Source organism: Arachis hypogaea, chromosome 2 (genome assembly GCF_003086295.3).
Source record: "Arachis hypogaea cultivar Tifrunner chromosome 2, arahy.Tifrunner.gnm2.J5K5, whole genome shotgun sequence".
Classification (NCBI taxonomy): domain Eukaryota; kingdom Viridiplantae; phylum Streptophyta; class Magnoliopsida; order Fabales; family Fabaceae; genus Arachis; species Arachis hypogaea.
Window position 1 is genome coordinate 16,085,707 of NC_092037.1, and position 67,593 is coordinate 16,153,299.

The following is a 67,593-nucleotide window of genomic DNA, read 5'->3' on the forward strand; positions in this document are numbered from 1 at the left end:
CAGATTATGAGTTTCAAAGTTCTTCATTTAATGAATATAATACTGAACGAACAAAACAAAAATAGATGAGTGACAATATTACTGCTATGCTTAAAGCTGGTAACAACATAACATGAGACTAAACTTTCACTCACTTGTGTTGAAGGACCAAATGGCTACTGGTTTTTCTATATGACCACAGAGGAATGCTAATTTTGGAAGCCAACCATTGATGAGCAATCCTTCAAGAAAGTTATCACCTGAAACAACGCAGCATCCTGACTTAAATCAGGCACTACTTGGTATTTTGCAATTCTAAAAGGAAATGGCCTATGAGTTGACAAAAAGTGCCAAAAACACTGACTGAACAAACAAAATGGCATGGCAACCTTTTTCGGCTGCCAATTCCACCACAGAAGTCAGCTCACTGTTCAAAAATGACTATAGAAGGTTGCAGCTTCCAAGCTCAGGAAATTCCAGCAGTGGAAAGGCTTTCTGCATCTCATGAAAAGAAACATCCCTATTCTCATACATCCAAGCTTAAAACCAACAACAAGCCATACATAGATGATAGATGATATCAGAGAATTGAGTTAGTATAATAACCTTATCTGCAAACACTTTCACTCCTCAGAGAGGAATATCTTCTTCTTCACCAAAATCTTTTAACTGCACAGAACAATCCAAGTGATTGCTAATGAATGACAAATAATGAAGATAACAAGACTTTTCCCACCAAGTGGAATAAAATCATTAAAATCTAAATAGTAATCGACAATGAAGAAATAAAGGCAAAATAATAACATTACAAAAATAAGAACAATGGGAATAAACTATTTTGCCTGATTTTCACACTTCTCAAAAAGTTCTGTCAAGTAAGCTTCCCTGGGATCTTCATCATCATCATAGGAACTTGCATCCTTCTTAGCCTTTTTTGTCTTTGGCTTTTTCTGCTAATTTTATTCTTCTTTCAGCTTTTTCTGTTCTCTTAAAAGATCAGTAAGAATATCATCCAACCCAATAACCTTCTTCCTCCTAATCCAGACTCAAAATTTTCCATAAGTTAGTAGTAAGCAACATTTACCAACCCAACCCTAAGTAATCCAAATCAAATCATGTACTTGGTTTTTGAAGTTAGATAATAGAAACTATTAAACCCTAAAATCTCCCGTAACCACAAAAATAAAAAGTTAAAAATAAACACTTTGAAGAGGGAAAAAGGGTACCTTTTATTGCTAACTATGGGCGGGGGTTTGAGAAATTCATCCTCTAACTCGAAATCCAAACGATCGTTGACGTCCATCGTTGGTCTTTGTTAACTGCAGGTTAAGGTGGATAGGGTTTGTGCTTAGCAGAGAGGAGAATTTGAATGAAATAAGTGGCAAAGTGAAGAAGCATGCTCTTTCCAATTTCAATCTTTGATGGCCTTTTTAATATTATGCTTGCAAAATGGGTCCAAACGATTTTTTGGAGGGAAAATATGTTTATCTTTGTTGCCAACTCAAAGACAAAGAAATGCAACGTGAGATGTAGCTTTGGTTAAAAGAGTTTGATTGATATACAATGGATTTTACAAATGCATGGCATTTAACAAAAGCTAATTGGATAAAAGGTAGATAATTCATAATTGTCAGCTACTTATATCTTAGATATTGATTCATGCCACCCAACAAGAAGAAAAAATATCCGGGACTTTGAAGAATCTCGATCAAAATAATGTTGCAGAAGCCATGCTACTTTAATCTTGCAAACTCTCACCCTTCAAAATATGGTCCTTTAAGGCTACACAAGAAGAAAGAATGTTATAAGAAACAATGACACCAAAAAAGTCATGTCTTTATCTCTTAACATGAACAACTCTGTTTATACCTTATAGTGTTCAGGTTTATCCATGAAGTGAATAGTATACTGTACATAACATACCAGAAACCAATTATTTGTAGATGGAAAAGTGCATAAGATATGACGAACCTGTATAACAAAATAATTTCTTTGAATTTGATCACACTGCAATCAAACCACAAGTTGATAATAAGAAAAACATTTCGTTCACCTTTGACGCATATGATCGTAGGTCCAATGCTGAAATCAAGCTAGAGCATTGCCTTAGAAAAAGACAGAACATTTCATAGATTACTGGATTGTCTTCGATTAATGAGTTGGACAAAACTCAGTTCTCTGTCAAAACTAGGTGAATGTACATCTTGAAGAAATCGCAACTTTTGTCTTTGAAGTTAATTGCCCTAAGCAATCTCAAGATATCTTCTCCATTGTGGGCCTGACACAAAAACTAAATCAAGCTAACTTTCAAAAAGCTAAGATGCAAACCCGTACCCAGATTTTGGAGATATGAATGCAATTAATTTTGTAGTGATAATTGTTGAGTTATGAGAGTGCATTTTGATTTTTCAACGATATTGACCAATGATCCAAGAATGCATTAAAAAAAATTGCATATATATGATAATTTGGAAATTAAACTGGTGAAAAATATTGAAACATGTAATAGTCCATCGAAACATTCATAAGTAGAACACAACTGAGTGGTAAAAGGGGAAGCAACATACTCCATTAAAACAGGAAAGTAGGTTCTGATACGCCATGGCACTCATAAGTTGCTTACAACGGGAGCTAGCTACCGGTATGCACTCAAGGGATTGGATGCAATTCAAATACTTTGAGACTCTGCATGTCCAAGTGGTGCACGAAATTGTGATCAATACTTTTCACAACTCTCATAATCCCCGGTCATGAACCCCAAAAACTTGGTGTTCAATACCATGGCATTACACAACTTCGCACAACTAACCAGCAAGTGCACTGGGTCGTCCAAGTAATAAACCTTACGCGAGTAAGGGTCGATCCCACGGAGATTGTTAGTATGAAGCAAGCTATGGTCATCTTGTAAATCTTAGTCGGGCAAACTCAAATGGATATGGTGATGAACGCATAAAAACATAAAGATAAAGATAGAGGTACTTATGTAATTCATTGGTAGGAACTTCAGATAAGCGCATGAAGATGCCTTCCCTTCCGTCTCTCTGCTTTCCTACTGTCTTCATCCAATCCTTCTTACTCCTTTCCATGGCAAGCTTATGTAGGGTTTCACCGTTGTCAGTGGCTACCTCCCATCCTCTCAGTGAAAATGTTCCTATGCTCTGTCACAGCATGGCTAATCATCTGTCGGTTCTCGGTCAGGCCGGAATAGAATCCAGCGATTCTTTTGCGTCTGTCACTAACACCCCGCCTGCTAGGAGTTTGAAGCACGTCACAGTCATTCAATCATCGAATCCTACTCAGAATACCACAGACAAGGTTAGACCTTCCGGATTCTCTTGAATGCCGCCATCAGTTCTAGCCTATACCACGAAGACTCTGATCTCACGGAATGGTTGGCTCGGTTGTCAGGCGAGCACTCGGTTGTCAGGCGATCAACCATGCATCGTGCAATCAGGAATCCAAGAGACATTCACCCAATCGAAGGTAGAACGGAGGTGGTTGTCAGTCACACGTTCATAGGTGAGAATGATGATGAGTGTCACGGATTATCACATTCATCAAGTTGAAGAACAAGTGATATCTTAGAACAAGAACAAGCGGAATTGAATGGAAGAACAATAGTAATTGCATTAATACTCGAGGTACAGCAGAGCTCCACACCTTAATCTATGGTGTGTAGAAACTCCACCGTTGAAAATACATAAGAACAAGGTCTAGGCATGGCCGTGAGGCCAGCCTCCCAATGATCTAAGAACTAGACATCCAAAGATGATCTAGAGATCTAAAGTGATCAAAAGATTCCTAAATACAATAGTAAAAGGTCCTACTTATAGAAAACTAGTAGCCTAAGGTTTACAGAAATGAGTAAATGACATAAAAATCCACTTCTGGGCCCACTTGGTGTGTGCTTGGGCTGAGCAATGAAGCATTTTCGTGTAGAGACTCTTCTTGGAGTTAAACGCCAGCTTTAGTGCCAGTTTGGGCGTTTAACTCCCATTTGGGTGCCAGTTCCGGCGTTTAACGCTGGAAATCTTGAAGGTGACTTTGAACGCCAGTTTGGGCCATCAAATCTTGGGTAAGGTATGGACTATCATATATTGCTGGAAAGCCCAGGATGTCTACTTTCCAACGCCGTTGAGAGCGCGCCAATTGGGCTTCTGTAGCTCCAGAAAATCCACTTCGAGTGCAGGGAGGTCAGAATCCAACAGCATCTGCAGTCCTTTTTAGTCTCTGAATCAGATTTTTGCTCAGGTCCCTCAATTTCAGCCAGAAAATACCTGAAATCACAAAAAAACACACAAACTCATAGTAAAGTCCAGAAAAGTGAATTTTAACTAAAAACTAATGAAAATATACTAAAAACTAACTAGATCATACTAAAAACATACTAAAAACAATGCCAAAAAGCGTACAAATTATCCGCTCATCACCAAGCCAGTTAGAATAAGAGAAATGAAGCGAAGATAAAGTAACTGGGCAAGCACTAAAATACACTTCAGCTTGTTTATTTACAGTTGGCACTAATTAATGCCAACTGATTTCATTGATGATTACCACATACAGAAATTCATAATGTATAAATATCTCAGCACTAAGAATTAACATTTAGATTATAATATTATTTGGTCCAATTTCCAGAGATGACAATCACTTCTCTATTAAGTTTAATTATCAGCAATAAATAAAGCTACAATTGGGTAGATAAGTAAAGCTACTAAGTTCATAGTTCAAGAACTACACTGAATTATTATTTATTGGTACTAAAAAGTAATAACAACCTGGAAGCAATGAATTTTTCTATGTTCTCACAACTTGAATGCCATTCCTGGTCTGTGAAGTAATTGACAATCGCTTCTACGCAATCATTCAAAAGCACTAATAAACCTTGAAACTGGCGATCTAGAAATAGACATATAATAATTTCAATGAGTTCTTCAGCTTCTACAACAGAAAATACTGGCCTTTTACTCCTGCAGTTAGAATAAAAAGGCGTAAGTTGAAATTGTCACATCAATAAACAAGGATGTCAAATCATAAATCAAGTCCCAAAATCATTTGTCTAATTTTTGAATCATGAATCATAAGACACCACCAGTCAAATACACATTAATAAAAGAGCTTAAACTAATAAGGATTTACTCCTCAAATGTGCAAAATATATACTGAAGTTTCAAATAAACACTTAATCACAAATCACTAAGGTACATTAGACATCAGTGATGGTAAAAAAACTATGATACGCCATAAGTCATTAGTAAACACTTAATCCTTCTATTCTTTAAGCCAATTCTTTAAGTGTGCCAAAGGTAATAAAGTAACAGAAAACCAATTCACATGATCGTCTAAGTAGACACATTGTTGTGGCTTACCATATTAAACAACAAGCAGTGACAAATTTGAGCCAGGCTCTAATATTTTGGGGTGGTTCTCCAGTGTCGGAATCTAGGAGACAGACAGATTTTCTTAGAAGGATGGAAATAAATATATGTAGCAATGTCTTTGTTGTTACACATGAAATATTGCAAATATCTCAACATAGTTACCTAAATTTTTGGGTTCACCACTGGATGAAAATTCAAAAAGAAACCCATAAGTGTCAAGAGCTGTTCTCAAATCTGAGTACTCAGGAAACAAACCAATTTCGACAGGCAATTGATCAACCTAAAAATAATGATTCTGTATTTAATACTAAAATATCAATTGAAAAATATATTTAAACGAAACATGCTCAGTCAAAATTGTTACTGCTACAACCATCATCTATCATTACCAAAAGAAAACATAACAAACATGTCTTTACCTCTTTTCTAGAAGAGAGAATTGCACGCCAAAAGTCAGAGGATGAGTTTCGAAGTTCTTCATTTAATGAATATAACACTGAACGAACAAAACAAATATAGATGAGCAACAATATTACTGCTATGCTTAAAGCTGGTAACAACATAACATGAGACTAAACTTTCACTCACTTGTGTTGAAGGACCAAATGGCTACTGGTTTTTCTATATGACCACAGAGGAATGTTAATTTTAGAAGCCAACCATTGATGAGCAATCCTTCAAGAAAGTTATCACCTGAAACAACGCAGCATCCTGACTTAAATCAGGCACTACTTGGTATTTTGCAATTCTAAAAGGAAATGGCCTATGAGTTGACAAAAAGTGCCAAAAATACTGACTGAACAAACAAAATGGCATGGCAACCTTTTTCGACTGCCAATTCCACCACAGAATTCAGCTCACTGTTCAAAAATGACTGCAGAAGGTTGCAGGTTCCAAGCTCAGGAAATTCCAGCGGTGGAAAGGCTTTCTGCATCTCATGAAAAGAAACATCCCTATTCTCATACATCCAAGCTTAAAACCAACATCAAGCCATACATAGATGATAGATGATATCAGAGAATTGCGTTAGTATAATAACCTTATCTGCAAACACTTTCACTCCCCAGAGAGGAATATCTTCTTCTTCACCAAAATCTTTCAACTGCACAGAACAATCCAAGTGATTGCTAATGAATGACAAACAATAAAGATAACAAGACTTTTCCCACCAAGTGGAATAAAATCATTAAAATCTAAATAGTAATCGACAATGAAGAAATAAAGGCAAAATAATAACATTACAAAAATAAGAACAAGGGGAATAAACTATTTTGCCTGATTTTCACACTTCTCAAAAAGTTCTGTCAAGCTTCCCTAGGATCTTCATCATCATCATAGGAACTTGCATCCTTCTTAGCCTTTTTTGTCTTTGACTTTTTCTGCTCATTCTGTTCTTCTTTGAGCTTTCTCTGTTCTCTTAAAAGATCAGTAAGAATATCATCCAACCCAATAACCTTCTTCCTCCTAATCCACACTCAAAATTTTCCATAAGTTAGTAGTAAGCAACATTTACCGACCCAACCCTAAGTAATCTAAATCAAATCATGTACTTGGTTTTTGAAGTTAGATAATAGAAACTATTAAACCCTAAAATCTCCTGTAACCAAAAAAATGAAATGTTAAAAATAAACACTTTGAAGAGGGAAAAAAGGTACCTTTTATTGCTAACTATGGGTGGGGATTTGAGAAATTCATCCTCTAACTCGAAATTCAAAGGGTCGTTGACGTCCATCGTTTGTCTTTATTAACTGCAGGTTAAGGTGGATAGGATTTGTGCTTAGCAGAGAGGAGAATTTGAATGAAATAAGTGGCAAAGTGAAGAAGCATGCTCATTCCAATTTCAATCTTTGATGGCCTTTTTAATATTATGCTTACAAAACGGGTCCAAACGATTTTTTGGAGGGAAAATATGTTTATCTTTGTTGCCAACTTAAAGACAAAGAAATGCAACGTGAGATGTAGCTTTGGTTAAAAGAGTTTGATTGATATACAATGGATTTTACAAATGCATGGCATTTAACAAATGCTAATTGGATAAATGGTAGATAATTCATAATTGTCAGCTACTTATATCTTAGATATTGATTCATGCCACCCAACAAGAATAAAAAATATCCGGGATTCTGAAGAACCTCGGTCAAAATAAGGTTGCAGAAGCCATGCTACTTCAATCTTGCAAACTCTCACCCTTCAAAATATGGTCCTTTAAGGCTACACAAAAAGAAAGAATGTTATGAGAAACAATGACACCAAAAAAATTCATGTCTTTATCTTTTAACATGAACATCTCTGTTTATACTTTATAGTGTTCAGGTTTATCCATGAAGTGAATAGTATACTGTACAATACATACCAGAAACCAATTACTTGTAGATGGAGAAGTGCATAAGATATGCGGCCCTATGACGAACCTGTATAACAAAATAATTTCTTTGAATTTGATCACGCTGCAATCAAACCACAAGTTGATAATAAGAAAGACATTTCGTTCACCTTTGACGCATATGATCGTAGGTTCGATGCTGAAATCAAGCTAGAGCATTGTCTTAGAAAAAGACAGAACATTTCATAGATTACTGGATTGTCTTCGATTAATGAGTTGGACAAAACCCAGATAAGATCGGTTACGAAACCGACAATTTATCATTTAGAATATAACGGACGAATATATATGTCTATAAAAGAAAGGTAAAGTATCTCTTTTGAGGATCATCTTTCTGAACTCGACACTACACTGACTTAAGCATTGGAGTGCCTTTGCAGGTACACTCCGCCCCCTTTGCATTGCTCGTACTCTTACACCTACAACGAAGATAAGGAACTCGGATTCTCAGAGGTGGACGTTCAGCCTTGTAGCATACAGCTCGGCTGATCTTGAGGAGTTGAGGCCGACCATTTTCCCAGGCAAGATCAATTGGCGCCCACCGTGGGGTCGAAGAAATCGTATTCTTTTCTTTTGGTCCCATCACTTCCGTCTGCATCCATGGCTGACACACCGCCTCCTTCATTATCCGAACTTATGCGAATGGTAGCTGAGCTACAACAAGCCAATCAGCGAATGGCTGACGAGAACCAAATAATGGCTGCCCAAATTGCTGAAATAAATCATGCTCGGATTGAGCATGACGATGCTCATCACCAGCAACCAGAAGACGAGGAACATCAGTCCCAACCCACTCATGTTTCAGAGACCGCTCGACACGAGGACCCACGGCCCGAAGATGAAAAAGAAGAGTCCGAAGACCCTGTGGTTCCCTTCACGGATGAAGTTATGAACTTCGAACTGCCGAAGAGGTTCACTTTGCCGCTGACCCTCACGCCTTATGATGGACACGGAGACCCGAGGAAGTTTCTAAAGAAATTCCGATCAATAATGATCGTCAATGGTGCATCAGATACAGTTTTATGTCGTTGTTTTCCAAATTATTTAGACGGTCCTGCACTTGATTGGTTGTGTGCTTTGCCTGCAGGTTCCATTTCGCGTTTTCATCAGTTGGCGAAGTTATTTGAGGAGCATTTTGCCAGATCCGAAATATACTTGCACGATTCCGATTACTTGAACAACATCAAGCAAGGACCAAACGAAAGCTTAAAGGAATACATGACGCGCTTCACTAAGGTCGCAATCAGCATACCAGACCTCCATCCCGAAGTCCATCTGCACGCAATTAAAAGTGGTCTCCGACCTGGAAAGTTTCAGGAGACAATCGCAGTAGCCAAGCCGAGGACCCTGGCAGAATTTCGAGAGAAGGCAAAAGGACAAATTGATATCGAAGAACTTAGACAAGCTCGAAAGTCTGACAAATCACACTTCCGCGACGAAGATAGAGGTTCAACCACTAAGAAAAATTTCAAACTGACACCTCGATTTGATTCTTATACGCAGTTCAACACTAAGAGAGAAGACATAATCAAAGAGATCCTGCACTCAAAACTAATAAAGCCACCAAGAAAGGCAGGTACATACCAAGATGCGAAGAACGCGGACAAAATGAAATATTGCGCTTTCCACCAGAAGCATGGCCACAACACTGACGATTGCGTTGTCGCAAAAGACCTTCTAGAGCGACTAGCAAGACAAGGACACCTCGACAAATACATCGGTAGTCATATCCAAAAGCGCGGACCAAGCTCCACAACAAACAACCTCTCTGAACAAAGCCGAGGAAAAGAGAAGGCATCTTCAAGCCAATATGAAAGACCACGAGGTATAATCAATTGTATTTCAGGAGGATACGCCAGTGGAGGGCACTCGAACTCGGCGAGGAAAAGATCGTTCAGAGCCATATGTTCGGTAAACGGACCACAACAAGACGCAACAGTCACCAATCCACAACCCAAAGTCACTTTCACATACGCCGACTTCAACTCCAGTATACAAAATTTGGACGACCTTGTGGTGATAAACCTTCAGCTAGGAGATCTGTTAGTGAAAAAAGTTCTTTTGGACCCCGGGAGCAGTGCCGATGTCCTGTTTTACTCCACATTTCAAAAGATGAAGCTCAGCGACAACATGCTGCAGTCAACAGGAGGGGATTTGGTCGGCTTCTCAGGAGAACGAGTTCCAATACTCGGATCAGTGTGGTTACAAACCACACTGGGTGAGCATCCTCTTTCAAAAACTAATGATATTCAATATTTAGTCGTTGATTGTTTCAGTCCATATAACCTTATTCTTGGCCGACCTTTCTTAAATAAGTTCGGCGCCATTGTCTCTACCGTTCATCTCTGTGTAAAGTTTCCCCTACAGGATGACCAGGTTGTCACAATCCATGGAGATCATAAAGAGGCACGACAGTGTTACAACATCAGCATGAAGTTCCAAAACCGCTCAACACAACAAGTCAACAACGTTGATCTCAAACAAAAAGAGGAAACCATGGCCGACCTCGACCCAAGAGCTGATTTTCTCGAGCGTCCAAAACCATCTGATGACCTACAAAAAGTATACTTCAACAATGACCCTAACAAATTTACCTATGTAGGTACCTCAGTCGACACCACTGAGTTACAAGCCATAACGACCTTCCTGCAAGAAAACGCCGAGCTTTTTGCCTGGACACCTTCAGACATGCCCGGTATTGATCCACAGATTATCAGTCATAAACTAGCAATAAACTCGGGAGTCCGACCAGTACAACAAAAGAAACGAAAACTCGGCGAAGAAAAGAGGAGAGCATCACTAGAAGAAACACAAAAGCTCATCAACGCCAACTTTATCAAAGAAATCAGATTCACTACCTAGTTAGCCAATGTGGTAATGGTAAGAAAACAAAACGGTAAGTGGCGCATGTGCGTCGACTTCACCGATTTAAACAAAGCATGTCCAAAGGATTCTTACCCACTACCATCCATAGACTCTTTAGTAGACAATGCATCAGGCTACGCTACTTTAAGTTTTATGGATGCGTATTTAGGGTATAATCAAATACTCATGCACCCCTCCGATCAAGATAAAACAGCTTTTATCACTGATTTCGGTAATTATTGTTATAAAGTTATGCCATTTGGATTAAAGAACGTAGGTGCAACTTACCAACGCCTTATGGATAAAGTGTTCGCCAAACAAATTGGCAGAAACATCGAAGTTTATGTCGACGATATGGTCGCCAAAACAAAAATCGGAGATAATCACATCAGCGACCTTCGAGAAATATTCGGCCAAATCCGCAAGTACAACATACGTCTCAATCCCGAGAAATGTGCCTTCGCCGTTCAAGGGGGTAAGTTTTTAGGTTTTTTGCTAACGTGCAGGGGAATACATGCAAATCCAGATAAATGCCGAGCAGTGCTAGACATGGCCAGCCCTAAAACAGTCAAAGAAGTTCAACGTCTCACAGGACGCCTTGCCGCACTTTCCATATTTGTTCCCTGTTTAGCTTCAACTTCTATTCCCTTTTTCCAAACAATTAAAAAGAAAAATAGATTTGAATGGAACGACGATTGTGAGAAAGCCTTTTTGAAATTAAAAACAACTCTCTCACAACCGCCGATTTTACAAAAACCCAGACAAGGGGAATATTTATTTCTATATCTGTCAGTTACTGATTGGGCGATAAGTTCGGCCCTTGTAACAGAGAGAAACAAAGTTCAGCATCCGATATACTTTGTCAGTAAGACCCTCCAGCATGCCGAACTAAATTATCCAAGGATCGAGAAGCTCGCACTAGCACTAATATTCTCGGCGCGACGTCTCCGACCTTACTTCCAGAGCCACGTTATCCACGTCAGAACCGATCACCCACTAAGACAAGTGTTACATAAACCAGAAATTTCAGGACGGCTCATAAAATGGGCAATCGAACTATCTGAGTTCGATATCCGATACCAATCCAGAGGACTGATCAAATCACAATTTCTAGCAGATTTCATCACCGAGTTTACAATGCCATCCGGAGAAGATCATGCAAAGCAGTGGATCTTATATGTCGACGGCTCTTCAAATAATGAGGGTTGTGGAGCAGGAATTCGTCGGGAAGCCGACGATGGCTTCATATTAGAACATTCCATACACTTAGCTTTCAAAGCCAGCAAAAACCAATCCGAGTATGAAGCACTACTCGCTGGACTCCGACTCTGTTTAGATCTCCAAATCTCAAACATCAAGGTATATTGCGATTCTTTGCTGGTGGTACAGCAGGTAAACGACCATTTTCAGGTAAAAGATCCTCTACTCTCTAAATACATGCTATCAGTAAAAAAATTATTAACAAAATTTGTAAAATTTGAAATAGAACATATACCACGCGAACAAAATCAGAGGGCAGATATCTTATCCAAACTTGGCAGCACACAATCCGAGTTATCCACACTACAACAGTCCACAATAACATCACCCACTGTTACTCTGACAAATGTGTTAAGTGTTACACAGGTTAAAGATTGGAGGGACGACCTTATACACTATTTACAAACAGGTTCTATACCAGAGGGGGTCGAGAATGATAAAAAGTTCAGATGACGAGCATCTTCCTTCACAATACTCCATGGAACATTGTATCGACGAGGATATACTCGCCCTCTACTCAAATGCCTCAACAAGTCAGAAGCTGACATAGCATTAGCAGAGGTACATGAAGGAATCTGTGGCACACATACAGGAGCCCGGAGCCTAGCATCAAAAATCCTCCGAGCTGGATTTTTTTGGCCGACATTGAAACAGGACAGCCAGCAAAAAATTAGATCATGCCACAATTGCCAACGACACGCACCACTGATACACATACCTGTCGAGCAAATGCATCACTCAGACATCAGCTGGCCGTTTAACCAATGGGGTTTGGATATACTCGGGCCGTTCCCTACGGCACCGGGCTAGGTAAAATTTCTTATTGTCGGCATTGACTATTTCTCCAAATGGGTGGAAGCCCAACCTTTAGCAAAAATAACATCTCAACAAATGATTTCATTCGTTTGGAAAAACATTATTTGCCGTTTCGGGATACCTCAACATATCACAACTGACAACGGTCGCCAGTTTGCCGATCAGAAGTTTCAATCTTTTTTGCAGAATCTCAAAATAAGACAACACTTCACATCTGTTGAACATCCTCAAACGAACGGGCTAGCCGAGGCCGCAAATAAGGTCATCCTGCATGCACTAAAGAAAAAGCTAGATGACGCCAAAGGCCTATGGGCCGAACTAATACCTGAAGTCCTTTGGGAATACAATACCACCCCACAAACATCAACAAAAGAAACGCCCTTCAGGCTGGTATACGGATCGGAAGCCATGATCCCCCTGGAGATCTCCCAGAAATCAATCCGAACTCAAATCAACAATCAAGACGAAGCTCGGAGATCCGAGCTGGATATCATCGAAGAGGTTAGAGACATCGCCACCTTGAAGCAACGAGCGGCGCAGCAAGCAATTGCTCGACAATACAACAAGTCAGTCAGAAGCAGATCATTCGAGAAAGGAGACGAGAAAGGAGACTTAGTCCTCCGCAAAACCGAAACTGCTCGGAAGCCACCGACACACGGAAAGCTCGCAGCCAATTGGGACGGCCCATTCCGAGTATCAGAAGTACTCGGCCAAGGAGCATACAAGCTAGAATCACTAGATGGTAAACTCATACCTAGTACAAGGAACATATCTTCCTTAAAGAAATTTTACAGTTAAAAGACAGGGACAGGCTGGTACTCTTTTTCCTACTACCAAGATTTTATCCCAAAGGGTTTTGCTTGGAGAGGTTTTAACGAGGCTAGCCTACCTGCACCTTTGTATTTAAAAGGTTCAAAATGACTCTGAATATACAGAAGACGCATATTATTTTCTTCATCAAACAACTATGCGACTAATATTATCAATCAAATATAACTCTATCAATATAGTTCAGACAAAGCCCAATACAAGTCTAAGCTACAAACCTGCCATTGTCAGGTAACGTCATCAAAAACAATGCCAATAAGCTCGGAAAACTTTCCGACGAATAACAAACAGCTTTGATAAAAAGCATCACTTTCAAAATTCAAACACGTCAATTCAACAAAGTTCAAAACACACAAAATTAACTATTACATATGCAAAAGAAATTCAAATAAGTTTCTAACAAAACACATCAAACATTATCGGCTTCATCTTCTGCATCCCCATCATCTTCGATCAGCTGACCATCTCGAACAATCTTTCCAGGATCCATCCCCGAAAGATCGGCATCTGGAACCAAAAACTTAACCTGCAACCTTGCTCTTTCGAAACCTTCAATAAACGAATCCAATATCTCATCAGCCTTTTTCTTCTCCATATCCTTAAATTGAGTAGTAACCTCAATCAGACGAGTTTGCAGGTTCACCAGATCACTTTCCTTTTTCTTCAAATCTTCCACATCTTTAGAATAACTTTCTTTAGTCTCCTTCAGCAACTTCTCCATCTCGGTCAACCGCACTTGAAGCTCAGCAGCAATACTCTTACTCTTAACCAACTCCTCCTTCAAAACAGAAACCTCTCCTTTTTCTACAGCAACCCTCTTATTCTTCAACTCTTGGCTACGCCCAAGACTTGCAAGGCGCAAACCAACAACCTACAGAAAAGAATAAACCAAAAAGGTCATACGATTCCCAAAAGAAGAGTAAAGAAAAAACAGTAGGTCATTACCTGCATATACTGCCCAATAGCCATATCCCCAACTTCCTCTGCAAGAGTAACATCAGCCGACGATTGGCAATACTCGTCCACCACAACCATATAGGGATACTCCTTCTCCCACACCGAAAATGCCTCACTTTGTTCAGAAATTTCATGTAGCCTTTTTTGATTACCCATAAAAGCCTGTATCTCTTCCAAAGGAACCCCTACCTCCTTTTCATCAGACTCATCGGATAAGTCAACAAGGTCGGACTTCTTTCTCTTCTTCACAATCACCTTCCTCCGACCTTGACGAGGCTGCGTAACCTCGCCAGCAACAGCAACTTTCTCAACATTCGACGACGATACCTCCTTCTCCAGATTCTTATTCTTGAAACGCGTCCTCAAAGACGTAGCCGAAACGCCAGGGTATTTACCGCCTGTGAAAGCAAAACAACATCAGAAATATGGCAAGAAGCAATAAAACACCTTAGCAACAACCTTATAACTCACCCAAATAATCTACCACAGCATCTTTATCCTCCTCCCACTTCAGAAGCTCATACATTGAAATCAGGTCCCCACGACCAATATTTTCAACAAGAAACTCAATCACACAAACATTCCTCGGAGAGATAACCTCAGGACCGAGTATATTTTGGGGTTCCGAACACCAATACAACGGAAACTTCTCACCCAGATTTTCATCAACGAAAAAAGGAAAATATTTTTCCAAAGCCCTAACCTTTAAATACATCTCTTTAAAATCTTTGAAAGAAGATTTGTACAATTTGAAAATGCCAAAACCAGGGGTGCTATTGAAGTTTATCCAACCACCTTTCCACACCCCTTTGGCTTGAAATAATGAAAAGAAAAGATCAACAGACGGCACCACTTCCAGAAACTCCATCAGAATTTCAAAAGAACGAAGAAAGGCCCACCCATTTGGATGAAGCTGCGACGGAGCGCAGTTTAACTGCCTCAGGACCTGACATTCGAAATCAGTAAAGGGTAATCTAACTCTCAACTCCTCAAGAACGCAGCTATACATATAGAAGAATTCAAACCCACTACCCCGGTGATAAACCCTATCATCAACACTATAGGACAACAACTCAACACCAACCCCAGAATTCTGCCTCACCAACTTACTCGCATCCACCTCCTTAACGGCGGCTTCATCACAGAATAATGACACCCGAGACTTCACATCATCACCAACCCAGTCATAAGACCAGTCTATCTCATCCTTCCTCTCCTTCTCAAACCCCATTACAAACAGCAAACAAACATGCAACAAAGAAATAGAAAGAAACAAGGGAAGAAAAGAATTAGAAGAACACAGACGTGACCATACCTCTCTTGCTCATTCTTCACACAAGAAGCAGAAAACCAAAAATGCCCAAAATACCAATCGGCAGAAACAATTAATCACAAACAAAAAACGCTCCAAATATCACCTTTGCATCAATCACATCAAACGGCGAAAGAGCATTGGAAACCATCAAAACATTAATGAAGTTCCCACTCCTTCTCTCTCCTGCACGAAAGGGGCGCACAATTTCCCACGTGGCACAGATGGGAAGTTAATTTAATGAAGTACGTTGAACTGGGGGCTCACTCAATAACCCACTTTACCGAGTTATAACTCATCACAAAAGCTCAACCTGCTTCATTAAAAAACTTTCCTCAGGCTAAGCTTGGGGGCTGTGATATGGTCACCTTTAATACGAGCTATAACTCGGCCTCATAACCGTTACTTGCCATCACCATAACTCGCCATCTGCCGTTATTGCTCGGCCCTTATGAGCTATAACTCGGTGACATTAACACCATCATAACCGGCGTCCCAACGGTAAGATAAGATCGGTTACGAAACCGACAATTTATCATTTAGAATATAACGGACGAATATATATGTCTATAAAAGAAAGGTAAAGTATCTCTTTTGAGGATCATCTTTCTGAACTCGACACTACACTGACTTAAGCATTAGAGTGCCTTTGCAGGTACACTCCGCCCCCTTTGCATTGCTCGTACTCTTACACCTACAACGAAGATAAGGAACTCGGATTCTCAGAGGTGGACGTTCAGCCTTGTAGCATACAGCTCGGCTGATCTTGAGGAGTTGAGGCCGACCATTTTCCCAGGCAAGATCACTAACCAATTTCGATAGGCAATTGATCAACCTAAAAATAATGATTCTGTATTTAATACTAAAATATCAATTGAAAATAGATTTAAACGAAACATGCTCAGTCAAAATTGTTACTGTAACAAACATGTCTTTGCCTCTTTTCTAGAAGAGAGAACTGCACGCCAAAAGTTAGAGGATGAGTTTCGAAGTTCTTCATTTAATGAATATAACACTGAATGAACAAAACAAAAATAGATGAGTAACAATATTATTGCTATGCTTAAAGCTGGTAACAACATAACATGAGACTAAACTTTCACTCACTTGTGTTGAAGGACCAAATGGCTACTGTTTTTTCTATATGACCACAGAGGAATGCTAATTTTGGAAGCCAACCATTGATGAGTAATCCTTCAAGAAAGTTATCATCTGAAACAACGCAACATCTTGACTTAAATCAGGCACTACTTGATATTTTGCAATTTTAAAAGGAAATGGCCTATGAGTTGACAAAAAGTGCCAAAAATACTGACTGAACAAACAAAATGGCATAGCAACCTTTTTCGGCTGCCAATTTCACCACAGAATTCAGCTCACTGTTCAAAAATGACTGCAGAAGGTTGCAGGTTCCAAGCTTAGGAAATTCCAGTGGTGGAAAGGCTTTTCTGCATCTCATGAAAAGAAACATCCCTATTCTCATACATCCAAGCTTAAAACCGACAGCAAGCCATACATAGATGATAGATGATATCAGAGAATTGAGTTAGTATAATAACCTTATCTGCAAACACTTTCACTCCCTAGAGAGGAATATCTTCTTCTTCACCAAAATTTTCAACTGCACAGAAGAATCCAAGTGATTGCTAATGAATGACAAACAATGAAGATAACAAGACTTTTCCCACCAAGTGGAATAAAATCATTAAAATCTAAATAGTAATCGACAATGAAGAAATAAAGGCAAAATAATAACATTACAAAAATAAGAACAAGGGGAATAAACTATTTTACCTAATTTTCACACTTCTCAAAAAGTTCTGTCAGGTAAGCTTCCCTGGGATCTTCATCATCATCATAGGAACTTGCATCCTTCTTAGCCTTTTTTGTCTTTGACTTTTCCTGCTCATTATGTTCTTCTTTAAGCTTTTTCTGTTCTCTTAAAAGATCAGTAAGAACATCATCCAACCCAATAACCTTCTTCCTCCTAATCCAGACTCAAAATTTTTCATAAGTTAGTAGTAAGCAACATTTACCGACCCAACCCTAAGTAATCCAAATCAAATAATGTACTTGGTTTTTGAAGTTAGATAATAGAAACTATTAAACCCTAAAATCTCCCGTAACCACAAAAATAAAAAGTTAAAAATAAACACTTTAAAGAGGGAAAAAGGGTACCTTTTATTGCTAACTTTGGGCGGGGATTTGAGAAATTCATCCTCTAACTCGAAATCCAAAGGGTCGTTGACGTCCATCGTTGGTCTTTGTTAACTGCAGGTTAAGGTGGATAGGGTTTGTGCTTAGTAGAGAGGAGAATTTGAATGAAATAAGTGGCAAAGTGAAGAAGTATGCTCTTTCCAATTTCAATCTTTGATGGCCTTTTTAATATTATGCTTACAAAACGAGTCCAAACGATTTTTTGGAGAAAAAATGTGTTTATCTTTATTGAATTTTGTTTTAATTAGAATGATTATTTATCGAATCTTACATAAATTAGCAAATATATATATATATATGTTTTTAAAAAATAATTGATTATTTATCTTCATTGTATTCTCATAAAATAGTTTTTAGAGAAATGATATATATATATATATATATATATATATATATATAATTGATAAGAGTAAGAAAAAATTTTAAAAACTTATATTTTATACCATAATTTTTTTCAAAAAAAATGTATATATTTAATTTTTAATACAAGGTTTTGAAAATTGATATGTTCTAATTACTGATTTACTTATTCAATTGATTCAACTGTGACTTAAGTGAAATAATCGTTTATACTAAAATAATAAATAAAATATAAATAAATATACATACTAAAATATAATTATAGTCTAATATAAATATTAAAATGTCATTTAAATTAAAAGTATTACATCAATGAAAATGTTAGAGTGATTACCCAACTCAGCCTTTTTGATCATTTTTTTCGATGGACTACGAAACTCCTGAATAAAAACAAATATCCTTCTCGGCCCTTGTTATTTAATTTTGCGAGACTCGTTAGTCTTTCTGCTAATGATCTCTCTTCAAAACATACTTATATGACACATTAATTACTAATATATTCTTCATTTAATTTTTATAAGTAAAAATAATTTAAAAATTACTAATATATTTAAAAAAAGTAATAAAAAAATAACATTAAAAACTAAACGGCATTAATTATCATTAAAAAACAACAAATAAAATGATAAGCTAATATTTTATTTCCAACGTGACAAGGAGCAGGATGAGTATTTGGCTATTTGCAGAATTGGATAATGTTACCATCTTTAATAGTGATTTTTCAATCTCTTTTCAACAATAACTCAACAAATAAAATGATAAGCTAATATTTTATTTCCAACGTGACAAAAAAGTATCAAATAATTATTCTATTTGTTGAGTTATTGCTATTCGAAGAATTACTATAATGTTGGAAACTCAATTTCAAAAGCAATAATAATGTAATTAAAAATTTAAAAACTAAATTCATCCACAACATAAATTTTAATGGTCACTCCAAAAATTTAGTCATACCAAGACGGTATATTTTAGTGTCATCATATTCCCGTGTGAACATATTTGTAAATATCATATGTATTTCATGTATAAATACTAACCATATGCACCATAAATTAACACATATTTTTGTGGATATTTGATGAAGTATTTATTTAAGTAAAAATCTTACGTACAGTTATTTTTATATAAAATTAATAATTAAAAAATTTTAAATAATTTAATATTTTAATTAAATGATCATTTAAATAATTCTTAAATATTAATTTTTATATAAAAATAATTGCAGATAAATTTCTATCATTTATTTTATAAAGTGTAATAAACACGTTTAAAAAGAATTATGAGAAGCCAAACTTGGCCTAATCCTATGTCCCCTTGAATATCTAATAGTGTATTTACATAGTTTTTATTTGTTAAAAATCATATATAAATGAAAGTTTTACACTAATTAATAAACAAATATAGGTATATCAATCATCCCATTAGGTGTACATATTTTTTTATAATAGGTACTATTTTAATATCAATATTTTTTAACAATTAATATAAAAATAATGTCATTGTAAATATATTATTTATAAATTGCACTAATAAACTTAATTCAATAATATTTGAAAAATAAAAAAATTAACTAAAATAGTCTAAACTTGTGTTATATATATTTATTAATTATAAATACTAAATAAGATAAATTTAATTTTTTTTATCTATCTAAAATTACCGAAGTTAATTATTGTTGTTTGGCACCAAAGTCATAAATCACATTTTGCATCCATTACCATTCTTAGCCAAACGAATTTTTTATTTTTAATATTGGAGTGGTAGTAGTATTTTTCTTAAACGTGGATTGTTGGGGTGTTATACTTAAATGTGGGATCGTTTAACTAGAGAAGCAGAAATCGATGCCAGAGATTTGTGAGAGGTACACAAATCGGTGCCAGAGATTTGTGTTAAAAAAAAATTAAAAAATTTTAAGTACAGAAATCGGTGCCAGAAATTTGTGTATTTTCACATACCATATTAAAGTATATCACCACTTTTACTCCCATAACAAAAAAAATTAGCCTAGTCAAACATTGCAATCTTACCTTTATTTTCATTTTCGTCCCACGTGAGGTGCATCTTGCAGTAAATCCAAAGAGTTACTTTGTTTTTATTATTGCAAATTCTATAACCAATTTCTTGGTCTACATGGCATTATTTCCACACTTTGGTTTTGCATGTATCTTTATATAATAAAAATTTTAGAATATTTGATAATAAAAGTTATAATACCATAGTATAATATACTAAAGCTAAGGTTTCATACTAATTAAACAACCAGATATATAGCTAGCTACGTACAATTCAAATAATATATGTTAATTATTTAAATGATTTGAATATAAGTGTTTAATAACGCTCGTAATAAAAGTTTTAATTTAGTTATACATACACAGTTTTTAAATTAAAAAAAATGTTTTTCAATACATTAGTTAAGAGAAAAAAAGACTCTTGTAATTAATTAGCTTCCTATATAGTGTGTTTGTTTTGGTTGAAAATTTCAACAATTTAAGAGGTTCAATGTGGACACTATGTGTAGAAGCATGACTAGTCTTTGAAATAATTGGTTTTAAATTATTGGTAATGATAATTTAATTAAACTGCAGTCATATAAATAAAGTTCAATATTAGGTAGAATTCTTTTAACTTTAATCGGAATTTCGAGAGAAGAATTTTTTGTTTGCTAGCTTCAACCTTCAATATATACATATAATAAATAAATAAAATGGTTTTATCGTTGAAAAACTCACTCGCCGGTCATCTCTTAATTATTCTCCCATTTTCTTTCATCTTTATTAGAATGTCTCTTTGATTTTTTTCATTTTTCTATTCAATCATGTTGGCTTTCCACAACTACATTAAGCTAAACTTTTGATCAAATCAAATTTTATTTATTTATTTATTTATTTATTTATTTATAAGTATCAGTTTTCCACATGGCTAGGTATAACACAGCTAGTTCGTTATTCTGAATTCAAAACCTTCGAAAATTTTATTAGCTAATAATTGTAGCTATGATAATTATTTTAGCTATTAAAATTTATTTATTTATTTAATTTCAACACTCCCTAATATTTTTTATGTTGTCATTATTAGATATTTCTTCAAATGCATTCAAATAGAATCTAAAGTCTCTAAACTATATGAAATTCACATAATTAATCACATCATTGTTATAATCAAATAAAAACTTAAAAGCGTTTCTAAAATGGATTTTTCTGTTCTTTTAGTTTCAGCTACTATATACAATAGGTGCCTTTTTTTTTTTTCTCTTGCAGTGCTTTTTGGTAAATACATAAGTCGCAATGATGTGCAAATTCTTATTATTATATTTTATTTTTACAGGAAATAAATAAATTAAGGAAACATTGTCTTCATGGCATGTCATTTTGTTTTATCAAACAAAATAAAAGGAATAAAATATTTATGTAATATAAAAACTAAAAAAGTGATATAATTTAATTATCATAATCTCATATTAAGACTTAAGAGTATATTTGGTCAAGGGTAACATTAAAATAGAGTGAAAACTTTTATAAATTAGTTCCATCTGTAATTTTTTCCATAAGATAATAAAACTCATTGGTAATTTTTTTACTTATACATAATATTTCTCCCTTCTAGATCAATGCATAAATATCTTTATTACTTTCACTCACATTTACACTATATGATGTGAATATACATGCATCATTATATTAATTGTGAAGTAAAATAGGATTTCATAAAATGTTTTTTCTTATGACAACTTTTTTTTTTCCCTTAAAACAAAGTCAAAGACAATCAACTTTAATTTGACTTGAGAAATAGGGTATTAGGGTTGCATGTTGCATAAATGCTTAACATATGCCTCATAATACAACCATAAATAATAAAGAAAAGATATAACATGTTGCAATCTTTGCCTATATATATATATATATATATATATATATATATATATATATATATATATATATATATATCACTCATTGGCATGGTAATAATAGTATCTATCAATCTGTTGAGGGGTCAATAGATTTTTGTTTTATTGGTCACAAAAAGGAGCTAGTAACCAAACTTTCCCACCAATATTTGCCCAAAACAAGGTGTGAGGGACCCCTTTGAAAAGTCATGCTCTGTGGAAAGGAGCTTCAGCTCCTCCATTGACTGCGGAATTAACACAAACACAAGCAATGCAAGAATTTTAGCACTCAAAATCCACAAAGATATGTTTTTTATTAGACCCATTTGTATCTAAAGCATGCAAGTTAAGCATTATGAATGAATGAAGTAAAGTAGGTACCTTTCCCGGGCAGAAGTAAGCGAAAGAATGAAGATGGTTGCGTTGGTTGTCCATGTAGCTCAAAATGGCAAATTGATATCTATGCTATGTTGTTGCTTTGGATTTCAGAGAGAGATGAAGAAGGTTATTAAAGAGAAACAAAGAAAGAAGAAGAAAAGGAAAAGAAAGAGAGGGTTAAGGTTAAGGCCTAAGGGGGACTTGGTTGATGGATGAAGCTCTTTTATAACTTGGTCAATATACTGTTTATACCTTCTTTCTTGCTTTCTCACTTTGGGTTTTCGTCTTTTCCACCATAATCAATAAATAAATAATAAGAATACTAAATAGAAACAGATTTTAAAGATGCAGATACTAGTGTTTTCTTAATTTTTATACTAAGAGGACTAAATTTTTATGGTGGTTTGATCGTGTATTAAATTGATTTTTGAAGTTTTAGTTATAGTATTATTATTTTGAGATTGAGTTTTGAATGCTATAGTGATTAGTGGTGACAATGGATAAATAGAGGTGCATTTTTGTCCTACCTGATTTCATCCAGTTTTATAATAATTTTTATAAAATTCGCTCCGTTTTTATTTGTGGGTAATAAAATATTAAATTTTAATTCGTCTTTAATTTGAAGGTATTTTCTGTGTTCCTATAATTATTAAAATTTAACAAATAAAATTAACTTAGAAGGATGGAAATAAATATATGTAGCAATGTCTTTGTTGTTACACTTGAAATACTGCAAATATCTCAACATAGTTACCTAAATTTTTGGGTTCACCACTAGATGAAAATTCAAAAAGAAACCCATAAGTGTCAAGAGCTGTTCTCAAATCTGAGTACTCAGGAAACCAACCAATTTTGACAGGCAATTGATCAACCTAAAAATAATGATTCTGTATTTAATACTAAAATATCAATTGAAAATAAATTTAAACGAAACATGCTCAGTCAAAATTGTTACTGGTACAACCATCATCTATCATTACCAAAAGAAAACATAACAAATATGTCTTTACCTCTTTTCTAGAAGAGAGAACTGCACACCAAAAGTCAGAGGATGAATTTTGAAGTTCTTCATTTGATGAATATAACACTGAACGAACAAAACAAAAATAGATGAGTGACAATATTACTGCTATGCTTAAAGCTGGCAACAACATAACATGAGACTAAACTTTCACTCACTTGTGTTGAAGGACCAAATGGCTACTGATTTTTCTATATGACCACAGAGGAATGCTTATTTTGGAAGCCAACCATTGATGAGCAATCCTTCAAGAAAGTTATCACCTGAAACAACGCTGCATCCTGACTTAAATCAGGTACTACTTGGTATTTTGTAATTTTAAAAGGAAATGGCCTATGAGTTGACAAAAAGTGCCAAAAATACTGACTGAACAAATAAAATGACATGACAACCTTTTTCGACTGCCAATTCCACCACAGAATTCAGCTCACTGTTCAAAAATGACTGCAGAAGATTGCAGGTTCCAAGCTCAAAAAATTTCAGCGGTGGAAAGGCTTTCTGCATCTCATGAAAAGAAACATCCTTATTCTCATACATCCAAGCTTAAAACCAACAGCAAGCCATACATAGATGATAGATAATATCAGAGAATTGAATTAATATAATAACCTTATCTGCAAACACTTTCACTCCCCAAAGAAGAATATCTTCTTCATCACCAAAATCTTTCAACTGCACAGAACAATCCAAGTGATTGCTAATGAATGACAAACAATGAAGATAACAAGACTTTTTTCCACCAAGTGGAATAAAATCATTAAAATCTAAATAGTAATCGACAATGAAGAAATAAAGGCAAAATAATAACATTACAAAAATAAGAACAAGGGGAATAAACTATTTTGCCTGATTTTCACACTTTTCAAAAAGTTCTGTCAAGTAAGCTTCCCTGGGACCTTCATCATCATCATAGGAACTTGCATCCTTCTTAGCATTTTTTGTCTTTGGCTTTTCCTGCTCATTCTGTTCTTCTTTGAGCTTTTTCTGTTCTCTTAAATGATCAGTAAGAAGATCATCCAACCCAATAACCTTCTTCCTCCTAATCCAGACTCAAAATTTTCCATAAGTTAGTAGTGAGCAACATTTACCGACCCAACCCTAAGTAATACAAATCAAATCATGTACTTGATTTTTGAAGTTAGATAATAGAAACTATTAAACCCTAAAATCTCCCGTAACCACAAAAATGAAAAGTTAAAAATAAACACTTTGAAGAGGAAAAAGGGGTACCTTTTATTGCTAACTTTGGGCGGGGATTTGAGAAATTCATCCTCTAACTCGAAATTCAAAGGGTCGTTGACGTCCATCGTTGGTCTTTGTTAACTGCAGGTTAAGGTGGATAGGGTTTGTGCTTAGCAGAGAGGAGAATTTGAATGAAATAAGTGGCAAAGTGAAGAAGCATGCTCTTTCTAATTTCAATCTTTGATGGCCTTTTTAATATTATACTTGCAAAACGGGTCCAAACGATTTTTTGAAGGAAAAATGTGTTTATCTTTGTTGAATTTTATTTTAATTAGAATGATTATTTATCGAATCTTACATAAATTAACAAAAAAATAATATATATATATATATATATATATATATATATATATTCACTCATTGGCATGGTAATAAACTAATAATAGTATCTATCAAATCTATTAAGGGGTCAATAGATTTTTGTTTTATTGGTCACAAAAAGGAGCTGGTAACCAAACTTTCCCACCAATATTTGCCCAAAAAAAGGTGTGAGGGGACCCCTTTAAAAAACAATAAAAGTCATGCTCTGTGGAGAGGAGCCTTCCATTTGACTAATTTAGGACCCTCACACACCCTATACTTTATAATGTATCATAATTTATAATATATATTAAATATCAAATGATATTTTATTTTATTTGATCAATTCTCAGCTAGCCACTAGGGAACCCCCTGAAAAATTAAAACCCTACACCCTTGGGCAACCCACATCTAGATCAATCAAGTTTTCAACATTACAACATATATATACCCTTTAGAGTAGGGCACGTGTCCGGTTCATGTCATTTTTTATTTTATTATTATTATTTTATTTTTTTTGAATAATGGCCGTTAACCTTATGATGAGGGTAAATAAATTAGTTAATTCCATGATGTGTTATCATATAGGTCACCTACTAATTTAATATATAATTAATGGAGAAAAATATTTGCATAATTGTTTTTTACTCTCAAGGAAGATAAAATCATAAAAGGGTATTTAACATAAATAGTTGCCTCTCTATATTTTATACCATAATCACTTTAATTTGATCTCCTAGAATATTGTAGGGGAAAAAAGAAACGGAAATCAAACTATTTAACATAAATAGTTGCCCCTCTATAATACGATATTATCAACATTTTAATAGGTTAATTAATTATATATATATAATCATCATCAATATTATTATTATAATAATAATCTTTCAAATATTATTAGATTTACAATATCTAAACTTGGTGGGTTGTGGGACCAATAATTCATCTTTAATAATGGGTCCTACATTATCGTATTTGTGGTTGTTTCTTGGGTTGAGCACATAATATAGTAGCAAAGGCATATGATCCGGTTGGAGAAATGGAGTGCAAAATTCTCTAATCTAATTGATGGGAGTTAATTACTTTGAACCCTTAACATCCCTACAAAGGTATCCCAATATGCATCCAAATATCAAGCCAATCAATAAGAAAAAAAATACGAATCAATTAAGGGTCCCCTACATTATATTATGGTTGTATTTTTGTAGTGGTTATATATGATAATGTCACTCTCTTAATTCGACAAAATTTTATTATAAATATACTATATATTGAAATAATATCATTATATTAGGAGTATAATTTTTAATTTAGGAATAACAATATACGCTCCTAAAAATAAATGTGTCTTATTATAACACATGTGTAATACTAATTAAATATGAAATTTTATTTTATAAGTCAAAATTAAATGTTGTGTGTTGAGGGTTATGCATGGATAAAGAAATTCATTAGAAAGACAGAAACACGTGAGAGCCACATTGATTTTGGCATCTGTCTTAGGAGTCACATTTACTCCTTATCCATCAAAATTAATTAATTTGTTTTCTTCGGGGAATAAAATAAAGTTGAGTTTTATTAGATTCTTTTGATTGAATCCTTCAAAACTACACTGTATTGCTTATAATTCGTACATTAAATTATTAATATACGTTACTTTCAATTTGATAATAATAATAATAATAATAAACAAATTAATAATGAAATAAGAAGTGGGTGTCCACTACAAAAGCTTTCAATTTGATAAATTGAAAAAGGCTATACGTTACTTTCATGCACGTAAACATATCAATTATCAAATTATAATCAAATTAAATGCAGCGTTTGAATATGACCAATTTTGGTCTGCATGCATGTGAGAGATGCCATCAACAAATTAAATCAAGTTGTATTTTCTTAAGAGAGTAAATGAATTATTGTGTGTAACCCTCAAATCAAATCAAACACAAGAACAACTAAAATTTACCTAAGCTTTAGGTAACATCAAGAATGGAATATATATACCTTTTGATTAACATGTAATTAGAATTTAGATTAACACACATAATAACATTTACGAACAAATTGGAGTGTGTTTAGTCCATCATAAGTGGGGTCTTAAATTAACGGCTAATAGAGAATTATGGATGACAACTTTGTTTAAACCGTGTGGGTTCCATTCACTCAAAGTAAAATTAAGAATAGATACAGTTTTATTTAATTAAGATTATTAAATATATAGTTTAATTTCACTTAGCTATAGAGGGAGCTACTTTTTTCTTTTGATTAAAGTCTTTAGGTGGGTCGTCAATTCCATCACCAATCATATCATGTTTTGTAGATTTTTGGAATCCCAAGCAGTGTTAACACACACACAAAAAAAAAGTTGGGCCCGATTAACTAAATTTTAATACTTAAATTGATTCAGTTATTATATATTTTTATACTTTGAATCATGCATGAAATATAGAATAGAGGAATTTTTAAGACATAGATAAACTCTCTTGTAAGCAACCCTTAACTAGGATTATGACTTCAACCATGACCATCTCTGAAAGATCCCCATGCATGTTTGTGATTTGATTTGCCAACTCAAAGACAAAGAAATGCAACGTGAGATGTAGCTTTGGTTAAAAGAGTTTGATTGATATACAATGAATTTTATAAATGCATGGCATTTAACAAAAGCTAATTGGATAAAAGGTAGATAATTCATAATTGTCAGCTACTTATATCTTAGAAATTGATTCATGCCACCCAACAAGAAGAAAAAATATCCGGGACTCTGAAGAATCTCGATCAAAATAAGGTTGCAGAAGCCATGCTACTTCAATCTTGCAAACTCTCACCCTTCAAAATATGGTCCTTTAAGGCTACAAAAGAAGAAAGAATGTTATGAGAAACAATGACACCAAAAAAATTCATGTCTTTATCTCTTAACATGAACAACTCTGTTTATACTTTATAGTGTTCAGGTTTATCCATGAAGTGAATAGTATACTGTACAATACATACCAGAAACCAATTACTTGTAGATGGAGAAGTGCATAAGATATGCGGCCCTATGACGAACCTGTATAACAAAATAATTTCTTTGAATTTGATCACGCTGCAATCAAACCACAAGTTGATAATAAGAAAGACATTTCGTTCACCTTTGACGCATATGATCGTAGGTCTGATGCTGAAATCAAGCTAGAACATTGTCTTAGAAAAAGACAGAACATTTCATAGATTACTGGATTGTCTTCGATTAATGAGTTGGACAAAACCCAGTTCTCTGTCAAAACTAGGTAAATGTACATCTTGAAGAAATCGCAACTTTTGTCTTTGAAGTTAATTGCCCTAAGCAATCTCAGGATGTCTTCTCCATTGTGGGCCTGACACAAAAACTGAATCAAGCTAACTTTCAAAAAGCTAAGATGCAAGCCCGTACCCAGATTTTGGAGATATGAATGCAATTAATTTTGTGGTGATAATTGTTGAGTTATGAGAGTGCATTTTGATTTTGCAATGATATTGACAAATGATCCAAGAATGCATTGAAAAAAATTGCATATATATGATAATTTGGAAATTAAACTGGTGGAAAATATTGAAACAGGTAATAGTCCATGGAAACATTCATAAGCAGAACACAACTGAGTGGTAAAAGGGGAAGCAACATACTCCATCAAAACAGGAAAGTAGGTTCTGATACGCCATGGCACTCTTAAGTTGCTTACAACGGGAGCTAGCTACCGGTATGCACTCAACAGATTGGATGCAATTCAAATCCTTTGAGACTCTGCATGTCCAAGCGAGATAGAATAAGAGAAAGGAAGCGAAGATAAAATAACTGAGCAAGCACTAAAATACACTTTAGCTTGTTTATTTACAGTTCGCACTAATTAATGCCAACTGATTTCATTGATGATTACCACATACAGAAATTCAGAATGTATAAATATCTCAGCACTAAGAATTAACATTTAGAGTATAATATTGTTTGGTCCAACTTCCAGAGATGACAATCACTTCTCTATTAAGTTTAATTATCCAGCATTAAACAAAGCTACAATTGGGTAGATAAGTAAAGCTACTAAGTTCATAGTTCAAGAACTACACTGAATTATTATTTACTGGTACTAAAATGTAATAACAACCTGGAAGCAATGAATTTTGCTATCTTCTCACAACTTGAATGCCATTCCTGGTCTGTGAAGTAATTGACAATCGCTTCTACGCAATCATTCAAAAGCACTAATAAACCTTGAAACTGGCGATCTAGAAATAGACATATAATAATTTCAATGAGTTCTTCAGCTTCTACAACAGAAAATACTGGCCTTTTACTCCTGCAGCAAGAATAAAAAGGCGTAAGTTGACATTGTCACATCAATAAACAAGGATGTCAAATCATAAATCAAGTCCCAAAATCATTTGTCTAATGTTTGAATCATGAATCATAACACACCACCAGTCAAAAACACATTAATAAAAGAGCTTAAAGTAATAAGGATTTACACCTTAAATGTGCAAAATATATACTGAAGTTTCAAATAAACACTTAATCACAAATCACTAAGGTACATAAGACATCAGTGATGGTAAAAAAAACTATGATACGCCAAAAGTCATTAGTATACGCTTAATCCTTCTATTCTTTAAGCCAATTCTTTAAGTGTGCCAAAGGTAATAAAGTAACAGAAAACCAATTCACATGATCGTGTAAGTAGACACATTGTTGTGGCTTACCGTATTAGACAACAAGCAGTGACAAATTTGAGCCAGGCTCTAATATTTTGGGGTGGTTCTCCAGTGTCAGAATCTAGGAGACAGAGACAGATTTTCTTAGAAGGATGGATATAAATATATGTAGCAATGTCTTTGTTGTTACACTTGAAATACTGCAAATATCTCAACATAGTTACCTAAATTTTTGGGTTCACCACTGGATGAAAATTCAAAAAGAAACCCATGAGTGTCAAGAGCTGTTCTCAAATCTGAGTACTCAGGAAACCAAGCAATTTCGACAGGCAATTGATCAACCTAAAAATAATGATTCTGTATTTAATACTAAAGTATCAATTGAAAATAGATTTAAACGAAACATGCTCAGTCAAAATTGTTACTGCTACCAACATCATCTATCATTACCAAAAGAAAATATAAGAAACATGTCTTTACCTCTTTTCTAGAAGAGAGAACTGCACACCAAAAGTCAGAGGATGAGTTTCGAAGCTCTTCATTTGATGAATATAACACTAAACGAACAAAACAAAAATAGATGAGTGACAATATTACTGCTATGCTTAAAGCTGGTAACAACATAACATGAGACTAAACTTTCACTAACTTGTGTTGAAGGACCAAATGGCTACTGGTTTTTCTATATGACCACAGAGGAATGCTAATTTTGGAAGCCAACCATTGATGAGCAATCCTTCAAGAAAGTTATCACCTGAAACAACGCAGCATCCTGACTTAAATCAGGCACTACTTGGTATTTTGCAATTCTAAAAGAAAATGGCCTATGAGTTGACAAAAAGTGCCAAAAATACTGACTGAACAAACAAAATGGCATAGCAACCTTTTTCGGCTGCCAATTCCACCACAGAATTCAGCTCACTGTTCAAAAATGACTGCAGAAGATTGCAGCTTCCAAGCTCAGGAAATTCCAGCGGTGGAAAGGCTTTCTGCATCTCAGGAAAAGAAACATCCCAATTCTCATACATCCAAGCTTAAAACCAACAGCAAGCCATACATAGATGATAGATGATATCAGAGAATTGAGTTAGTTTAATAACCTTATCTCCAAAGACTTTCACTCCCCAGAGAGGAATATCTTCTTCTTCACCAAAATCTTTCAACTGCACAGAACAATCCAAGTGATTGCTAATGAATTACAAACAATGAAAATAACAAGACTTTTCCCACCAAGTGGAATAAAATCATTAAAATCTAAATAGTAATCGACAATGAAGAAATAAAGGCAAAATAATAACATTAACAAAATAAGAACATGGGGAATAAACTATTTTGCCTGATTTTCACACTTCTCAACAAGTTTTGTCAAGTAAGCTTCCCTGGGATCTTCATCATCATCATAGGAACTTGCATCCTTCTTAGCCTTTTTTGTCTTTGGCTTTTCCTGCTCATTCTGTTCTTCTTTGAGCTTTTCCAGTTCTCTTAAATGATCAGTAAGAAGATCATCCAACCCAATAACCTTCTTCCTCCTAATCCAGACTCAAAATTTTTCATAAGTTAGTAGTAAGCAACATTTTCCGACCCAAACCTAAGTAATCCAAATCAAATCATGTACTTGGTTTTTGAAGTTAGATAATAGAAACTATTAAACCCTAAAATCTCCCGTAACCACAAAAATGAAAAGTTATAAATAAAAACTTTGAAGAAGGAAAAGGGGTACCTTTTATTGCTAACGTTGGGCGGGGGTTTGAGAAATTCATCCTCTAACTCAAAATCCAAAGGGTCGTTGACGTCCATCGTTGGTCTTTGTTAACTGCAGGTTAAGGTGGATAGGGTTTGTGCTTAGGAGAGAGGAGAATTTGAATGAAATAAGTGGCAAAGTGAAGAAGCATGCTCTTTCTAATTTCAATCTTTGATGGCCTTTTATATCTTTTTAATATTATGCTTGCAAAACGGGTCCAAATGATTTTTCGGAGGGAAAATGTGTTTATTTTTTGTTGAATTTTGTTTAATTAGAATGATTATTTATCGAATCTTACATAAATTAGCAAAAAGCAGAAATGAGTCAAATGACTATTAAGTATTAAGCTCGAACCTATAAATATTTTCTAGCTTTTTTTTAATGAATAATGTAAGTAATAATACGTATTCATTGTATTCTCATAAAATAGTTTTTCGAGAAATGATATATATATATATATATATATATATATATATGTGTGTGTGTGTGTGTGTGTGAATACCCAACCCAGCCTTTTTTATGATTTTTTCGATGGACTACGAGACTCCTGAACCCAAAAAAATACTTTTTTCAGCCCTTGTTATTTAATTTTACGAAACTGGTTAGTCTTTCTGTCAATGATCTCTCTTCAAAACATACTTATGTGACCCATTAATCACTAATATATCCTCCATTTAATTTTTATAAGTAAAAATAATTTAAAAATTTCTAATATATTTGAAAAAGGTGATAAAAAAAATAACACTAAAAACTAAACGGCATTAATTATCATTAAAAAACAACGAAATTCTCAACAAAAAAAAATTGTTAATCCTAATTGGTTCTTAATGGATAAATCAACAGTTTAACATGCTATGTAGATTTACTCTGTAAATACAAAAAAAAAATATTAACAGAATGACTAATCAGTCTCATAAAAATAAATATCAGAGCCGAAAAGGGTTTTTTTTTTAAGAATCTTGTTGTCTTTTGAATTAATTTTCAGGGACGTTTAGGATTTTTTCTCAAAATGATATAATCTCATCCAAATACAAATCCGACAGTCAAATAACAAAAAGAAATATCCAATATCAACGTTAAAGTTTTTCAGCAATTTTCAAAATCCGCAAAAATATATTCTTGTTAATTTAAAACAAGAAAGTTGAAAAAAATTCTGCTTCAAAGTTTTGTGAATGGCTACTTCAATAGGCAAGGAGACAACGATGAAACAACAGAAGATAATCATAATATTAGTCTATGGTTAAATACTTACTGGATATGAATCAAAGAATTCATTCCTGAACATTAATGTAGTGCAGACCGGCAATCAAAATCAGAAAATATGAACCCTGAATAACCTTGAGAGATATGACAAGCTTAAATTATTTAGTAATAAGGTGACCCTGTCTATGGTGCATCAATGCATGTATCCTCCAAACCCAAGTATAACATGCATTTCGTCTTTGGATTACATTATGATAATTTGCTGTTATCATTCAAATTTCTCTCATCATGTTAGATATATTTTCATGATATTATTCAGCCATTCATGGAACTAGAACCATTGGAAAATTAATTTTGCAAGATCTGACGTTACATAAAGTAGAACTAAATAGCAAAAAAAAGAAAAACACACAAACAGAACAAATAAACCAATATAAGTTAATGATTAACAAATTCAACTATGGCAACAAAAACTTTTCTTTCAAATATAATTTACAGCAACAAAAAATGTAGCTAAGTATTATTTGAAAAGTAAAAAATTAGCTCAGTAATATTTTCAGCAACAAATTCAAGATGTAGTGATGATTTAAAGCAATGAAATTGAAAAAGAAAGAACAGGGCAATTTGTTGGAACTAACCTGCCCAGGGACTAACTGACGCCAATTATATCAATAGTTTTAATACAAAAAAGAATACTAATATGCAAACTGCACGCGTGCAAAATAACTAATTCCAATAGATGTTGCTTCTTGATCACTGGTAGTCCAAATAACTATTAGCTATTTCTCAAGTCAAACTACAGTAATCACGTCTTCTCTTCTGGGTATTGAATATAAGTGCCACTAAAGCAAGAAATCTAAGATATCTTTCTTGAACGCTCAAGCTTTCTCTTGTGAAACACTTAAAAAGGAGATTGTACCTTAATCTTCAAGATTTCCTTTTCCAAGACACCTTTAAGCTCCTCAATTTCCTAATGATCCAAAAGAAAATTACCCAAATTAAAAACTTCGACAACCCTAATCTCATAAAACGATAAACTTTAAGGGGGCTAAAAACAAAAGAAAGGGATATAAACGACATGCGTTTGAGGAATCGGAATTTAGAAACAACAGCAGCATAACAAAGCCATTTTCATCAATAATTTCAACAATGATATTGAAATCAAAAATCAGAAATCATAACAAAGCCATTTTTATCAACAATGTTATAGAAATCAGGAATCAAAAATAAAAAAATCATAACATAGTCATTTTCATCAATAATTTCAACAACACAAAATTCCTCTAATAAAAAAATAGCATAAAACGAAAAATCCTGTAAGCACTGGTCACTAACCTTCGACAACGGTGGAGCGCGACGGAGAGCAAGACGATGACGAGACGTCGAACGATGAGACGATGGCGAGCAGCTCGAACAGAAAACCCACAGAAGGATGGACGTCGAGCAGAGCTAGAACAGAGGATTTGGTCTCAGAACCTTGGCGAAAAGGGAAGTCGCAGAGGCGCCGACAACCACGGATGGGTGGAACCATTGAAGAAGCTAGGGTTTTGGTTTTGGGTTTTTGTCTTTTTGAACTTTGAAGAAAAGCTGCGGGAGGATGGATGCCGAGCAGAGCTAGAATAGAGGGTTTGGTCTCATAACCTTGGTGAAGAGGGAAGCCGCGGAGGCGCCGACAACCACGGATAGCGGCGATGGAATCATTGAAGAAGCTAGGGTTTTGGTTTTGGGTTTTTGTCTTTTTGAACTTTGAAGAAGGAGGGTTCTTTGCTAATGCTGAGTGAGAGTGACAAACGCACGAAGGAGGAGGGGTTGAGGGAAGGGGGGGTGTATGTACCTCATGCATTGGTTTTGTTTTCTCTTTTTTTTAAATATGCAAAACGACGTCGTTTAGAAAGAACCTCCCGATTTCCGGTCTAGTCTAACTGATCGGTTCTCGGCTAATTCGACGATTTTTGGCCAATTCTCTCTAATTAGTGGTTTTACTCATAAGACCGGACTATTTTCATTGTCGGTTTCTGGTTGGACCGGTTGGATCAGTCGGTCTAGTTTTCAAAACCATGGTTACAACAAACAATATATTTTAAAAATACACCAAAATTTCAATGTACTATAGCTTACCACAATATTAGGGGGAGACAATATATGAATTTTTCAAATCTTTCAATTTTTTGTTGTTCAGAATTTGATACATTACCGAAACAACCTATAAAAACAAAAGCCCAAACTTAATACATATATGGCATGACTCATAAGAAAATCATTAATGTTATCTAATATTACCAGATTTTTTATATCTGGTTTGACTTTAAAAGAATCAAAGTGCATTCTGGTTATTTTCAAGTGAGATTCATGCTTTAGCTTAAAAATCGTCTCCCACTCATTAGAGCATCCATCATCACTAGTATTGATATTTGTGACCCAAAAAAAGCATTTCTCCTTAAGATCGTCTGTTATTTTCTTTTGAATCACGGGAGTTTTGAACTTATCAAGGAAGCTCAGTATAGGCTGCATCTTTTCTGGTGAGGAAAAAATTTGTGCTTAATATAATTTAATGCTGCTGTAACCCCAGTATTCATGACCTTAACCAAATCTTTTAACTCTTCCACAAATATTGGGCTATCTTGAGATTTTCTCTTGTTAGTTGGTGGTTCACCCTCTTGAATAAGTGTAGCTTCTTCACTTGATTGAGAAAAGCCAAAGCTAAATGATGGTGCAAAAAAATCATTCTTTAATGCAACATTGGCAACCAATATTATTCCATCATTCACGGCTTGAGCGGGTGGATGACTGTATGGTGACAGAAAAATACTGAAAAAGAATTTTATTAAGTAGAACTTACAAATTAGTAGGAGTTACTTACTCATGAGATTCTTGTTCAGGTTGTTGAGGTCTTGGAGGAATGCAAGATTACAGAAAAAGAATTTAATTAATACAAGCAAATCAAGTGCACCTTAATTCACATAAAATATACCAAAATACAAACCAAATACATCGCTATTTAAAAAGATATGTAACTCAATAAAACATCCCCAAAATGACACCAGAAGCGCTATAACAAATTTCTATGGACTAGTTACAACAAATACAACAACAAAGTCCCTCAAAATGGACAAAATCAATATTCTATTGCCTAGTTACAATAGAAAGAGGACAACAACATCAAGTGCACCTTAAAATAGAAGCAATACATCGAAAGAGAAACTAAATACACAAAAAATATTAGAAAAAGAATTTAAGTAATACTTACGCAATAATAATTTCTTCTTCTATATCTTCCTCTCCAAAAGACTTTTTCAACAGTTTGTTGATTTTGGGGAGGGCTTGAAGCAGATGTTTCCTAAGAGGAGCACATACTTGAAGTGAAACTCTAAGGAAAACAAAAATAAAAAATTTAATATAGAGTAAACATTCAGGTGCAAATGATTAACTCAATGAATAGAACATTGCAAGTGAATTGAAAAACTCACATGTCCAATGGTTCTGATGGAGAATGAGTCTGTTTTCGAAGAACAATTATTTTTCTTTTAGGATTATCATCTATTATTCTTTTCTGATCAGGAGCTGGTTCATTCAATGATTCTTCTTATTCCTTGAACCTGAAATATACCGAAATCAGCTTCAACTACACCTCAGGCATTCAATAAAAATACAACTTCTGTTGTATGAGAACTTACATAATTAATGTTTTTTCTTTTTTTTCTTGTCTTTTTTTTTCCTTGCATAAAATCTTAAAAGGTTTTTTTTCCTAAAAAAAATATATGAAACTGGAAGCAGAATATGGTAGCATAAGAATTAAAGAAATGGTAAGAGAAACAAAAATTATGTGTTATCATTTGGTTGATTTACACCGTTCTAATAGCTTGTCTATGCTAGAAACACAACATTATTTTTACTTTTCAAATTTATATGTGGCATTCTAAGGAAAAATAAACATTATTCAGCAAAACTAGAGTAATTATATCAGGTTTTAGAAAATTTTAACAAAGAAAGAATTTCTGACATTGAATCTTACGTTTGCGAAGAATCATTGTGAGCTTCTGTGGAGTGGAACCCAGTTTCTGGAATATCAGTTGTTTTTTTCCTACATCTTGAAAAAGCAAACAATCATCACGCAAAAAAAAAAAACCACAATAAAATTGAAAATATACATCGAAAAGCATCACATACCTTTGTGCAGGTTTATCATTTGTTTTCTTCAATCTCGTTTTTCTTATTTCTTGCATTTGTTCACTTCTGACAGCATATGCAAAAGATTTTATTAATAAATAAAATTTTGATGGAAAAAACATAGCATTATAATGATAGTTTTTGAATTTTACTCATTAGTGATTCAATTTCTTTTTGGGAGGATGAGTCCTCAATAACATGTTTTCTTTTTTGGATTCAATCCTAGAAAAGCAAATAATTCTCAGGCAAATGAACATAATAAAATTGACAAAATACTCTGAAAAGCAACACTTACTTTTTTGCAGGCTTTTGATTTTTTTCTTCAATTTTTGTTTTCTTATTTCCTCGCTTTCTTCACTTCTGATAATATATGCAAAAAATTCTGTTAATAAATAAAATTTTTACAAAAATAAAAAACATAGCAGTACAATGATAGTTTTTTAATCTTACTCATCATCAGATTCACTTTCTTTTTCGGAAGATGAATCCATAATAACATGCTTCCTTTTTTTGGATTCCATCCTAAAAAATCAAATAATCATTAGGCATATAAACACAATAAAATTGATAAAATATACCGAAAAATAATACTTACTTCTTTGCAGGCTTGTGAATTTTTTTCAATCTTTTTTTCTTATTTCTTCACTTTCTTGACTTCTGACAATACATTCAAAAAATTCTGTTTATAAATAAAATTTTGACAAAAAAGCATCATCATATTCACTTTCTTTTTGGGAAGATGAATATTCAGTAACATGCTTTCTTTTCTTGGATTCCATCCTGAAAAAGCAAACAATTATCAGGTAAATAAACATAATTAAATGGTAAAAAATACACGAAAAAAATACTTATTTCTTTGCCATTCTTTTAGGTTATTTTCTTCTTTTTGTTATCTCCTCCAAGTCATCTTCAGAATCAGACTCAGATTCAGTAACATTTTCATTTTTTGAAAAAATAGTCTTCTTCTTCTTTTCCTCTTTTTCTTCCTTCTTTTTTTTTTCTTTTTTTCTTTTAGTTGTTTTCTCAATTGTGCTCTTTTTATGATTCTCTAAAATAGAAAAATATTTGTTTACACAATATATTTATAATAAATACATTGAAAATAAAAAAAAAGAATTCTATTGAGTTACCATACCATCTTTGATCTCAGCTTTTATTCTTTCAACCAGTAACTCCCTAGTCCAATTTTGTACCCAGGATGGTCCAGAAATTGTATCTATTGGCCTATTTTTGTGTGTCGATTCGTGAAAATAAACAATCATTAGAGCAAAAAGGTAACCATTAATAACATATTTCTTTTTCAATGTGTGCTCTCTAATGCCCTTTATGAGGAAGTTGAGCATATGACCACCCCAATTCCGTTCACGTATTGTGTTCACGTGTAGAATGGACGGCATGTGAACTGAAAAAAAAATTTGTTTACTGTTGTTGGCAACAAGAAGGACATCTGAATGTAGAGGATGAATATTCTATTGAATTTCAACCGATTTTCTTCTCTATCAACACTCATCTCCATCATAGAGGTTGATAATTGCGATAAAGTCTTGCCTTAGAAGCTTCTACCAACTTTCTTATTCTCCTCACTAAGTTCTTGAAAGTTAATTTTGGCTACCCTATAAAAGCACAAAAAATATTTCAATAACACATAAATAATTTGATAATACACCAAAATTTGATTTACATAATATATTACAAAATTAATTTTTACCAGATGCACTCAATCCAAAGGCAGCAAAAACTTACATGACATATTCATGGCAAGGATATGTATCAAACCATCAAATCCCAGTTATTGAATAATGACTTTCTTATTATTACTCATGTTGTATAAATGATCATGAATGAATTTTGTGGAGCATTTCAAATAATAATTTTTCTGTAAATAAATGAGAATTATATAAATAAACTATATTTATACAAAATAAATTGAGTTGTTCAAACATATATATGATTACATTATATTTTGGTGCTTTCTTTTTTGCCATTTTTTTTTTGTAAAGAATAAAAAAAGATTAACAGGTAACAAGAGCATCAGATGCACCTCAATACATCAAAAGACAAATCAAAATACACCGAAAGACAAACAAAATACATCGAAAGATAAACCAAAATACACCGCTTTTATTTTTTTATTACATCATACAATGTGAGTTCAAAAAGACATGTAACTCAATGAAACATGCATAAAATGATACTTGAAGTACTAGAATAAAATTCTATAGTTTGTTACAATAAATCGATGAACAAAATTCCAGATAAATGGACAAAAACAGTTGTAAATTACTCAAATATGTACAAAATAATATTAGAAGCACAATAACAATATTCTATCGTATAGTTACAACATAAAGAGGACAATAGCAATAAGTACACCTCAACTCACATGAAATACATAGAAAGACAAACCAAATATACCAAAACACAAACCAAAATACGCTATTATTTTTTTATTACATCATACAATGTGAGTTTAAAAACACATGCAACTCAAAGAAACATGCAAAAACAAATTCAAATCCCTCAAACACATGTAAATATAGGTTAAATTATACGACAAACACTACGTAATATTTTTATACCAACCTAACATAGTTATCACCAAATAAAGCGTATAATGAGAAAAAGTAATATATACTTCAAGAAAAGAACACGAAATGATTGTATTAAATAAACAGAATTATGACTATATAGTGTTTTGCGATCAAAATGAGAACAAGAAAAGTGAGAAAACTAGATGATTAGTGAACAATACCTTCAATAATCTTTCGTGTTTTTTTTCTGTGTTTCTTGGTAATGATTTCAAATTTAACTTTGAAATTTTTTCGACTTTTTGCGACGATTTTGAGAGATTTTTGAGAAATTTTGAACCTGATTTAAATTTTGAGCGAACTGTTTTTCATAATGACGTTTGCGCTATTCAATAGTCGAGGAAAGCGTGTGTTTACACGTACTTTAATTTGAGATTGGTTTTTGTTAAATTTAGACCAACTTAATTAGATTTATTTAACAAAAAAATTTTGTATGTACAGCTGAATTAATAAATTTTTCACTAATTTAAGAATAACAACATAACATTTACTTTGTCATAACTTATCACCTGAACGTGTCTCGTAAACCATTTCTGTTAGGAGTGAATGATAGAGATAACAGAGAATTCGTATTGTTTGATTACATTAAAGGACAGTCCCTGATTGAGCCCCTTTTTTTTTTTATCAGGACGTTGTTCTTTGAGATAATTATTAGAGCTCGGGTTTGGATGTTTACTCTAGGTGGGGAATATTTGTTGGAGACTCTAACAATGTTCACCCAAAAAAAGTGAAAAAAACCGTAAAAAGAAACAAGCGCGTTGAGCCAAGAGCAAGAGAATGAAAAAGGAAAAGATGTTATCGGAAATGGCAAAAGGAATGTGATAGTTAGCTTCCAAAGCAGTCTTGTTTGTTGTTTTATGCATCATCGTCATCTCACTCTCTTACTCCCAAAAACAGTTCACCTCAAACTCAAACTCAAATTCACTACTCTCTCTTTTTCTCCCACCAAAACGATGTCGTTTGAGGTGGAGGAAGAGGAGGCCTACGAGCACACTCTATTGGTGGTGCGCGAGGTCGCCGTCTACAAGATCCCGCCGCGCGCCTCCGCCGGCGGCTACAAGTGCGGCGAGTGGCTCCAGTCCGACAAGATCTGGTCAGGTCGGATCCGCGTCGTATCCCGCCGCGACCGCTGCGAGATCCGCCTCGAGGATCCGAACTCCGGTGACCTATTCGCCGCCTGCTTCATCTACCCAGGGCAGCGGGAGACCTCCGTCGAACCTTGCCTCGATTCCTCACGCTACTTCGTCCTTAAGATCGAGGACGGAAGGGGGAAGCACGCGTTCATAGGATTAGGGTTCAATGAGCGAAACGAGGCGTTTGATTTCAACGTCGCGCTCTCCGATCACGATAAGTATGTTAGCAGAGAACAGGAAAAGGAAGTCGCCGGCGGCGACGATGAGTCGCAAATTGATATTCATCCAGCAGTTAACCACCGGCTCAAGGTGAGTGTTTGCTTGAATTAGAGCTTATTTTAGGGTTTGGGAAAGTTTGTAATGAGAGTTTCAGTTGCAATTTTTTTGTGAACAAGTAATAGAAAAAAAAATATTTTTATTTTTTAAAAAATTGTTATAGAAACACTGGACTGGTAGATGTTTATCGGAGTTTGGAGTGGTTGATCTAGTTGTTTGAAGCTGGTAAATTTAGTGTTAGTTCATTCGAAGTTTGTGTGCTATGATTGATCTAATTGTTGAGGTTGTGAAATTAAGATTTCTTTCGAGTTTGAACTTTGTTTAAGAATATCAGTCAGCTTGATGAGTGTGGAGCATAGTTCAGTGTTGTCGTTGAATGAATCGGAGTTTGTGTGCATTGGTTGGTCCAAGTATTGAGGGCTGGTGGAGTTAACGTTATTTGAATAGAAGCTTGTTTGTTATTTGATTGATCCAATTGTTGTGGTTTTGCTATGGTAGTTTAGTGAATTTGTTGAAGTGGTTAAGTCAACTGAAGTTTTATGTGCCTTGATGGATGCAATTGATGTAATTTTGCAATGCGTAATTCAGTGAAGTCCATGATGTGGAATGAACTGAAAAGTTGTGTGCTTTGATCGATCTCTAGAATAGCTAAAACTTGTCCACTTCATGGTGTCAACTACATAGGTCAGATTGATCAGATAATCTCATATTGTTCTACATGAATGTTCATATTTAATAGTTTAAACCAATAAGATGTAAACAATATCTTGTATGGTTTTGTTGATCTTCTTTTCCTCTAGACTAGATCTCTAGAGTCTTATTCTTGAATTATAACTAAAGAATAATTGAAGTGTAATTCAGTAATTTTTGTGGTTCATTGAATGGAAGTTAGCATTATTGGATTGATCTAACTGTTGAGCCGTGTAATTTGGGAATTCTAAATTGAAGTTTCTGAGCAATTGAAGCTTAATATGGGGAGTTAGGTGTTTTGGTTGAGTGGTTCAAGCTGTTGTCAAGAATGTCATCGTGAAACGTGAATTGATATTTATATATGTATGGATAAATTCAGCTGTTATAATATTTATATTTGTGTACTTGTCTGCTTTATATGCTTGTTGAGCTCGAGTTAATTAAGCATAATCTGATGTTATCATCAAGTGTGTTATTGAGATGCATGGCCTGTAAATTTTTGAAAGATCTGGATGAATTTACTGTAAATTCTTTAAAGTCTAAACAGTGCTGTTTGAATCTCATATTCTCCTACATATATATGGGATTTAGATCTCTGCATCTTTGCTGATTTGATTGATTTTTTTTTTCTTTTTGGTCTATAGGAAGGGGAAACCATCAGGATTAATGTGAAGCATAAAGCATCTAGTGGAACTGGCATGCTCTCAGCTGCGGGACTAACAGGAGGGCATGCTGCAACACCAAAGCCAAAGCCAAAAGCCTTGAGTCTTGCTCCCCCTCCGACCGGGGCAGGAAAAATCAGGTCTCCTCTTCCACCTCCTCCTAATGATCCTGTTGCTGCTCGGATTGCTTCTACCACTCGCAGCTCTGATCCTAAATCAACCAATGAAAGTGTGGGACATTCCACTGACTCTCTATCAGATCTTTCTCTACTGAAGGTATGCTAATGCTCTGTTTCCTATCTATATGATATTTACAATTTACATGAACAATTAAGGAATTTACATCTGACCGACTGCAACATCATTTATTTTAGATTGATTAAATTATCTAGCTGAACTCTAATTTTGGGCATTACAGGCTTTTCATCTAGCTAGTTGTAATACATAGGTTAGGATTAATTTCCATCACCTTGCCATTCTTTTATTCTAGATGTTCTACTCCCACATGTAAAATTCTTGTTCCTTTGTTTTAAGGCATAATAGTTTTGCAGTCAAGTTGTTATAACAACAAGAACACTAACTGCAGTTCTTTAGTTCTGTGTTTATAACAACTTTGGTGAATCATGACTTTTTTACTTGAAATTTTATATCCTTTTTATTATCAACCATAAAACAAGCAAATTTCTTGGTCATCTCAGTTTGATGTTGCGGCAAATGTTAGTCCCTGATGTGGTCTAAAAATAAACCATTTGTGCCTCATTTTGAATCACAGAAAAACCTTCCCTCAACCACCACTTCAGGATCAACCACAGCTTCAGGATGGGCAGCATTCTGATGATTATATATATGAGCATTTTAACCAAGGCTTTCACTGTTCTCAGATTTTTTTGGTTCTTTATTTTGAGAAAAAGAATCTGGAAGAAACTGAAGAAAAAGCGTGTCCTGTTGAAAAAGTAATCACATCAATACCAAGTAATTCAATGTCCTCGAAGAATGAAAACTCTGGATATATTTATGTTCATCCTTTGCTTGTATTTTAACAGGTTTCGATGTCTATATGAAAGAATTTACAGTCCCACCCCTCACTCTTTTCTTTTGACCATGTTGTACCTTTGGTTGTGTTCAGGGGAGTGTTCCTTCTTCTGGCTTATATCATTTTTTATGCCGTATATTATCAACTCCATCAATTTGTTAACATATGTTTATATATATGCGAGTGAATGCTCTCCAAATTTAAAGGAACTCTTTACTCTTTTTGTTTTCTCCCTTCCAACCATCTCAAACCTATAACGACATCAACAGAGAGTATTGATGTCGTGCCAATGAGACTCTCATCCAAATTTGGAGATGCAGATATGATCTTGTCTGCTCCATCTTAAGTTCAGCCCAAATATGGGCCGCGAGTCTCCGTGACTCGCCCCCAACTGACCAAAAACTATAAGCTTTCAATTTTAGAGTAAGGTGGATAATTTAATGGAGATTCTATAATTGTCTTCGTATGAAGATATTTCATTTAGACAATTAAATGATAGTGTATTGGGTTTTATTTTTGCATGTTATCAAAGTTTTATCTTTATTTAAAATTGTTATTATTCTCTTTAAATTATTTTTTTCTCTAGAAATTACGCTTTTAAGTGTAACTAAACAAATATCTTTATGAAAAGACGTTTTTGACCTCTTTATTAAAGTAAGTCTGTGGCTAAAAAATTTTGATATAGAAGTAAAATGAATGATATACTTTAATATGGTAATTTTTTGTATTTTTTAAAATTGTGGGAGTGCACAAATAGTACACAAATCGGACCTTCCGATTTGTGTTAAAAAATTGAAAAAACTCAGAGTACACAAATCGGATCATATGAGTTGTTTGATTTTAAAATTTCGCTTAAGAAATCGCATGGTCCGACTTGTGGTTGGGCAAATATGAATTTCGGAAGCTAGAAAAAACGGACCCTCCGAGTTGTTTGTTGTTTTCAATTTTTTTTCAATTTTTTTACTGATGGAGAAATCGTATGGTCCGAGTTCTATTCCATTGACACCACGTGGCTGTGAAGCACCTATATTCTCCATATACGAGTCCAACGCCACTTTAATTAAATAGAAGTCCATCACAATTTAGTATTGAACAACTTCATCCTTTCATTATATTCTATCACATTCAACATTTCTAATCATAATATATTACTATTTGAGGGACAAAATAGTCTAAATGCTAAACAAATTCATTCTTCATTTTCTTTTTATCTACAAGTTAACCCTTACCATTTGCAAAACTTAAAAGTACACTTATAGTCTTCCTAAGTTTAATGTTAAAAAGAATTTTCTCTTTTGATTATTCTTTGCTTCCTTTTCTTGATAATTCTCTAATATGAATTGATTGTGTTTGGTTGATAATTAAATCAATATTTTATCACCCTAAATTAGATAACTAATTTAACTATATCAGTAATACGAGTGCAATCAACCATAGGGGTAAAATTAAAATAAAATTATTAATTTTAATTTAAAAATTTAAATCGTTAATTTTTTTAATTCGAATATTTAATTAATCATATGAATACAATAATACAAGTATATAATATTATAGTTAAGTTATTACAATAATACATGTATTTCGGGTAAATTTTTTATGTCCAAATCTTGGATACTTAATACTCGGTTTATGCACTACTTTCAGGTGTGTCATATCTCGGATGTTTTTGGATTATATATTTTTTTAATTTCTACCATATTTCAGATATGCAGTATTCGATTGTGTTTTTAAAGATTTTTTTGCCACAGTAATCGAGATATGTATGTATATTTAAAACGGTAAATTATTTATATATTACACATTTTGATAAATATTATATTTATTTAATTTAAATAAAAAATTAGTCAAAGTATAACCTCTAAAATTTCAAAAATAAAATAAAATTAAAACAAAATAGTATCACATCTTGCATCATAAGCAATTATAATTCAATATAAAACAATCTGAGACTCAATTAGGGGTGTCAAAAATCCCCAGTAGACGGGGATCCCCGCGGGGACCGCCTCAAATAGGGCTTCGATGGTGGAGAATTTTTCCCGTGGGGATGGGGATAGGGAACAAAATTTCCCCGAGACAGGCGCGGGAACCCGAGCGGGGATTCTCGCCCCATCCCCGATAATTTTCCGAATTGTTAAACTTACTTAAATACTCTTACTTTATTTCTAACATAGGGGGTATTTTAGTAATTTCACCCATTAAAAAACCTTAACCCTATATTCCCTTCCCACCTTTGTTGCTGCGCCCTCTCTAACTCTCTATTCCCATCCAAACCCCAACTCTCCAGACTCCAGTCACTCACTCACTCTCCACTTTGTTCAAATTTTAAAACCCTCACAGCTAGCCACCAGCCATTCTTGCGCCGTCACCCTAGCAGCTTCACCGCGTCATTCTCTCTCCTCAGGCACGACGTCCTTCTCCTCTCCACTTCTGCGTTTGCGTGTTTGCTTCCATTCTCGTCACTGTATGTTAACATATTTGTCTCTATTGTTTTAACAGAGAACATGGAGATGTTTGTTGGAAGTTTTATGCCGACAATGAAAGAATATTTAATGTTAAAGACTTTGTTTTATTGCTTTCTTTATAATGGAAGTTGCATTTTAAGATTTTATTTTATGGACTATGATTTGCTATGTTGTATTTCTGGACTTATAATCTTAGATAAGATATGTTTGTGTGTTTGTAATAATATTTTTTAGTTTGTTTTTTTATTTTTTTGATATTTTTTACTATAATTTCCATATGAATGTTAAATATAGGGAGATGGGAAATGGGGCCCCGCAGGGAACGGGGATGGGGACAATTATCCCCCCATGACGGGGAATGAGGCGGGGACGGGGAGTAGGGAAGCATCCCCCGCCCCCGCCCCCGCCCCCGCCCCGCCCCGCCCCGCCCCGTCCCATTGACATCCCTAGACTCAACTTTGAAACTAGTAATACTCAATCTGAGTGAAAATATAAAATTTCGAGATACGAAGTATGTTTAGTTTAGTCCTTGAAATTTTTAGTACTTATCAAATAGTTTCTAATTTTTAAGAATGACCAAATTGGTTCATGAATTTATAAATCGTGAATCTCCTTCATCCCTAATTCAACGGTTGTTAACGCAATACTAACATAAAAGTATAAAACATTAAAGTATTAGTATGGCATTCTCAACCGTAAGTAGGGATATTAATGGGGTAGGGCGGGGGTAGGAGATGCTTTTCTGCTCTCCATTTTTGCCTACAGATTTGCTCTCTGTCCTTGTCCTCGTTTTCCGTCCTCGTCCTCGTTCTCCGCCGTGTCCCATTTTTCGCAGGGACTCCATTCTCCATCTTTCTGATAGTTTTGACTAATTATTAATTACCATAGAATAGAGCTGAAAGTATCCATCCTATCTAAAAACAGTAAGATTTTATATGAAAAATCTAAACGACAAGATGGTGACTTCTTTCAAAATGACGCATTGGGGGACGCCATGACGAGTCAGAGTACAATGCAATGGACGAGGTGGGGGACGCGGCAGTAGAGAGGAGAATGGACAAGACGCTAGAATTGTGGAAAGGAACGCCACAAATATAGAGAACGACGTGGTGAAGGTGATGGAACGGTGAGAGATGACAATGCGGTGAGACAGGAGAGTGGCGAGGGGGTGGTTGCAGAGAGGTTGGATGGAGTATGGACGACGCTAGGGATCTATGAATTGAAGAAGAGTTATGCAAATGAGGATTAGGATTTTGGGTTTCTCTCTCTATATATATGACATGTGAAATGACTAAAAAACATATATGAGAAATAAACTTTTAAGAAAAATTAAGTAAATTTATGAATTTCGGGGATTAGCGGGACAGGGCGGGGATCTCCGCTCGAGTCCCCGCACCTGTCCCAGGAGAATTTTGTTCCCCATCCCTATTCCCGCAAAAAAAATTCTTCATAGTCAGATCTCCATTCAGAGCAGTCCCTGCATGGATTCCCGCGTCTCGGGGAGTTTTGCCATCACTATCCGTAAGGTGATTTGGTTAAACTTTTAGTATAATCAAATGTGTCCTAAATTAATTAATTAGATTTATTTTAGTGTCTACCAATATTAACCAAAATGAGTCCTATTAATCAATTTAAGACGTGTTTTTGATCATACTAAAGTCTTAATCATGTCACTTTATTGTTGGGGATGCTATGATAAAACTTTAATGCTTTATGTCAGTACTGAGTTAACGACAATTGAATTAGGGACGAAAGTAATTCACAATTTGTAAATTTAAGGATCAATTTGGTTATTTCCAAAAGTGAAAAACGGTTTTGATGAGCGCTAAGAAATTAAAAGACCAATTTGAATATTACCTCAAATCTCCAAAGCAAGGTGAAAGATAACATAGGAGTGGAATTTGAAAAATAAATAAACAAATAAAATGCTGCAAAAATCACATTGTACCAACACAAAATATAAAAATTCAGAATTTGGATCCTCTAAATTTTAAATTTATACTTTAAAGGGTAAAGTATAATCTTCTATTCTTAAATGGTTTCTCTCTCATATTTATTTTTGGTCCCACCTATAAAATAAATGGCGAGAGATCACACTTTACTTTTTAAAGTAAAATTCAAATTTTAGAGAATTCAAATACAAAAATTCACAATAAGATTCTTCCTTTTTTGGCAAGTAAGATATATATCGAATGTTTTAGGTGTAAAACTCTAACCCGTCTCTTAACCATTTCACAAATTTTCATTCCGTTCCTCATCGATTAAAAAATGACATCACAGTCCCTCACTATTAATTCCGTCAAACATTACATTATGTCCCATCTGTTAATGTCTCCGTGAAAAATTAACGGATCTTGCCTATGTGTACCGTTAATTCAAAATACTGTCGTTTTACTTCTTCTTCCTTTCTTCTTCTGCCACTGCACTTTAGTGCTACCTCCAACGCTGCTACCACTACCAACGCTACTCCATCATCTTCATCTCTCTCGAACCACACTCTCCTTACTTTACTGCCACCATTTACCCCACCTTCATCATGCCCACCTCTGTCTCTACTCCTCACCTTTGCCCCCTGTCCATTCTTATGGTCTCATTCATCTCTACAACAATACAATATACTCATTAGATCCACATCTCACTTCACTTAGCTTTCGCCGTCTCCTCTCTTTTTCTTTCTCCCCTTCGTCCCTCTTTATTTTGATAATTTTTCAAATTTCATTAATTTTGGAGCTATGTTTTAGTTTATTTAAAATAGAAAAAAATTGATGTTGCAGCGGATGATTTTGTTGTTATTAGAGTTGAGAATTAGTGATATTGTGGACGAGAATGAAGGGTGAAAGGCAGAGTTAGACATGATGAAGATGGAATGAGAAAGGTATGGTGAAAGAAAATGTAGGTGATGGAGGAGGAGGGAGTAAGTTTGTGAGGACACTAAAAGGTATTAGTGAAGTGCAATGGTAAAGGTTAAATGATGATGATGGAAGTGAGGGAGTGAGGTAGTGTCATTTGGGGTGGAGTGAAGAGGTATGATTGTGGTGGGATGAACAACGAAAAGGAAGAAGAAGAGGTAAAGCATTTTGAGATGTGCAAAATGGTAATATTCTGCTAAGTCACTAGAGAACCATTTCTCCCTTTAAGGCCAATTTGGATAGGTTCATGAGTAATTTTTTTTTTAATTTTTAACTTATGAAAAGTTATAGCATTAATATTTGGTACAATTTTCAAAATCAAATTGTAACTTTTTAAAAAGCTATTTAAATATTTATGGAAAAGTTAAAAAAATTATTTCTCTTATAATAAATTTTTTTATCACTATTCTTTTAAAATGAGCATTTTTAGAACTAAAAAATTAAATACAAAATAACCTTTTTATAAGCTACTTTTAATATAAGTATTTATTATTTAAACTCATGAGCCATACCATGAAGTTATGAGAAAGGGAGCTAGAACGGAGGTTGAGACAAAAGACACAAATAACAGATAACCAATTTGGTTTTATGCCAGGCAGATCCACAACTGAAGTGATTTACCTGTTAAGAAGGATGATGGAGAGGTATCGTAGTAATAAAAGGGATCTACATATGGTGTTTATTGATTTGGAAAAAGCATACAATAGGGTGTCAAATGAGGTCTTATGGAAGGTTTTGGAAAGAAAGAGAGTAAGGATCACATATATTCATGCAATTAAAGACATGTATGATGAGGCTACAACTAGTGTGAAGACTTAAGGTGGTGTGACAAGAAAATTTTCTATTGGTATAGAATTACACCAGGAATCATCTTTAAGTCCATACCTTTTCACATTAGTCTTGGAAGTACTCACAGAGCATATCCAAAAACCTGTGCCATGGTGCATGCTTTTTGCCGATGATATTATCCTTATGGGAGAGTTAAGGGAAGAGCTAAATAAGAAGTTAGATTTATGAAGAGAAGCTCTAGAAGTGTATGGTCTACGCATAAGCCGTAGTAAGACGAATTATATGGGACAGAGTGTTAGGCGGCCAAAAGGGAGTATGAACATAAGTTAAGTGTGGCAAAGATGAAGATGCTGAGATGGATGAGTGGTCATCTGCGATTGGATAGAATAAGGAACGAAGATATAAGAGAGAGTTGAAGTAGCACCTATTGTAGAAAAGATGGTAGAATTGCGTCTCAGGTGGTTTGGACATGTGAGAAGAAGATCGACAAATCACCCAGTCAGGAGGGTGGATGAGATGAAAGATGGATAAGGGGTGAAAGGCAGAGGAAGAATTAGAAAGACAATCCATGAGGTAGTCAAACGAGATTTACATGGAAACAGTCTCTTTGTAGACATGATACCTGATAGAGCTCAATGGTATCATTTGATTCATGTAGCTGACCCCGCTTAGTTAGACAAGACTTTGTTGTTATTGTTTGTTATTGTTTAAGCTCTTTTTTCAAAAGGAACTTAATTAAGTTGGTGAAAAATCACAATGTTATTTTTCAGTTGACGAAGAACAGAATGAAAATTTGTAAAATTGTTAGGAGGCGAGTTAAAGTTTTACTCGAAGTTTTAGTCACATGACACACAAGTTTTTCCCTTCAAGACTTGCCTACTTAGATTTAGCTGATAAATTGATATGTACAAACTGTACCTTTAATCAATGAAATTCTGCAGAGAAAAAAAAGACCGAAAAGAAAATAACAGTAATCAGAGAATTCTTTTGTTGGCAACAAAGAGCATTAGTGTAATCACATTTTTTTTTTGTTGAAGAGTAAGCAAGGGGCTTTACAAAATCACTTTCTCTACAATAAAAGGATGCCTTCTTCTTAGCACCAAAAAGAAAAAAAGGCTACCTATTTTGTCCCTGATTAGTTTACAAAATTAGGCTGAGAACCAGCCAAAGGGAGAAACAGCTATTCACCATTCACGATCCCAAAAAAACTTGACAATGAAGTACTAAAGTAAGCCGTTGCAAGACCACATTGAATGCTTTCTACCAAAATGACCAGTTTTGTACACTTTTGGCATTCAAGTATTGGCATAGTAGCTAATTATTGGTAGTCTGGCTTCAGAACCCAATTCGATCCACTAGGCCCTTTATGCAGAGTAGCTATTTCCTTTAACAGATTCTTGAATAAAGCAAGATCTTTGGAGGGTATTCTGTCCTTGAAATACTGAACTATGCTGGCTGAACTGGAACTGCCGCCATGCTGTTGTAGAAATGTACATATCTGACGAATTAATACTTCAGGTTGCGAGCCAGACATATTTTCAGAAGCTCTAGAAGATCTGACATCTGTAGATCTTGCTTGATTAATTGAACTTGAGCTTGTACCAAATTGATGTTCGAGGCCAGCACCAATGGCATTATCTTGGTTAACTCGAATTCTTGCCAAAAGTTCAGCAGAAGATAATGCCTTCCCGGACATCGCTCCAGCAGCAAATCCATTCAATTTTTTAGTTCCATTGTTGGGTGATCCATCAGATGCTTTGTTATTTTTTATCAACTGGGTATTCACAGTTGAACCAAATTTCCGCTTAACAGATGCTGGTGCACCAGCAGCTCCAGACCTTCCTGTCCATGTAGGAACAGAGACGCTGTCGTGGCTTCGGAGCATTCGTGATTGACGTAAAGCTTCTGCAGCTCTTTGTGCAACCTTGGATGCTTCCTCCTGAAGCCTCAGTTTCTCCTCATCATTGGCATTCATGATCATATCATGGTTCAAGGCACTCTGCAAGTCAATATATATGATTAGTTGTTTGTTTCATAGTTATCTTTAATTATTAAATAGTAAATATTTACTCATTCAGCAGAATGTAGTTTTCCAATAATGTAATCAAATACACTTATATGCATGATAAATTGGTTGTACACAATGAAAAAAACTTACATGTATCCCATTGGCACCAAAAAGACTCTTCAATATATTTGTTTCCTCATCAACCCCGTCACCATGTTCCGCTTTCCCTTTGCCCTTTCCATTCGGAGATCCGCTCTGTGATTGGTCATCATTATCAGCTGCAACATCTTCAGAAACCGGTTCAGTAGTCTTGCTAAATTTATTATTCTCCTGGTTGTTTGTGTGTGTCCCAACCATATTTACTTCTTCAGATATTTGGCCGAAAATATTTGATGTTTCAGTAGACCCAGTTTCTCCATCCACATTCAATGTGAAAAGATCTTTCATATCCCGGGCTTTAAAGAACCTTTTCTGCTGTGGGTTCTTGAGTATTTTATTGGTAAGAAAATGTTTGTAAATCTGACGGTGATAAACTTTCTCCTCTATAGTTCCTCGTGTGATCAACCTATACACTGTTACATCCCGTTTCTGACCAATACGCCAAGCACGCTCTCTGGCCTTTTAAAAGAAACAGTTATCTATTAAATAATATCAAATGATTTAATTTTGAAACCAGAGCATTATATCTCATGACAATGAAACTAAAACAATTTCACAACCAAGAATATATTATAAAATATAAATCTAAAATAGCAAAAGAAAAAAATTGTCTGGATGTTTTCCCTCACCCACTCTGCCCCAAACATGCTTAGGTACTCTTTGTCGCATGTTTTATAATAAACTTGCTAACTGAATGTGGTTAAGCAAAGCTTATCAGTAATTTTTCAACAATTCCAAAACCAAAAAGGATGTGCATACAAAGTTACCTGCATATCATTTGAAGGATTCCAATCAGGGTCAAAGATTATCACCCTGTTTGCACCAGTAAGATTTGTCCCCAAACCCCCAACTCTGGTTGTTAGAATAAAAATAAATATATCATTTGAGGCATTAAATTCGTCTATTAAAGCCATTCTCTGTTTTACGGGAGTAAGACCATCCATTCTCCGATACATATGACCAGAAGTAGATAAAAAATTCTCAAGAATGTCGAGCATTTGTTGGGTTTGAGTAAAAAGAAGAACACGGTGACCTTGTTCCTTCCAAGCATTGAGCACTTGAGCTACAATCTTCATTTTCCCACTACGTTCTGGATTTCCATAATCTGGATTACCTGAGGCATGATCTCTTTCAAGTAGGTCAGGGTGATTGCATATCTTGCGCATCACATCAATTCCAGAAAGAGAATTCTTGTGTCCATCCAATATTTGCTCCACTTCCGAACTTGCCAAAAATGCTCTATAAGCAGATATTTGCTCTGATGTGAGGCTGCAGAATAGGACATGCTCAGTTTTATTTGGAAGCTGCGCATTCACATCAGCCTTCATGCGTCGAAGAAGATAAGGCATGATTAAATCACGCAGCACCACAGCACACCTGTCAATGAAACAATTAAATTCAAACTCCTGTCCTGGAAGCTAACATACTGCATAGCTCACTAAGTAAACATCGGTACTGTAGATGAAAAGGCCGTTAATCTAGTTCAAAAGTTCACTGCTTCATGTTCCAGTACATGATATGGCCAATATTAGTGAATCTGTTGTTAACATATAACTAATAAAAAATAGATAGTTAACCAACGATTATTTTGGGGAAATAACATTTTCAAATTCCTGGAAAAGCAATTCCAGTTTAATAACAGGAGAGAAAAATGGGTTACCAAATAAATTTCCCCATTAACACAATAGGAAAGGGAATATTGAGCGACCTGTATGCTGTGGATACTTGTAATGGTGAAGCATTTGCATAACCACCAACGGCGATAGGAACTGCAAATTCTGCTTCAAATACAGGCAACACACCCAATTTTCCAGGAAAAACAAAATCAAACAATGACCAGAGTTCTGACAGCTTGTTCTGAATAGGTGCACCAGTCATTATAATGCGGTGCACAGTTTGTAGCTGTTTACAAACAAGGGTGACTTCAGCATTAGGATTTCTTATTCTATGTCCTTCATCAAGAACAGCATAACCCCATTCAATGTCAAGCAACTGGTCCCCCAATATTCTGATTTGCTCGTAAGTGGTGATAAGTAAACCAGATTCTGATCTCAAAACACGATTTATCAGGGATTTCCACTTTCTTGTGTTTCTAGATGGTACACTTCTTTCATCATCACTGTCGTTTGAAACATCACTCTCATAGTCCGATTCATCAGAATTTGCTTGCTTCTTTCTAGGAGAAGAATCCTGAACAGAATCATGTAAAAGCTCTACATGAAATTTCGGGTACCACTTTTTAGCTTCCCTTTTCCACTGTCTCAAAAGTGTAACAGGACAGATAATAATGCTGGGCTTGTACATGCCACTAAAATGCAATGCACCAAGAAAAGATAAGACCTGGACAGTTTTACCAAGGCCCATCTCATCACCAATAATTCCACCAGCTCTTTGGCAATGCAATTCCCACAGCCATTGAACACCAACCTTCTGATAGTCAAACAGTGCATCAAAGATGTTATCAGGGATTTTTAGTCCACCTTCTAATGTTATATAAGAAGATTCATGATCGGCAAGTTCAACATCTTGAGCTTCCAAACTTTCACAACTAGAAGTATCCAAGTGACCATTTGCATTTTCTGCACAATGTTCAACAGATTAAATATCAAATATGAACATATAAATATAAATACAAGTGTACATAACACTAGTGAAAACAAGGCCTATGGTACATCCCAGGCTGACTTTCTTCCACACCAATAAAGGGCCGACATGCATTTTCCAGTCTTTAGAAGTAACCATTTTATTATTAAATAAATGAAGTAAGAATCTAGGGAAATTGGAAATATAAGTCAATGACGATCATGTATATACCATATCCAAATACAATCTCACCTAACAATAATTCATTGATCAATTTTTCTTGTCATCAAGATTTATAATAACTAGACCAACTTTTGCATTGAGAACATTAAAACTTGAACTTACCACTATCTCCATGTTGCATATCCTCACAAGAAACACGCCTTGTCCATTTCCTGCCAGGCAAAGGCCGCCTCCTTTTCCTCTTGGAATCTTTATTCTCCTCTTCCTCTTTGTCTCGTAATTTAAGTGGTTTCCTGAGCCTTTGAAATGGAAAGGTGGGGGCATCAAGCTTTGGAACGGCATCATATTCAAGCAGCTTGGTGGTTGGGCGAGCTCTTGCTGCCTCGGATATTGATCTAGCAGCCCTTTCAACACTTTCAGAAGCAAGATCACCAGTATTTTCTTGCTCAGATGCATTATGGCTACTTGATGCTGCAGATTGTTGAAATCGGCGCTCAAAGCCCTTCAACTTATGAAAAGGGGTTAGAACCCCTTTTCTCACCAACTCATCTCTCTCCTATGGTATCAGCAGTAGAAAATCAGATATTCTATATCTATCTCAACCAACTATACCTCAGCAAATTTGTTTAGCATTCCAGAACATCAAATGCATTTACTTAAGATATGAATAAAGCAGGTTTATGGGTAGAGAAGCTGGTTTTGTTGATGATGGTGGAGGTGGTGGTGTTTAGGGTTACAGAAAGAGAGAAGAAAGAAGATGAAGAAAAGGTATGAAATTATGAGAGAAAGATGATAGCATCATTAGAAATGAAATATTTACGAACTATTGTGTAAACTTTTGGGATAATTTTGAACAACAAAAAGAGCTTAAGGACCATTTTGATTTTCAACCCAAAAGTTAGGACCAAAACAATACTTTATCATATGACTAATATCATAATAAGAAATATTGAAACTGTTATTATCAAAAAGCAACTCACTGTTTCAACAAAACCTGCAGAGGCTGCATCCAAAACAGCATCAAAATCAGCATCATCATTAAAGGAGACTATCCTTTGCCGCTTCCCCGAGCTTTTCTGTGGCCTTTTATCTTCTTTTTTTAGTTTCTTCTTTGGTCTTCTATCTTGCTTAACTAAATCAAATATCAATTTTTCCTGGTCACTATTTTTGGAAACATCATCCTTATAGAACTCCGAAAGCTTTTCCTCTAGTTGAGCCTTTGTTTTCTTCAGGCTCTGTAGCCTATCAGCAGCAAGAACACACTGAAGGTTTGAATCATTGGAGGAACCACCTTCAGCAACTCCTTTCTCCTGGCTGTCCTCGCCAACACCACCACATTCTCCATCATTCTCATCACTTCTCAATTGCTGAATGGTAGACGCTACTGCATCTATTTCAAATCTCACTGCCCTCAGTTTCTGATTAAGCTCTGCTTTAGTAGCAGATGATGGATCAACATTTCCAGATACACTAGAATCTTCTTCCTTCACACTCCCTTCAGCTTCGGGAACAGCAGTCGCCTACAATTTCACACTCTCCAAGTTCAACTTTTATGTCTCAAAATTAAAATACAAAATAAAAAATTCTACACAGGAATACTAGTGAACACGTCTAACACATACTGATATCCAATATCAAAGATATGCTTACAAATTTCAATATATGGTTAGACATTTTAGTATTCATCGTCAAGCTCAAGTAAAACTACAAGTAAACACACACAATTCAGCACATTCAAATTTCATGGTTTTGAAAGTATTAAAATCATTTGTGCACAGCATCACAAACAAATATTACAATGATATCACATCAATGCTTAGAAATTTCAGCAGAGTTCAACAGCATTCAACACCAATTTCAAAACCGGAAAACATGATCATACAATTTCAAAAGTATATTAAATTACATTAAAATTAAAACCAGATTAATACGCACACACCTTTTCTAAGACGTGGCGTTCAATGTCTTCGGGATTCGCCGACTTAACGCCCAAACTGTTGAGCAGAATTCGATCCTGCTCTTCCTCCATCTAATTGCTAATCGCCAAAACCTAGCTTCCGTAATAGATTACATTCATCATTTTCAGTAACGAAAAAAAAAAATTACTGCATTCGATTTTAGGTTTGAATTTTCGAATTCGAATTCAATTTTTTGTTCCGCTTTTCACCAGAACCGGGAAAGTGAAATGGAAGAAGGTTTTCCCGGTTTTTTTCCCCCAGCAAGCAGCAGCGTCGTCTGGGTTTATGTTTGTGGTTCGCGCATTTTGTATTCGGCTTAGTGCCACGTCTTTGCAATTCGCTTTGCTTCTTGCTCAAGAAGATTGACCTACGGTCGTTTTATAATGCTAATGGTCCTTTATTTCTAAGAATTTGTTCAGGTGACTTTTTTAAAAAAAAAAAATTTGAGTTATTTTTTTAAAATTTTATAAAAAAATAAAAGTAATTTTATATATGGATATTTAATATAAAAAGAATTTTTTTATCTATTAATTATATTTGAGTATAATAATATAAAAATATTTTTTTATTTATTTATTATATAAAAAATATTTTTTTAAAGAAAAAATATTTTAAAAAAAGATATAAATTACAGTTTTTCAAAAAAAATTATTTTTCTAATGCTTTTATTTTTACTACTAGAAATTTGTCAAACACACTTAAAAATAAAAAAGATTTTTTTCATTAAGAAAGATCTTTTTTATCAAAATAATGACGCCCAAACAATTACTAAGTCTTAACAAAAGAATATTTTTTTCTGTTATAAAATAAAAAAAATATTTATTTCCAAAAAAAAAATCTAACTTTAATTTTCGATTTTTTGTAGCATTGTAGGCAAGTTTGTCGCTTTCCTCGACAAATTTTATGTAATATGTGAAGTTCGTCACTTCTTCGGCGATTTCAAATAGATTCTTTAATAAAATCTCACCGAGATCAATTGGAAACTAAAATCATTACTAGTAACTCATCTTCTTTTTTTTACTTTGATCTTTTGCTTACTTTATATAACGTCTTAAATTTTATTGTTATCCATTAATTATGACAGTGAAATAGTATGTGATGAAAAAGGATCTATCATGTTTAATTTTGCTAAATCAGTATTTATATATATGCCACCTGAAGTTAAAAGTCTAACAGTAACGAAGAATTTGATATTGTATACCATTTTACTTCTACATGCATGTACTCCATCTTAAAGCAAAAATTTATTTTAGATGTAAACATCTAAATTAGTTGTTTCGACTAAAAATCACATTAATCACGTTAGAAATCATTTATAGAAATTGAAAATCTTTATCTCTTTATTTGCAAATTATTGTCAACTAGAGACAATTCAGAAAGTTACTTATAATTAAAATTCTTCCCTCCATCAAAAATGATCAAATATTTTGATTATAGTGTATCATGAAAATAGTTTAAAATTATTGGTTGAAAAATGTTTTGTTGGAGATAAATGTGTATGTCCAACAAAATACTATCATAAATTATTATTATTATTATTCTTTTTTATAAGAATAAATTTTTATAATTTATGATAGTGTCCTTAATTAAAAATTAGAAACGAATAATTATGATAAGGATCGTAATAATGAGATATACGTTTTTTGAGTACTTTTAATTTAAATTGTTCTTAATCGTAGAATCACTAAAAATGGGACATTAGTGATTCGGATAGATTAATATATATATAATAGTCTTCATTGGATGAAGATTAATAGATCTCATTTGTTAAATTATATATATAAATGATATATACAGAGATATAACTATTGAACTGACTCGCTCTAAGAATTCCTAATGGTTATAATTACCGTATATTTGTCAATAGGATATTCTTATGATGAACATAATATTAGAATTTTTCTTTGGTCTGTGACTATCATAGTAATTAACAATATATTTGTTATACTTTGATTCTGGACACCTAACACCCTACGGTGTTAGTTGAATGAACATTGGGTATGATTTAAATACTTGTAGAATTAATGAGTAGTCAAAATGGAATCCATCAACTATGGTAATGAGTTTGAACTCTACGATTATAATGAATGAAATAAAAATGCCTTGGCCAAGGGGGTTTGAATAAATTAAGAAATGAGTTTCTTAAGTCATTCATAATTCATGATAATAATGGTAACAAGTTAGAGTTTGACAATCAAATCGTACTCTAAAAGTTAGCCAAGAGCTAAAAAGATGGAAAGAGTTGTATTTTTGTTCATCTTGGGTTCTTAGTAAAAAATATTATTACTTCATACTATCGGGTCATCCAGGATCGTTGCTAGACGCCAACCTTGATTAGTAAATTTAGTATGACTAATATACTACCCGCTTAGTATTGAACCTATAGGGTCACACACTAACGAGTGTTCTAATCCTTGGTAAATAATCATTTAATTATTATTTTGATTAGATCAAATAAATAATTATATTAATTCAAATGGAGTATCTACTTAATATACTAAAATTGGGTTTTCCCCTAACTAATAAGGGTGACGTGTCGATCTCTTGTGAGTCTGTTTTTCCTCCAAAACGAATGAAATTTTTCATATATTCTAAATTATTTTATAAAAAATACCTTTATTATAATTATATTATTATATTATAATTAATATTTCATGAATGATATATAATTATACTAATTTAGAAACATATCTTCATTATAATTATATCAAATCAATATTTAATGCACTATTAAACTACTTATCAATTATAATGCGTAATTACTGTACATAATAAAAAATTGTCTTAATAATAAGTAATTTACATATTTATTTTTGTTTTACTAAGGTCTATAAATAGTATTTTTCTGTGGTACATGAATCTAAATTTGAGAGTCAGCTCATAATTTTATATTTAGTATTTTTTTTACTACTTCATAGAATAAGAATGTATTCTTCGTTTTTTATTGAAGTTGATCTTTTTAAGGTACAATTTATAATTTTTTATAATATTTTTCATATACTCATTCTATTATATTATTCTTTTAATAATTTATTAATTGTTGTTACTCTAAGTTATTCTTATTGTCTAATGTTCCATTTCGATTATCTTTTACCACAATCGTTTACAATGCATCACATCCATGAAATACCTCATCGAGTTGTCTTTACTGATTCAGGTTCCAACTACATGGATGTAAGCGTTCAAAGAAGGGACAATAATCTCTACTTTACCGAAGGACGGTTGGATCTACTCACCTATTATGACCAACCTAATGGAATGTGGTTAAAGTTAGCTTTCTTGGGAGGAGCTCGATTTTTGATTGAGGAATTGCATCCACGGAACTTTATAGGGCAAGTTCAAGTTCCATCCCCTCCATGCTTTTTACGTCTACCCGAAAATCTTTGAAGTGGAGCACATAATGAGATTAAATTCCCTCAGTTTAAGTTCAGTTTTGCTAAATTTGTGACAAATTCGGATATGCAATTTCAACGATTATTCGGATATGCAATTTCATTATTAGAATAATTTTATAACATATTGTGATTTTTTTTTTCAGAAATTACCGGCTTTCTTTTGCATGTATGCAATGCCATTGAGAGGAACAAGGGTTAGTTTGGTTTCTCGGTGTGGCAATTCTATACCTTGCTGCATTACATGGATAGCGGATGATGAAGTTTATTTAACAAGAGAATGGTTTGAATTTGCACGAATTCTAAATGTTGATATTTGCAATGTTATTTCAGTTGGTTATCGTTACGAGAATGACTCTATACTATACGTGACTAAGAACTAGAATAGATTCAATATTGTTTAAGTAATTTGGTTTTAATATTAGTATTTGATTAAATTATAATTAGAAAATTTTAAATTATTGCCTCAATTTATATATTATGAGTATTTTCGTGGATGTACTATTTTTAAATAATTTAATAATTAATAAAATGAAGTGGTGTCAAATATATTATTTAAGTTTATTTTTATCCTTTATTTCTTTATTTATATTTCATTATATTTGACAAAAAATCTCTACCTAAACATATAGTTTTCGTTGACCTAAACACAATTTAGTTGCCAATAAAAATCGATTTTATCTATAAAAAATAATAAAACATGTATCTTTTAATATTATATTAATATAGTAAGTAGACATTATGATATAATAATATCTTTAATTGTACTATAATTAGTTCATAAATAATGTATAATTATATTATTTTAGGAAAATTTTTTTATTATAATTATATCAAATCAATATTTAATTATGATAAAATATATTAATTATAATTATATCATAAAATTATAATAATTACGATAGTTATGTTATATATTTTAATCATTTATGTAAGTAAATAAACTAGAAAACAATCAAATCAAATCATGACGGTAAATAAACAATATAGAATAATATTATACATTTAATTACATTATAATTAGCTCATGAGTAATATATGATTATATTATTTTAGAAAAATATTTTTATTATAATTATATCAAATTAATATTTAATATATTATTTAAATTTATTTTTTATATAACAATAATATTATATACTTATATATCACTTTTTGAAACTCATTCTTACAAATATTAACATATAATTAACATAGATAACATATATATTTAATAAATATCTTTATTAAATTAATTATAACAATTTATACAAGATAATCTCATAAGTATAACCTAATTATAGCAAGAATTTTCATAAAAATAATTGACTACTAATTTGAATATAATTGATATAGTTAAATTGATACAACCGATAAAATTGAGAATATATAGTAATTATAGCAATTATTATATCAATTATAATAATAATTCACGTGACTTCATATATAGTGATATTTGAATTATAATTGTCACATAATTATACTTGAATATTATTTAATTTTAGATGTTTTATAGGTAATATTCATTATCACATGAATTATCATCATTACTCAATAATAATAATAATTTCAAATTTATATAATTGATATAATTGATATAGTTCTAATTCTCATTCTCATTAGTATGTAATAATTTTATTAGTATGTATTCACACTTTTAATCAATATATAATAATAATAATATTATATGGACATAAAATTAATTAGTTAACAAATTGAATTTAGCTTATGGATTTTTATTTTCTACTCAATTTTTTAATCATTAGTAATTTTATTTTTTATATTTACAGTAAATTTTGACTATAAAAAAATTAGTTTTGATTGTTTCCTATTTTATTTATTTACAGTCATAATTAAATTTGATATAATTATAGTAATATAAAGTTGCTTCATATATAGCAATAATATTATGAAAATATTATTGCATGATTGTAGAATAAAAAATAATCATATATATATAACGAAATAATTATAACAAAAAATTAATACATGTGATTTAAATGTTTTTAATAGCTGGTAACATGGAGTTTAACAAAATATAATTCATATATTTTTTATTTGTGTATATGTATATAATTATTTATATATATATAATTATTTAACAAAATTAATATATATGTATATATAAATAAAAAAATTATTATAATTTCTAAAAATTATACATGAATTTTTTTTCTCAAATAAATTTATTCTAATTATATTACAATTAGCTTATAAATAATGCATGATTATATTAATTTAAGAAAATATCTTCATTATAATTATATCAAATTAATATTTAATGTGTTATTAAACTATTTATAAATCATCGATATTTTTAATCATTCTAATTATATCAATTGATATAGTTCTAATTCTCATTCAAGTGCAATAATTTTATTAGGAGATAATTGATGTACACATTAATAGTGACCCATTTAATTTGATATCAATTAGTGGATAATAATAATAATAATAATAATAATAATAATAATAATAATAATAATAATAATAATAATAATAATAAAGTCTACACGGTACATGCATGATATTTTAGAAAGGTAAAATATATTTTAAAAAATTAGAGTATTAATAATCAATTATGATTAATATCAATATCAATAATTAATTTTTATAATTATTTTTTGTATTACTAAAGGCTATATATAGTGTTTTTCTTTTTTGTAGAATAAAAAAGGTTGTGATTCATAACATTTTTGTAAAATTATATCATATAGACATAAGATTAATTAGATAACAAATTGAATTTTAATTAATATATTTTATTTTCTGCTCATATTTTTTCATTAATTATTTTACTTTTTATATTTACAATAATATTGAATGTAAAAAAGAAAAAAAATAATATTGAATGTTATCTATTTTATTTATTTAGATTCATAATTAAATTTGATATAATTATAGCAAGTATCTAGGATTAATAATAATATGATAATATAATTTTAAGTTGTATAATATAATAAAAAAATATAGCAATTTATGTATGCTTCCTATATAGCAATAATATTATATATATTTATATATCTCATCTTTTAGCTCTTTCCTAAAAATATTGGCATATAATTAATGTCGATAACATATGTATTTAGTAAGTATCTCCATTGAAAATATTTGTTAACTATTACAGTGTATAATTAGTGTATATATATATATATATATATATATATATATATATATATATATATATAAGGATTAATAGTGAATTGTTATAATTATTTATCATCTAGAAAATTCGTACTTCAGACATAGAACTTTTTCTGTCTATTATTTTTTATACCTAAGGGATACTAACTACGATTCTATCAACAGTATTACCTATGATAGATTATGTAATGAAAAAGTTTGAAAAATAAAGACAAGAATTATAAGGTTATGAAAAGTCTCATTCAAATTTGACAAGAACAACACGACTTACATAGAAATGGTTCTTATGGATGATAAGGTAAGTTGATTATTTTGCATGATTCTTTCAAGTGATGCTAGGTCCATTTTATAAATATTTTTTGTTTATATTTTAAGTTTATTTGATAAATAAATCCTTGCACGAATTAAAGACAGTGCGATTTTATAAATTTATAAGCGAGTGCTAATAGCCTTTATATTTAATTTGTTTTAGAGTGTGATAATAGCCAATATATTTGTTGGTAGATTTAACTATTACTATATTATTTATGATCACATTCAGTATATATGTCTGATTTATTGAACAAAGTAGATTATTAAAATCCATTAACAACTATTTCAGAGTTAATCCAATTAATACTAAATTTTTAAAAACTAATGCATAACATATTATTTTTTTATTAATCAAATTATTATAATTTAAATTAATTTTAAAAAATAATTTAAAATTATAATTTCAATCTTATCACGTACATAGCACGGGTAATTACACTTGTTATTATATTATTTGCTAGCACCATGAATATAATAATATTATAATTGAGAATATTAAATAATTAATTATTTATTCTATGATGGGTTTTAAATATGGATAAGATCCTAACTGATTTTGTTTCAAATTAAGTTGTAATTTGATTCATAAATCAGTCACTAATCTCATACTATATATGTGTATATGATAAAAGAAAGAAAACACAAGTTTTCTTTTTTTACCTCCACATACGCAAATATTTCAAATTCTTAGTGAAAAATTACTAGTGCAAGCAGTTGCAAGAAACTTCTCAGTTAAATCCATTGGTCAAAGAGTTGACAACAAGGATTAGTCTCAGTGTGGATACACATAGTACCTTCGTACTATCGAAGGAGAAAGCTTTATTCACTAGGGCACTCAAGTATTGGCATCTAACCATCTTATTTCAATAAAGTTTTAAGCACAAAATAGATCAATATGATTACTTTATTACTCCCGCTGCGTGTTATGAACATTTGTAATCCTACACTGGTATCAGAGCCATGGCCCTTTTGTGTTTAAAATTTTATTGCAAAAATTTACAGAATTAATAGGATTAATTTAAGTTTTGTTATTATAGTGAATATGATTCCTAATAATGGCATGGGATGCTATTGTCAAAATTATAAATTTATATGGGATAAAATTATATGTATGTTATGGAACATACTGTTATTATTGTTTTTATTTATTTATGAAATAAAACTGAAAGGAAAAAAATGGATAAATAAATTTTATATTTTGTTTACGAGGAGTTACCTGACAACCAGGAGATTCGCACTCAAGGATAAAATTTATATATGTATTTGATACATGGAATGAATTAATTTTTACTTGAACCTATATAACTTAGGGGTATAAAATATAATTTAATTAAATAATAACATCACAACCGGGTAATTATTTGGGATTAAAATTGTATGTGATACATTTAATCATCTATTTAAAATTGTATGAGTAATGACTTGACAACCAAGATACTCATTCATGATTTTAGATATTTTTTTTAAGAAATAAAGATTTCTTAATTTTCTATAATAATAATTATTGTAGAAAATATTATTTGTATGTGTGAATACGTACTTATATTTGTTTTTTCTTTTAGATTCATGAATAATATGTTTGTTCTATCACTGCGTGGCATACTTGAAAATAACAAATTGGCTGGAGCCAATTATAATGATTAGTATCGCAATTTGAGAATTATTCTCATGCATGAAAGGTTAATTGATATAATCGATAAGCCTGCTGTTACGGCCCCTGTTCCAAAAGAGGATGGAAGTATTGATAATGAGGCAACCAAGGCTTATGAGAAGTACTTGGAAAATTGTCTTACTGCCAAATGCATCATTCTGGCATCCATGGGTTCTGATCTTCAGAGACAACATCAGGATATGGATCCACTAACTATTGTTGAACATCTTAAGAAGATGTATAGTGCACAAAGTAAGACAACCCAATATCAATTGTCCAAAACTTTGTTTAGATCCACACTTGATGTAGACTCTTCTGTTGGACCCCATGTTCTTAAGATGATTGATCTTATTGAACAACTTGAGAAGTTGGGATGCAAATTGGGCAAAGAACTTTCACAAGATTTGATCTTGCACTCTCTTTTAGAAACCTTTTCACAATTCATTGTTAGCTTTAATATGATTAAAGTAAGCTGTGATCTTCATGAAATGCTCAATAGGCTAATTGATTATGAGAATCAAATTGTATCTGAAAAAAGGAAAGGAGTTGCTATGGTAGTTGGCAGCTCTTCTAAGAAGAAAGGAAAGTGGAAAGCAAAAGGAAATGGAAAGAATAATTTTAAAAGAAAACCCATGGCACCTAAGGGTGGTGTGACCAAACCCAAGGGCAAGCAAGAAAAGGCTGACAAAAATGATGCTGAATACTTTTATTGTAAAGGCAAAGGTCATTGGAAAAGAAACTGCAATGAGTACCTTACTTCTTTAAAAAGACATGCTTGAAAACAGTTTTCATGATTTCTTTAGCTACTATTAATTCTTCTATATGGGTATTAGATACCGGAAGTGCTCATAATATTTACAATTCGTTGTACGGACTACGAGTAAGTAGATGGCTGAAGAAGGGAGAAACTTACCTTCAAGTCGGGAACAGAGCAAATGTTGCTGCTGTAGCTATAGGATTTATTTCTTTAGCAATGGCTACGGGTAAGACATTAGTATTGGAGAATTTTCATTATATTCCTAATTTTGTTGCAAATGTTATTTCTATTTCTATGTTGGATAAACGTGGTTTTTATTTTAATATTAAAAATGGCATTTGTTCTACTTATTATGGTGATGACTTATACGTAAATGGCTATCTCCAATATGGCATTTATATTCTTCCCGATTTAAATGGTAATTCTGTCATGCATGTTTCTACTCTCAAAAGCTCAAGTAAATGAATCATATCTTTGGCATTGTAGACTTGGTCATATAGGAGAAAAAAGGATTTCTAAATTACATAAAGAAGGTTACCTTAACAAATATGATTATGAATCATATGTAACTTGTGAATCCTGTCTCAAAGAAAAAATGACCAAAACTCTATTTATGGGACATGGAGAAAGGGCTATAGAATTATTGGGACTAATACATACAGATATTTGTGGACCAATGAAAATTCAAGGCAAAGGAGGATATTCTTATTTTATCACTTTCATTGATGATATGTCTAAATATGGCTTTGTGTATCTTATGAAACACAAATCTGAGTCATTTGAAATGTTCAAAATTTTTTGCAGTGAAGTTGAAAATCAAACAGGTAAAAGCATTAAGGTGCTTAGATCTGATAGAGGAAGAGAATATCTAAATGATCATTTTCTTAAGTACTTAAAGAAAAATGGGATTCTTTTTCAATGGACACCTCCTAGTACCCCACAACACAATGGTATTTCAGAGAGGAGGAATCGAACTTTATTAGATATGGTTCGATCCATAATGGGTTTTACTGATCTTCCATTGAATTTATGGGGCTATGCTTTAGAAACAGCAGCATATTTGCTAAATAAAGTACCCACTAAAGCAGTTTTTTCAACACCATATGAGATATGGAAAGGACAAAAACCAAATCTCAAACACATTAGAGTTTGGGGATGTCCAGCATATGTTAAGAAATTGCAAAGTAATAAACTTGATGCTAGATCCGATAAATGTAGATTCATTGGTTACCCTAAAGAAAAAATGGGTTATTATTTCTATCACCCTTCTGACCACAAAGTGTTTGTGGCAAGAGGTGGAACCTTTTTAGAAAAGAAATTTCTTTCTGAAGGAAGACAAGTTGATGAAATAGAACTTGATGACGTTCAAGAAACCAATGAAATAGTACAAGTTCAAGAATATGAAATTCAAGTTGAGCAACCAATTTTGGATGTACTTAAACTAAAACTAAATTTATCATCTTCAAGAGTTGAGGATAACGAACCGATAGTAGTTCAAAGAGAGATTAATGAACCAATTCTTGAACTACCTTTGGAACCGGTTCATCATCCTCTAAATTTGGTACAAGAACTACCTCTTCGACGGTCCACAAGAGAACATCGTCCACCACTAAGGCTAAACCTAATGGTGCAAGATGATGTGGAAAATGGGATCGATTATGATGATAATGATCCTAAGACTTATGAAGAGGCAAGGTAAAATTCTGAAAGTCTAAAATGGCAGAGTGCCATGGAATTCGAAATAGAGTTTATAAGGATCAACAATGTTTGGACTTTGGTTGAACCCTCAAAAGACATAAAACCTATTGGTTGCAAATGGGTTTACAAGAAAAAGATTGGAGCAGATGGTAAGGTAGAGACCTATAAAGCCCGTCTAGTTGCCAAGGGATACTGTCAAAAGGAGGGAATAGATTATGAAGATACATTTTCTCCTCTGGCAATGCTCAAATCTATTCGGATTC

At 33.2% G+C, this 67,593-nt stretch overlaps 7 protein-coding genes across 21 annotated transcripts; 1 reads left to right on the plus strand and 6 right to left on the minus strand.

The window, feature by feature from the left end:
* Window positions 1-3,581: 3,581 nt before the first annotated feature.
* Window positions 3,582-12,751, minus strand: LOC112722266 (uncharacterized). Of its 6 annotated transcripts, none has more exons than XM_072215721.1 (13): window positions 7,854-12,751; window positions 7,714-7,771; window positions 7,493-7,571; window positions 7,016-7,108; window positions 6,636-6,824; window positions 6,400-6,462; window positions 6,183-6,288; window positions 5,949-6,053; window positions 5,780-5,856; window positions 5,523-5,640; window positions 5,349-5,421; window positions 4,758-4,949; window positions 3,582-4,256 (listed from the first exon to the last, which is right to left on the minus strand). In XM_072215721.1, coding segments are annotated over exons 8-13 (648 nt in total). In that variant the 5' UTR covers window positions 5,950-6,053; window positions 6,183-6,288; window positions 6,400-6,462; window positions 6,636-6,824; window positions 7,016-7,108; window positions 7,493-7,571; window positions 7,714-7,771; window positions 7,854-12,751; the 3' UTR covers window positions 3,582-4,069. The 6 variants fall into 6 exon arrangements, with proteins under 6 accessions (XP_072071822.1, XP_072071819.1, XP_072071826.1 ...); XM_072215718.1 differs by having other exon boundaries at window positions 6,158-6,288; window positions 7,854-10,855; XM_072215725.1 differs by having other exon boundaries at window positions 6,636-6,769; window positions 7,854-8,435.
* Window positions 12,752-13,650: 899 nt separating this feature from the next.
* On the minus strand, window positions 13,651-18,171 carry LOC112739468 (uncharacterized). Of its 2 annotated transcripts, none has more exons than XM_072215712.1 (9): window positions 17,960-18,171; window positions 17,576-17,768; window positions 17,341-17,402; window positions 17,123-17,229; window positions 16,889-16,993; window positions 16,720-16,796; window positions 14,941-16,616; window positions 14,458-14,867; window positions 13,651-14,383 (listed from the first exon to the last, which is right to left on the minus strand). In XM_072215712.1, the coding sequence occupies exons 7-9, from the start codon at window positions 15,698-15,700 to the stop codon at window positions 13,922-13,924; spliced, it is 1,632 nt and encodes a 543-aa protein (XP_072071813.1). In that variant the 5' UTR covers window positions 15,701-16,616; window positions 16,720-16,796; window positions 16,889-16,993; window positions 17,123-17,229; window positions 17,341-17,402; window positions 17,576-17,768; window positions 17,960-18,171; the 3' UTR covers window positions 13,651-13,921. The 2 variants fall into 2 exon arrangements, with proteins under 2 accessions (XP_072071813.1, XP_029147401.1); XM_029291568.2 differs by having other exon boundaries at window positions 16,710-16,796; window positions 17,960-18,146.
* On the minus strand, window positions 16,403-18,036 carry LOC140176568 (uncharacterized). Its single transcript, XM_072208094.1, has 6 exons — window positions 17,960-18,036; window positions 17,589-17,768; window positions 17,123-17,229; window positions 16,889-16,993; window positions 16,700-16,796; window positions 16,403-16,616 (listed from the first exon to the last, which is right to left on the minus strand). Exons 1-6 carry the CDS (start codon window positions 18,034-18,036, stop codon window positions 16,403-16,405), a joined length of 780 nt encoding a protein of 259 aa, XP_072064195.1.
* A 3,845-nt stretch (window positions 18,172-22,016) lies between the features above and the next one.
* LOC112739447 (uncharacterized) lies at window positions 22,017-25,088 on the minus strand. Of its 5 annotated transcripts, XM_072215742.1 has the most exons (9): window positions 24,874-25,088; window positions 24,490-24,682; window positions 24,253-24,315; window positions 24,036-24,141; window positions 23,802-23,917; window positions 23,633-23,709; window positions 23,377-23,494; window positions 22,626-22,720; window positions 22,017-22,489 (listed from the first exon to the last, which is right to left on the minus strand). In XM_072215742.1, the coding sequence occupies exons 1-5, from the start codon at window positions 24,948-24,950 to the stop codon at window positions 23,835-23,837; spliced, it is 522 nt and encodes a 173-aa protein (XP_072071843.1). In that variant the 5' UTR covers window positions 24,951-25,088; the 3' UTR covers window positions 22,017-22,489; window positions 22,626-22,720; window positions 23,377-23,494; window positions 23,633-23,709; window positions 23,802-23,834. The 5 variants fall into 5 exon arrangements, with proteins under 5 accessions (XP_072071843.1, XP_072071851.1, XP_072071847.1 ...); XM_072215750.1 differs by lacking the exon at window positions 23,377-23,494 and having other exon boundaries at window positions 23,802-23,906; XM_072215746.1 differs by having other exon boundaries at window positions 22,626-23,494; window positions 23,802-23,906.
* A 2,701-nt stretch (window positions 25,089-27,789) lies between these two features.
* On the minus strand, window positions 27,790-34,638 carry LOC112739400 (uncharacterized). Of its 4 annotated transcripts, none has more exons than XM_072215757.1 (16): window positions 34,133-34,638; window positions 33,717-33,767; window positions 32,847-32,931; window positions 31,574-31,666; window positions 31,190-31,382; window positions 30,954-31,016; window positions 30,737-30,842; window positions 30,503-30,607; window positions 30,334-30,410; window positions 30,078-30,195; window positions 29,902-29,974; window positions 29,310-29,501; window positions 28,834-28,951; window positions 28,320-28,544; window positions 28,180-28,237; window positions 27,790-28,037 (listed from the first exon to the last, which is right to left on the minus strand). In XM_072215757.1, the coding sequence occupies exons 4-15, from the start codon at window positions 31,648-31,650 to the stop codon at window positions 28,190-28,192; spliced, it is 1,395 nt and encodes a 464-aa protein (XP_072071858.1). In that variant the 5' UTR covers window positions 31,651-31,666; window positions 32,847-32,931; window positions 33,717-33,767; window positions 34,133-34,638; the 3' UTR covers window positions 27,790-28,037; window positions 28,180-28,189. The 4 variants fall into 4 exon arrangements, with proteins under 4 accessions (XP_072071858.1, XP_025644756.1, XP_025644758.1 ...); XM_025788971.3 differs by having other exon boundaries at window positions 28,320-28,556; XM_025788973.2 differs by lacking the exon at window positions 32,847-32,931.
* Window positions 34,639-39,995: 5,357 nt separating this feature from the next.
* LOC112739484 (uncharacterized protein At1g03900) lies at window positions 39,996-43,555 on the plus strand. The gene is made up of 3 exons (XM_025788976.2): window positions 39,996-40,994; window positions 42,296-42,589; window positions 43,086-43,555. Exons 1-3 carry the CDS (start codon window positions 40,410-40,412, stop codon window positions 43,146-43,148), a joined length of 942 nt encoding a protein of 313 aa, XP_025644761.1. The 5' UTR covers window positions 39,996-40,409; the 3' UTR covers window positions 43,149-43,555.
* A 6,936-nt stretch (window positions 43,556-50,491) lies between these two features.
* LOC112739500 (protein CHROMATIN REMODELING 8) lies at window positions 50,492-56,777 on the minus strand. Of its 2 annotated transcripts, none has more exons than XM_025788978.2 (7): window positions 56,379-56,777; window positions 55,420-55,959; window positions 54,602-54,995; window positions 53,382-54,252; window positions 52,441-53,050; window positions 51,665-52,132; window positions 50,492-51,505 (listed from the first exon to the last, which is right to left on the minus strand). In XM_025788978.2, the coding sequence occupies exons 1-7, from the start codon at window positions 56,466-56,468 to the stop codon at window positions 50,825-50,827; spliced, it is 3,654 nt and encodes a 1,217-aa protein (XP_025644763.1). In that variant the 5' UTR covers window positions 56,469-56,777; the 3' UTR covers window positions 50,492-50,824. The 2 variants fall into 2 exon arrangements, with proteins under 2 accessions (XP_025644763.1, XP_025644762.1); XM_025788977.3 differs by having other exon boundaries at window positions 53,334-54,252.
* Window positions 56,778-67,593: the final 10,816 nt, after the last annotated feature.

Bases quoted from the DNA above. Each gene is read 5' to 3' on its own strand.
- LOC112739500 (XM_025788977.3), bottom strand. From the start codon at position 56,468: ATGGAGGAAGAGCAGGATCGAATTCTGCTCAACAGTTTGGGCGTTAAG. The intron at 55,960-56,378 runs GTGTGTGCGTAT...GTGAAATTGTAG, and splicing joins AACGCCACGTCTTAGAAAAG to GCGACTGCTGTTCCCGAAGC. The intron at 54,253-54,601 runs GTAAGTTCAAGT...AACATTGTGCAG, and splicing joins TATGCAACATGGAGATAGTG to AAAATGCAAATGGTCACTTG.
- LOC140176568 (XM_072208094.1), bottom strand. From the start codon at position 18,036: ATGGACGTCAACGACCCTTTGGATTTCGAGTTAGAGGATGAATTTCTC. The intron at 16,994-17,122 runs GTTGCTATGCCA...GCGTTGTTTCAG, and splicing joins GAAATTGGCAGCCGAAAAAG to ATGATAACTTTCTTGAAGGA. The intron at 16,797-16,888 runs GTGAGTGAAAGT...TTGTTCATTCAG, and splicing joins CATTTGGTCCTTCAACACAA to TGTTATATTCATTAAATGAA.
- LOC112722266 (XM_072215718.1), bottom strand. The intron at 5,857-5,948 runs GTGAGTGAAAGT...TTGTTCGTTCAG, and splicing joins CATTTGGTCCTTCAACACAA to TGTTATATTCATTAAATGAA. The intron at 4,257-4,757 runs GTTGTTATTACT...TTGTGATTTCAG, and splicing joins GAAAAATTCATTGCTTCCAG to GTATTTTCTGGCTGAAATTG.
- LOC112739447 (XM_072215738.1), bottom strand. From the start codon at position 24,950: ATGGACGTCAACGACCCTTTGAATTTCGAGTTAGAGGATGAATTTCTC. The intron at 24,316-24,489 runs GCAAAATAGTTT...TGTTCTGTGCAG, and splicing joins TTGAAAAGTGTGAAAATCAG to TTGAAAGATTTTGGTGATGA. The intron at 23,918-24,035 runs GTTGTCATGTCA...GTCAGGATGCAG, and splicing joins GGAATTGGCAGTCGAAAAAG to CGTTGTTTCAGGTGATAACT.
- LOC112739468 (XM_072215712.1), bottom strand. From the start codon at position 15,700: ATGGGGTTTGAGAAGGAGAGGAAGGATGAGATAGACTGGTCTTATGAC. The intron at 14,868-14,940 runs GTGAGTTATAAG...TTGCTTTCACAG, and splicing joins TGCTGTGGTAGATTATTTGG to GCGGTAAATACCCTGGCGTT. The intron at 14,384-14,457 runs GTAATGACCTAC...TCTTTTCTGTAG, and splicing joins CTATTGGGCAGTATATGCAG to GTTGTTGGTTTGCGCCTTGC.
- LOC112739400 (XM_025788970.3), bottom strand. From the start codon at position 31,650: ATGGACGTCAACGACCCTTTGGATTTTGAGTTAGAGGATGAATTTCTC. The intron at 28,952-29,309 runs GTTGTTATTACA...TTGGACATGCAG, and splicing joins GCAAAATTCATTGCTTCCAG to AGTCTCAAAGGATTTGAATT. The intron at 28,238-28,319 runs GTGAACGAAATG...TTTGTTATACAG, and splicing joins TACGATCATATGCGTCAAAG to GTTCGTCATAGGGCCGCATA.
- LOC112739484 (XM_025788976.2), top strand. From the start codon at position 40,410: ATGCATCATCGTCATCTCACTCTCTTACTCCCAAAAACAGTTCACCTC. The intron at 40,995-42,295 runs GTGAGTGTTTGC...TTTGGTCTATAG, and splicing joins CAGTTAACCACCGGCTCAAG to GAAGGGGAAACCATCAGGAT. The intron at 42,590-43,085 runs GTATGCTAATGC...TTTGAATCACAG, and splicing joins CAGATCTTTCTCTACTGAAG to AAAAACCTTCCCTCAACCAC.